Below are 60,948 nucleotides of genomic sequence, written 5' to 3'. Positions count from 1 at the left end.
GCGTGTGATGGATCAACGTCATGGATGAGCTTTCTGGGCTGGCTGCCCAAAACTTGTTATGGTCATTATACATCCCTCACACAGTATGTGACAGTTTTCCCATCTTCATACGTGATTCTTTGTGTAACAGGAGAGCTGAAAGGGCTGTCTTGGAGTATAATTATGCAACTCCAAGGTAAATAATAAAAAGTCAACAACAAAATTAGAAGCTGATAGAAACATGAAATGACTTCTGGTTTCCTAATGCACTACAAGTAGTGCTATAATAATCAAGCCAGCAAAATTCAAAGCTCTGAAAATAAATCCAGTGGTTAGCGATTCTTAAAATATTAAGCTGAGCAAAAACATGAAACTTTTTCACTCTCACTTCAGAAGTTATCTAAAGCCTGAGCTCTCTGAATGGAGTACATTACCTTGTTAATGTTGCTAAATGCTTCCACTTGGGTATATTATTTGCAAAAAAAAGATCTTCCTAGTATTTTTTAATGCTCCGTTTTTTAAGGCTTGTGCAAACTGTCATACGTAGTCTTTGTTGATGACTATGTTGTTGATATTTATGCGACTTCTTTCAGTGTTTCTGCTGCTGCCTGTACAGTGAAGGCTGCAATGGAAATCTGCCTCTTTACTTCTTCCCAGGCTTCATGTTGATTAGCTTTGTTTTTAATGTCAAACATGGCATCATAGATCCCTGGGAATGATTCTCCTACATACTTGTTATGGCTGCTTGGAGCAAAGACAACATGTCTGTAGGAAAGTTGAGGAAAAAAAAAACAATATTCTGCATTAGGAGAATAAAACGTTATTTTCTGAATAAAACTAATCTGTTTCTGTATCATCTGCTAAATTCTTGACATTGAAGATGTAAATAAATAACATTATTGAAGCAATAGTACCTATAATCTATGAAGCAAGAAAATAACCTAAGCTAAATTATTCCATGTGAATTCTGGAACGTTATAGCTAAGAAGACTTGAGATTAAGTTGACTAAAGTATTTTCCTTTCCCTCATTTTAGATGAAATGGAAATATTAAAAAAAAAGCCAGCTTCTTTTCTCACAGATATACACAGTCTCCAACAGATACAGGCATGCTTTGAGGTAGGAAAGCTGATGCTTTAACAAGAGACTGTTCTCAACAGATTTTTAATCAGAAGCTATGAGGGGTACAAGGACTGTAGATCTTAAGTTCTCTTTCTACAGTTACTTTGTAGGGGAACTTTTTAGTGGAAAGTTTATTTTTCTGAATTATGCAGACTGGTAGAAGGACCAAAAAGCTAGACTTGACTATTCTGCCTCTCAAACAAGATTTACTTCTTGAACCGGATGAGAGAACTACTGAATTCACTTCACTGCCATTGAAGTACTGCCCTCTACACTGTATTGGCTAGCATGACTGTTCTGCTATGATCGATCAAATAATAGATACTTCAATTACACCCTATTTCACTTTCAAAAAATAATAACTTCCTAAAGATCCTTTACCACTGAAATTACTTGAACTGAGTCCAGGGCCAAACTTTTAGATCCGAAAATCAATGGAAATGAGTTACTGACCTGAATAGGCTTCCAATAAGACTTTTCCTCATTCTCTATAGCGTATCTCACTGAAGTTTTCCCTAATAGTGTTTTCCCTTTTCAATATCTTATTTGTCCTGTTTAATCTACTTTTACCATGTTGAATAATATAATTGCAATACCATTTAAAGACCTGTAAATTTTAAAGGAGTTCTCATAGGGTACTCCATGCAGAAAGTGAAAAATAAGCGTTTCTTACCTATAGAATGGCCTGCCAGGTAATCCAAGAGGATCAATGAAAGCCCTTTCTAGAAACATGAGCTGATCATTTAGTGATCTGACAGCAATTAGGCTAAAAAGAAAACAGAGGAATATGTTAGCTTTTAGTGTTTGTCCCACTCTCATCCCATGCTTCAGTGGACACAGCTCTGGATTTACGAAGGACATTATATTGAAGATGTTGAACTTAAAGTGTAGCCCACAGAGGACAGCCCATGTCAGCTACCCTGCACAACAGAATTATGCTGATCTGTACTGTGACACAGTCTGGTTCATAACCTGAAAGTCTACTAAAGCTGCTTTTAAAGGCCAAGGAATAGTGTCAAAGAAGACAGACTTTCAGATATTTTCTCTCATGTTGCATCTTATTCCTGTATCTCCTTTTCATTAGGATGTTTAGGCAGAGCATTCTCTTCTTTTGTACCACAGTTTTCTAAAGACCCTATTTTCCACAAAACTAGCCAGCAGCAAATTACTTCAATAAAATCACATTTATTTTTATGTAAAACCACAACATCTGAGAAACAGGAAGCTTGTGATGTTAGAATCATCTTTTGAATCATCCAAGAATTGTGTTTTTCTGATGGCAGATTGTAAATTCCCTAGAGCAGAGACCATCTGTGTCTGTGCTTTGAATAGCTCTGAGCATACTGATGCTTAACAAATAAAAGAACTGTGAAGAAGATTATACTGAATATATGTGGGTTTGGTAGTTTACATCCAAAGTAACTTATTGTAGTGCTTCAAAGGCACCCACCAAGAAAAAAATGGTAAAATTTATAGCACTGTAAGCCTGCAGTAACTCTACTACTGTCAAGGAAATTGTTTCAAGTTTACATTGGTATAAATGGAAACTGAAACTGGATCATTGAATTAAAGCTTAGATTTAGGCCATCCATCAATGAAACTATTTTGAAAATGTCACATACATGTCATGTGTCATAAATGTCATATTTTACATAAGAAATTATTGTTAACTCATTTATCTTGAAAGTTGCTGCCATTAAAAAGATGGCTTTTATTCTCACTTAGTCTTCCATAAGGGTAAGCATATGGCTAAATTAGATTCTTCCCAAGAAACGTAACATACACATATGTATATCTAAAAAGAAGTTTGGTTTCTCATTCTGGGCATGGTCTACAAAGAATAAATTAAGAATTAAGTCAAGTGCAAATTAGGCCTTTTGGCATAGGTGGGGCATAGAATTTTGGGAAAGCTCACCAAAAAGCTTGCCACAACTACAATCATGGTACAGCTTTTTTTTTTTTTTTTTTTTCATTAAATGGTACCAGTATCTTGAAAACTAGACTGCTGAAAAACGAAGACCACAAGTCAACATTTGTTTTTTAATGATAATCCAGTGACAAAATCCTAGGATGTGTCTCTACTTGGAGGGAGTTACACACCTGAGCTGGCTCTACTCATGCTAACCAGCACCCTAGTCACAGCCATGTATCATCCTGGCACTGCTCCTCAACTAAAACCCATCAAGAATTGACACTAATCAGTTGGGACACTTTTTGAAGCTAACATGGCTAGATTCCCAGGCTCTGCAGTGTCTCTTGTGTCCACTAATTCAACATTTCTATACTTTGTTTCCTGGAGTAACCAGATCCTTAAAGACAAGAATCCATAAGGACTTACAATGAAACACATGACTGACAGTCGTTTGTCACCAAGGTTATTCAGGGGACTAAATGCAAGTGAAGACTATGCCCTCTGAGCCCAAAGGACTATGTGGAGTATTTGACTGGAAGAAAAAAAGAGTTAAACTTACTTATTGATATCTATTTGTTGTAGTCTTTCATGAAACCTAGCAGCAACTTCTGTAAAATTCTTCACAGCTGAAAAGAGAGCATCTGGAGGGAGCAGGAAGGAAGCATTTAACTTCAAATTCTGAAGGAATCATTTAACAAATCAAATTCTTCAAATTAAAGCTTTATCTTTCACTGTGATCATGATCTGTCAGTTCTCACTGAATGAAAATCAGATGACCCCATATACCTACATTAAAAACTATGTAATTCTGTGTGAAAACTTGCCTTGGAAACAACAGAAATCAGTATTTTTTGTGAATATTGTTTACTGTTTGCTACTTGAAGAATGTACAGAAATACCAAAAACTAGAGCATGGACTGCCAGAACCAGACTGTTCAGGTAGGTCTGGAATTTTATAAATCCCAACAACTTGTGTTTTACTGGTATGTCCCTCCACACATACCGATTTTTGAGAAAGACTGAGAGTATGTGTATGTGTGTGTGTACGTGCGCACACATACCTGATATTGATCGCTAGCGGCCAAGCCCTAAACTGAGTAGTATATAATGTCAGCAATAAAATAAAGGCTTCGCAGGCAGGAGGCATATTGTGAATCCCTATAACATGAAATAAAATTTCACGTGCCAGCACAAGATCCCTATTATGGCATAGGGATGAGCCATTTCTGCCTGACCAAGCCCCGAGGCAAACTTCTCATGGTGCTTGCGCTTGCCATCATGTGCCCATAAACTGAAACAAGAGAAGTTCTGATTGGATATAAGGAGAATATTTTTCACCCTGAGGACAGTCAAGCACGGTGGTCCAGAGAGGTTCTGTAGACTCTGTCCTTGGAGGTTATCAAGACCAGATGGGATAAAGCTCTGAGCAACCCGATCTGACCTCAGAGCTGACCCTGCCTTGGCCAGGTTGACCTAGAGACCTCCTGAGGTTCCTTCTAACCTGTGATCCTATGATCAGTGTTGGATAGAGAATTATCCAATGCCATAAGCTGCAAAGCAGTGTGATTTTTTTTAGGGACCAAGACACAGACATCCTGTTGCTAACATCGGTGAACCATGCACAGGTCAAAGAACATGTGACTGTAAGTGTTAGCTCTACTTCGCAGTGGCATAGCCTCTACACAGGCATAATGGTGACAAAGTACTCAAATTTCCAATTATTGGAGGGTGTGGCTCTTGTTTTATCTACTGTTCATACAGCACAAGGTGAATACTAGGTCATGGCTAAGACATACATTAAGATAAGGCACTGCTACCATTAACAGAGGAGGAGTGCGATGAAAGACTGTACGTACCAAAGGATACATTGTATGTTGCCAGTTCCTCTTCATGATTCCTTGACAAATTATAGATGATGTGAGCATAGTTGCTCACAGCTGATGCATAATCTCTACAGTCGAAAGGAAGCACAACGGAGTTGGCCAATTCAAATACCAGCCCTCCTCGTACCTGAGCTACTGTCAGATGATTCTTGAAGGTGGGATCATAAAACTTCTCCACAATTTCATAGGTTTCATAGACACTGTGGTAAACTGGATAGCTGCTATATTTTTCTACATTCTGAAACAAACCAACCCAAACAAAACCATTATTCAGCTGTGGATACTCCAGCTTTGCTTGAAAACCTTTGCTGTGGGATTCAAGGCACTGTGAAGTTAAGTGTCCAGGTCACATTAATCCTATGTAGCCACTACAGACAGCCGAATGAGAAGAACTGCTCAGCAGTGGCTCTCTTAGACATCAACCTATGATGAGATGAACGCTCATTTGGAGATGCCTCTCCACTGACCATGTACAGAGCCTAAAGAAGGTAGCTAAGAACAGACACATAACTTTTCATTGGCTAAATAAAGGTCAGACTGCCCTTCCTCTCTTTGCTTGGATCTCAACAGTCATTTCTGTTTGTGTCTTTGGATATGCCTTTCACAGGAAAAGACCACATTGAATAGATTGCTCCTTGAACATTCCTCAATTAGTCTCATCTCACAGTATGCTCCAGAGTCAAACCCATATTTTCCATAAAACATGTTGAATTCAAAGCTTCGTAAGTTATTACAAATCATTCAAAAGTCATCATAAGCCACTCATAAGCCTTCATCAACCATAGGTAATTCTGAGCACATCCATTTACCCTGAGCAAAGTTCCTTTTGTCTGACTGACACCACATTGACCATTTCTATTATTAAATATTCGTGCTGTAGTAGCACACAGAGTTCTAGTAATGAACTGGGACTCCACTCTGACACACTAGACTGAACTACTCCAAAAAGCTGGCCGTCTAAATGGCTCAATTACAGGTGATATTATTCAGGCAGTTAGAGGGGAGACAAAATTACAAAGACACAGACTTACCCAATTTTTACTGTAACGTGCTCTGCCCGAAGCAATGCCAAGACGTTGAAAAAAGACTTCAAAGTCATTGCCAGAACCCAGTTTATTTATTCTTTAAACAAGAAAGAGGAAAATGCCTTGAGTGACAATACTTAAAGTATAATTTCAGTTTGCTTCCAAGTACTGTGGCAATTATTTATTCTGCAGTCACAGTCACTACCCAGTCTTTCCCTAGTATGCTCTTTCTCTCAATATACCATGAATTGCCTGTGACCCCTACCTTACATGCACCTCATCAATTGCGTTCTTGGAGGAGCAGAGTCATCATTCTCAGGGTCAGAGAAATCAAACTCTCAAAAGGAGAATTTAACTGTCTTTAATCACTGAGAAGACCCAATGACCTTCCTCCTACTGAACTTCCACTATGCCAAGCTCTCAACTCAGAGAAATCACAACAGTACCAGCATGGCTCCATGCAATAGAATCAGTCTTTAATATTCTATAGAGAAACCTTGGTAAATTTGAAGGACAGTGTTGTAAAAACCTGCCTGGTGTGCTCCCCAGCCACCCAAACTCAGAGGCCTTCCAGGAGACTGGAAGCAAGTGCAAGGGAAAGCTGCTGTGTTAGCACCTTGTGTGTCTGCCGCTGGCTTGTGCATTCTACCCTTATTTGTCTAAATACACTTTACTTTTCATATATAAAGCCTCCTGTTCATGCTAAAAGACAAGTTCACAAAACTGTTGTACTATAGCGTATCAGCTGCAATCAATAAAACTCTGAAATTTGTACCAGCTGAGAATCACACTATTTCTTTTAGGCGCTCAATTTTTCAAGTGGATATTTCTTTAAAACCCACTGTACAAGTTATAATAACTTCTGGTATATCGTTTATTTTCTTTTGCCACTGACCTGGGGACCTCTTTATACTCTCTTGATGGATTTTTTTTATACCAGCTCTCATAAAGAGATTTTCCTTCAAACCCCTCATCAGGACTTGGTATCTAGAAAAAATATATTGTAAAATAAGACAAAGTGTACAATTTTAAATGTTACCAAGGAACAAATCTACAACCTGTCATCATGCAAAGCCTATGGCTTAGGGCAATGAATAAGTCACAATCTTGAGTCCCTCAACTTTTCTGCATTTCCATTTTAACATTTCAAATACATAGCGTTTTCCAGAGGAATAGTTTATTTGCTAAAAATAGGTAATTTTAGATGGAAGAAAACACAGGGAAAGTAAAGCACTTCAAGTCAATATTTACATTCTGGTATTTCTTCATGAGATTTTCAGCAACTTAATTTAAATATTCAACACAAAAATCCCTCACAAACCCAAAACTTTTTGTTTCACTTTGGCAGGAAATTTCAATTTTGTCTTGGTTTAATTCAAAACTGTTTCTACCTTGCTTTAGTTCTCAGAAATTATATTCACAGATGTAGAAATAACCTTAGAAGGGCAAAGTGTACAGTACTTGGTGTTTATGCCATCATAGCTGCTACGGAGGTATACAAATCGTGATCATCCTAAAGTTCATTTCTATCACTTTTTTCAGACTACCTTCCAGATTACTGAGCAGGTTAAACACTGTGGGTATTTCTTCATCTTTCCTTTTTATTGATGGGCTGCTGAGGTTTTATTATCTTTAACCTATTAAAGATTATTAATATCTATTTTATTATTAATATCTATACCTACTGTCTAAGAACTACTCCACAACAGCGATCAAAATAAAACTAATATATTTGCTTTTTTGGTCATGAAGCTAATGGTTCATAGAAGAGTGTTAACAGTTTTTGCCACAGATTAACTTTGGATGGGATCACACAGGACCTGCCTCCAGATCAGCATTCTCTTCAGACATCAGCGACCAACAAGCTGTGGTTACATGCGTTCACCAGCCTTTGCTGCTGCTTCCCAGCTCGAGGAAGGGTTACAAAACCATGTTTACTGGTATTTAGGTCAACACTTTAAGGGTGGCTCTTGGTGCCCAAACTGAGACTCTGATGACCTGATTTTCTGACACCTGCGCTTAGCACACGTTACCATGGGAACGGCAGGTGATCAGCTCTTCCGCAGCTCAGGACAGAAATGTATTTATCTGGGCACCTAATTTTAACAGAGTTAAATTTTATTTGTTGTCTTTCAATTGCCAGAAAATGATTATACTGAATTACTACACTTCCTTTACTTTTGTACGAATCTAATGCCACCTTCCAAGAGATAACAAATTATGAACCCTGGAAAAGATAGATGACTGAATATATACAGCAGATGAAGACAGATATAGTGGATTCATAGAATATATACAGTAGTTGAATGTACATTATATATATGTATATAAAATAAATACACAGAAGACTAATTAAATGTTCATGCTTTAATATAGATGAACAGGAAAAAGCCCAGAAACAAAAAGCCCTTAGTGCCAGCCTCTAAGACCCACTCTCAAAGCAAGGAACATCTTACATCTAAGATGGTGAGGCTATTTCCTGAGAAAGGTCCCTATCTTTCAATTTTGTGTGCCACACAAATAATTGTGAGAGCATCATGGTCAGAGCCAATAAATATCTAACAGGATACACTGAAGCTGAGCACATTGACCAAACCTGTCACATCATGCTAAAAACAACACTGTAGCAAGCCTAATTTCTTCCCCTGCCTAAAGGGAGTCAGAGTCTCCCACTACCATGGGCACCCTAGAGATGGACTGGGCAGCCAAGTTTGTGCTTGTTTCTGTCCTCTGGCTCATGGCATTTTTTTATTCTTGTGTTCTTAGAAGGAATTCTTTCACACGAGGAGTGGAAAAATCCCCCAATCCTGAATAGCTAATAATGTAAAGGTATAAGCTTGAAATCCATTTGCCACTCCTGGGAAAAAGCTCCAGCTACTTAGCTATAGGCTTAAAAGGGGTACTGCAGTTAGAAAAGACAGAAACATCTGACACTGTATTTTATACAAAGAGCCCCATCCAGTAAGTGAGCACTGAACATGCTGGATAAAAATTTCAAGCAATATTACCTCTTTTGTCAGACTGTACACCAGTCTGTACATCAGTGGTGTGCAATCCACTCGTAGGGTGTAGTTTCCTGAAAAACAGGAAAAACTATTTATCCAAAGAAGCAAGTTCTACTCAGATGAGACCTCATGCCATCATTTGTTAATAGGAAAGGGACTAGAGAGCTACACTCTCTACAAGGAACAAGCTGATTCTCCCTGTAGAAGAGTTCTCCTCCTGTGATCTTGTCAGTGCATTTGTATTGGTTAGGATGAATTACAGCCCAGCTTTTGAAGCAACCCTTAAGGGATTTTCTTATGTCCCTATGCTTATTATGCATGTTATAAGAGGAAAAGCTGACACTGAAGAGTTGCCATAGAACTGCTGACAGGGGCACAACACTTCTTGTCCCTTCCCATGACTTCCCAAATAGTGTAGCTCCTGTAATGGACTTCTTTCTTGAAGTAACAGGAACATCTGAAGGATACTTCATGATGCTGGGTCACAGTTTCCCCTCATATCTACTCCCAAACTAATGCAGCAGCATTATCACATTGAAGCTTTGATGGATCTCCAAGACAAAATGCATCCCAGTCATCTGTATATACCATCACTATTCCTGTAAAACACAAGTCAAAACTATGTACCTTCGATGGAGGAATCTGCATTGATGTAAGCCACTCCTCGTGCTTGCAATACTTTGGCGTTTTCCTATGAGAAGGAAAAGAGGAAGAAAATGATGATGAACTTTTTTTTCCTCAGAACTATATTTTTTTTCCCGTCCACAGAAGTAACAGCTGTTTCAGGGAAAGACACCACATACTGCAAGGAGCCATATCTTCTTGGTAGTTCAAAAGGAAACTTAAGAGTGTGTATGTGTGTGTGTAAGGAATAGAGAGGGAAGGAGGGAAGAAGTGTTGCTTTCTGGTACAGATTTCTCAAAGATCTGCCACTGTGAAAGTTGCTCTGAACACTACTGGTTTACCTCAGCCCACTCTGTTGATCCTAACAAGCCAAATTCCTCTGCATCCCAGCTTGCAAATATCACTGTTCTCCTTGGCCTCCATCCTGCAATAAAAGACCATGAAAACTGTATTACAGAAATAAAGACTGCTTGTTACAAGGTAACTAATGTGAAGACAAATGCCATTTTTGGGGGGTTCATCTTTTCTCCTGATCTGTGGGGAAAGAGGTGTGTTTAAGGAACTGTAACACCGACTTCTTCATGAACCTAATCTAATAATGGTTTGATAATTTTGTAGCAATCTCACTTCTACTTCAATATTGTGCCAAATAATGTATTATTTTTCTTCTCTCAGCTTTAATTGCGAGAAAATTTTCTAAAATTTAAAACTCTGAACAAGGAAAAATAACGTACTTGTGCGCAAATTCTTGGAAGAAAGATTTTCCGCTCTTTTTGCTCTGTTCAAGTACACATTGTATACCAGTGCCTACTTTGACAAAAAAGTGTATGGCACGCTTTCATATCTATTACTGAATTTCTCTGACCTGTGTCCCAAATGCCAGATTTCAAAATCTAAGGAATTCCCTGTAACTTTGACAGATCACCGTCAAATCAAAGATCTTTCACTTGAAGTTCTGCATTCAATTTAAATGCAGGCCAAGTGGAACAGGCTCTATTGCCCTGCCTCTGTATCTTCGCCCAAAGTTTTCTTTGAGGCTACTGGAACCTTTTAATCTTTTGCTCCCTTTCTTTTTTACCTTTTTTTTTCCCCCCAGCTTGCATTCCAAAGACAAGTTTCCCCTGATATCCAGTAACTGGGAGGGAATGGACAGAAAACTAAATGTCAATAGGTTTTAAGCGTAATGGATAGGCAAAGAAAGCTCCTCTAGCACAGTATTTGAGTTATGTCAGAGTTTCTTTCCATGGGATGTCAGATAGGGAGACAGCATTTGCTCTGACAGCAGCAGAAACTTGGTACAGTTGGTACAGTTGACATTTCTTCCTATTCTAATGTAACTAGGCATGAAGTATTTTTAACCATTACCTCCTACTGTGTTTGCACAGCTCACTCTCTGCATTACACAGACATGCTTTACTTATTCTTGTGTCTGTCTCCAAACTACAGTCAAGCGCTGAGAAGGCTCTCGATGTTGCCCTGATGAAGCCTTGATTAGTCCACCACTGTACCAATTTTATAGGACCATTGAAACATCCAGTCTGACCAGCCTCAAATACACAGTAATTGTACCTAAATGTCATTTATTTCAGTATCCCCCATTTTGTGTTTTGTTTTCCTTTAGGTGTACTTTCTCTTAAGTAGAAATACCTCACATATGCTAAGGTTGTAACTGGAACTAATTAACAGCTGCAGAGCAGCGTGTTTATTCGAGACATCAGTGAGATACACGTGTTTAATTTTAAGCATATGTTTAAATCCCAGAGAAATTAATGGCCACTGCTGAGAGCAGTGATTTTGGTGTGCTTTATTCTTTCTTTACAATACCTTTCCTTTTCAGTTTTCCAAAGCTCCTCACAATCTCATGAACCACAGCTGCACCACTCTGAGGATCAATCCCACCAAATACCCATGAGTCGCGGTGGCCTCCCAGGATGACATATCTGTCTAGAGAAATTAATTATGGAGGTTTACTCAGAAAAATTTTTTTCCTGCCATAGAGCTGTTAATTGGAAGTAATATCTAATTTTCCATGTAGGTGTCAGGCAACAAAGCTTAATAGTTTATAATATACATGATAGAAAGGCAAAAGACATTTTACATCTCCAAAAACATTTTTCTGCATTTTCAGCCAGTGCTAAAGAATTTGTCAAACACAATAACTTGACCCCATAAGACTTAAAACCTCCTAAATTCCATAGTTACTTCTATTATTAGAAATACTGCAGCTTTCCTCTGAAGATAGAAGCATCTTTCCATATTTTACAATAGCATGTTTCATGGTAAAGCTGATCCACTAATTATATTTGTACAGCATGCCAACTCACAACATTAAGGTGTGCTGAATGCAGTATTTCTCTGAATATGTATATAGTCAATCATAAAAAGGGTTGTCCAAATCATGACAGAGATGTGATTAATAAGATCGAAGTCAGACTAGATCTCTGTGCTACTATAATATGGTTAAGAGTTGTGTTTCAGGCAACAGGGAAGTGCTGCAGTTCCAAGTTAAATCATGTTATCATCATCCTAGGGATGTCTATACAGCTGTTTTTTTAGAGTCTAAAATCACACTGGTTACAAGAGACTGTAAGGCAGACAAATAGTCAATAGTGGTGGCTATTGATGTCTTCAGATGGAATGCAAAATCCATTCCGGTGTTAGCAGGAAAGAATATCCACTTAAGAATATTATTTCAATTGCAAAGTTACTTGCCTGAAGACAAATATTTCTGTCTTGGTTATGACTCCCCCTTGAAAATCAGCATTTACAGTGAAAGTGCTGACATACCCTGAACCATATGAAAGCTGGTGAAATAAATATTTCAACACTGATGATGGTGCAATATTTCAGAGAAAACTATATTCTTCATTTCCTCCTTGTAACTATGAAGTGCATCTAGAGGTCACTGCACGCTCATATTACACTGAAGACAAATGACTTTACCTGGTTCCACTGTGCCTCTGATGGTACCAATCACATTGTAAATCCTTCTTATTTCGTTGTGGCTATGAATGTGCATTTTCACCTTCCTAGTGTATCAGGAAGAAAATCCAAAGAGAAAATCCACCAGATTAGATAATAAAACATCTTGACACCTTTCAGAAGTGTACAATACAAATTGTAAGGGGAGCATTTTGGCCAAATTTAACCTTCATTAAACCAAAGTAAATATTAAAAGATGTCAGTGTAGGTTTTTTCTGGATTTATACTTGTGCAACTGAGAACAACATTTAGCCCTTGAAAGCTAGGTACTGTTATTGATGGCAGCAAGATCTATATGGATAACAGGCTCAGAACTCCAAATTTAAAGATTTTTTTCTAGCAGCTAGTTTTTAAATTTGGAAGAGTGAAAAAAAATGAAAACCATCTAATGTTAAAAAGGTAAATAGCTCTAATCATCTAGAGGTTGGTGCAAATCAGAAATGACTCCAGCACAGTCAATACTGATGTGGCAGCTCAGGCAGCAGAAAATCAGACAACGTGAGATGCATCAAGAGACTTTGTTTATCTGCAACACAGCTGGAGATGCAACAACTCATCCTCAAGGATTGCCTGCGCATTTTTCAGAAAGAATTTTTCATGTGGTATGACTAAGACATAGGGGAAAGGTAAAACGGCTCATATGAAGTCAGTACAATAGCTCAGCCAATACTGAAACACCTGGACTTTAGTCCTAAACTGTAATCACTAAATCTGTTTAAAAACAATCTGAAGCAATAAAAATGACACTGTAATTAAAGCTTTTTTTCTGGAAAACCTGACATGTAGGTTAATATTGTTTTATATGAGGCAATAGATAAGACCAGAAGCTAGACCCACATGAATTTAAAAAAGACAACACAAATTCAGTTCTCAAAAATAATCAGTCTCATCAAATAGCCTGCCAAAGGCTAGATGCTTTTCAAATGAAACTGGTTCAAGACTAGCTGGAAACTAAGCAATTCAGTCATATCCATCCAATCAAGATGTAAATCTACTGAAGCTTTGGACTGAGTGCATTTCAGCCCAGGAAATGGTCATAATCAAACGAATGATGCGAATAACCCCAACTACTCTACCTTTGGTCACATTCTGTTGCTCTACCTGTTTTTCTCTGATCCCGAGCACGCTTTCCTTATGAAACAAAACTGACCTTGTAGAATAATTTGTTGTGAAACCAGGACCAACGTTGTAAGATACATTCAAATTTCCTTTCCAGCTACTGTGCGGTGGTGCATATCCTCCCATATTACTATTATGAAAAAAAAAATTATCATTATTAGTAACAGACATCTAATAATAGCACCGAACACAAATGAGGAACCAGGAACCATACTTTGTTAGGTCCCCCCCCAACCCCCAGACCACAGTGATGGTCTTTGTCTTAGACAATTTATACTACAATAATCTATCTTTTTAGCTACATTAGTATTAGTAAACTAACACAGAGGAATAGCCCTGGGCATTGAGATCAGCTTGGAATGGCCTACAGCTATCCTGGAAAACAGCGCTGGCCTGCAAAGGTTTTGCATACAAACTGCCTCTTGTAAATGGTCCTTGGAACTTTCTACTGCCTTGAACTGCATTTGCATTTGAATAAGCAGAGAGTAACCTGGACCATTCTAACAGTTTAACAGCATAGGCAGTTGTCTTCCAGTGCTTGTCCCTGGACACTGTTTAATTTGGTAGCATAGACAGAGTTGATGTGTTTCAAAGATGTCTAAAATTGGAGAAATATGATCAGTTCAAGTCACCTTTTCTTCTTCCATTGTCAAAGATGAGATGTTTTTTCTCAGTTAACACAACTGGAAATGTAGTAATTCAGTGGATCGCAATTGCCCATACTTATTCACCTATTCTAAAGGATTTATATTTTTGACATCAACTTGTGAGAAACATAAAAAAATATATTAAAAATTATGCTGGATGTTCTGGTTCTTATTAGGTAAAATATATTTATTGTAAATGAAAGCACGTCCTTTACTGTAAATGCATACTTCAGTCAAGCTTTATTCCACAGAACACTTCAGCATATCTTCAAGTCCTTGGTATATTTTTTATATTAAAATATGATAGCAGGATTAACAAGAAGTCATGACTTCTCGAGACAAAAATGAAAACAAGAACCCAGTATTTTTAGCAGATTTAGATTTCACTCATAATTAATAAAACCAAGTTCTAGAATTATTTAAAAATTATTGAAAAGAAATATCTAGCTACATCATATTTATTAATCTGCTCTACCACTACTAGTTGGCAGTGGAAAAAAGTTTTTTTAACCTATACCTTTATCATTATGAGCAGTTATCCTCATAACAGTGATGACCGTAAAGTTTCAAAGAAAAGACAGTTTGGAGACATATTAGTCCATAAAAGTTTGGAAGGAAATAGGAAAAACACTAGAACAGTGTTAATGAACATCAGGTATGCAAAGACATCAAAGACAATAAAATTCTGCCTCATATAAAAATAAATAGCTTCAATACTTCAGAGGAAAACTTGCATAGAGAACCAAGATAGAATTTTTTTTTTTTTGGACTCAATGTTCAAACAGAGGCACCAGACAGAGCAGAATGATTGCTCATGTGATTCAGATGTAAAATTCTAATACAAATACACACCCAAGATTATGTTCACTTATTGCCCTAAAGACTTACCCGTAGTACTGTTGCCAACCCTGGTATTTCCTGGTCTGTATCTCTACAGTTGATACAGATGATTACTGCTACATTTTTAGGGGCATGATATACTTGCCAACTCAATCACATCTTAGTTTTTTCAGAGAACTTATTTGGTTTGTTATGATAATTACAAATTTTAATCCTGTCCTCTGGCAAGCTAGTATCCTGTCTTCACGTCACTTGCATGTTTAGTAAGCACACTTACTTATATGCAGATGTCTATTAAATCCCATATAATACTCCAGAGTTTCCCCAGTGTCCTTATGTTAGCTCACTAGCATAATTTCGTATTTCTGCAACATAATACACCTGATGAGAGAAAGCACACACCTTCATTTAACAGAGGACAGTATAGATACTGTCCCTTCAAGCATGCATGGCAAGTATTTCCTGGGACAAACGAATGACTTCATTTGTGGTCTTTTTCACAAGACAGGTATCACGCCATCCTCAAAAACTTTAGCCTTTATTCAAACTGAGAGGCACTTTATACCTTCAGTATACTTGATTGATCATGATATATTACAAATTATCCATTCCAGATCACTCTGTACATATCTGGTATGTAGTAATAGATGTTTACCTCCTACAGAGAGGCTAACGACAAACATACACTATTTCCGCAGCTACAGTAGAAGCACAGCGCAAAAGTCTTTTCCCTTTCTTTTCAAATACTCTCATAACTTTCAAAAAACAGTCTGCTTGAAATTCCTTGAAATTCCTCATGACTCCCATACCCTTACCGCAGTAATGACTCAGCATCATGATAGCCGATGGGATGAACTGGAATTTTTGGGAGACCTACAGCACTGGCTTTGTCTAATCGGTAGGTGTATTCTGAAAGCAAAAGACAGATATTTTCATATTTACAACTCTCAGAAGGAACTTGTACAGTTTGTAGCACAGTCCTAACACTAGAGTCAGGGATAATCATTTCACTTTCCTTGAAGTCGGGCTGACATTTCTTCAGTGACTTCATCTTTATGCTTTATCAACACGTTTTCAGAGAGACACTAACAAAGATTCTCCCATAGTGTCTGCAGTCATGCATTCAGAGATGGTTGGAAATTTTAAAATTGTTTGCTAATTTTTTGCATTTAAATGTCTTTAGGTAGAAATATTTCTCTCCATGGGAAGGAACTTCAGACTAAGCCACAGAGACAGAACAAGAGCAAAGAGGGATCCTGTAGTCTGATCCTTGGAACATTCAGCTGGGAACTAAAAAAATTTTGCCAGTTGATAAGAGATGCAGATAAAATCTTATACACTGAGCTACTGAATATTCTGTTTTGCTGTTTTCGTGAACAAAATAAACTAGGTTTTGTTCTGACAGAGCCCACATACGAATCATGGCTTTTTTACAAATGAGAATCTTAATTTTCACAATGCAGACAAAATTTGATGTTTGCAAGGCAGCAGGTATGGAAAAGAATACTTTCCTCCTTAGTACAACATTCACAGGGACCCTTGTTGAGGGAAGCAGACAGGGATTCATCTGTGAGATCACTGACTCCAGCATGAGGAACCAGAAACTTTCCTCATAGTCTGCTCCTGCCATGCTGCCATTGTGAACATGTATCCTCTTCCAGCTCAAGTTGTGCTGGCTAGAGACAACTTTCCCCATCACTTAGGGACTGCTCTTCTTGAGGTGACTGCCTCCCTCAGATATGCTGGCTCAAGTGCTGGCATGAACGGTTCTTAAGGCATTTCAGTCAAAATGATGATCTGGGTTAGGTGCTAAATGAAATAGCTTAGGCAGAGCTCAAATAAGCAGCTGAGGAAGCATGAGGTGAAGGTGATGAAGCAGTGGGGAATGGTGCAGCCAGGTGACATGAGTCTCAGCATTAAAGATCTCAGCGTTGCCAGTAAGGGCTCTTGAGGAGGGAAAGCAGCCCAAATCCTGCAGAAAGGAGAACTGCAAAACCAAAGAAACCTGTGAGCTGTGCAGGCTAGCTCTTTGCTGACTTACTGATGAGAAGCAGAAAGAAAAGACCAGGGGTTCAGCTGTTGAATACTTGTGTCATGATCTCTGGACTAACTTGGCTATGTCTGTGAAGTTAAGCAGCCCAGCACTGCACTGTGTGGCTCCCTTAACGTCCCCTCACTTTATCTCATGTACCATCTGCAGAAGTGGCCTACTGACGTGAAGCCCAAAGCTGCCTCTTTTGAGAAGCAGAAAGACCATGAAAGAATGTGTTTTGTTCCAAGGGAAAGAATATCCCCATTACCTTCCCCTGCCTTCCTGAAACCAGACCCTCAGAGCATGACTTCTCTAGTGTCACTCACCTTTTGCAGGATAACCTGGTGTCAGAGGATCCCCTGCCCCATTCAGGTTTAATACATTTCCACGCTGGGCTCCTCCACCTGGAAGGTTCCAGCCATTTGGATAGGGATCTGCTCCTGGGGCGCAGTAGTCAGCAGGGTCGGAGTACAGAATAACTCCCTTGGCACCTGCCAATTCAGCATTCTTCACCTGCAAAGCACATCTCCAGTCCCTATCCAGTCCTTTAAAGCTTGACACCAGAGTTCAAGGGACAAAAGAAAGTATTATAAATTACAGTGATTATTCCTCAGGGCCTTTTACAGTGCTTGGGCTAAGTAAAGGGCCCATAACTGTCTCATATCATAAAATTTCCTGAAAATATATATGCAGATATCAAGTTCCATACAAAAGCAAAAGGTTTGCTGTTGCCTTGAATTTTAGTGAAGAGATAACTGCAGTAACATAGAAAACATCCTTCACAGTATTACTACATAACCTGAGTTTGTATTCTGTCATCCAGATCAATAGAATCAACTGACTATTGAAATGTACACATCATGGATGGAAAAAACTGTATCACATTGATGCAACCTTATCCTTCAGTTAGCTATGTATTTACATTATTTACCTACATGATCTCCTAACTTCTATCAAGGTTCAGGCTACACAGAAAGATTATTACTGGAGAGCTTGAAACTGTCTTTGGCTGTGAGCAAGACTAACTCCAAGAGTGTGTACCTTAGGCTTATTACAGCAGAAAGACTGACCTGCATGCTGTTTTGATTTAAAAAAGTGTCCTCATGTGACTTTATTATTGTATAATCCTGGTTGGTGAATCAGAGAAAATATATGTCATTCTGACATCCCAATCTGTTTTGCCACTAGATAAGACAGTGATGTATAGTGACGGAGTGCTGAGTGACAACTAATCCTCAACAGTTTTAAATCTGGGTATTTTAATTCAGAAATACCATAGGTTTTTTTAGGAAATACAGTACTTGCCTTCATCCTCTATCCTACTCTTGCACACCATTAGGAAGTTGGAAAACCACAGTACAGTTCTCCAGATTTTACACAAGCTAACAAATTCTTCAGTATATAAACAGTCATAAGAAATACTACCGTAAGAATGAACATATCATCTCGTTGTGCCAATGAGGGCACGTAATTTCCAAAGCACAGGACAACTGCCTCTCTAGATATTAGTAACTCTGAGGTGTTTGTATTTAATTTTAATAAAAGATACATAGACAGCAATACCTTCTTCAATTTTTAAGTCTTTTCCATTCAGATAGTATCTTTAAGAGTGGTAAACAATTTAGTGAAATATTATCTGACCCAGAATACGAGTTACATGTCACTCCTCACTGGTGAAAATGGTATGTATGTAAACCAGTGAGTCACCCACTTAAAAACTCATAGAAGGTTAGTCAACAGCGCATAATAAGAGTTGGCATCCAGTGAGGAGATTCAGTGTTTGATACCCTTAAGTAACTCAGAAATAATACAAATTATAGTCCTGCCCAAATTAGGGTTAAACTAATTTTTGTACAAGAGCCAAACACACTTAAGATAGACTGTCTTCTTACATCCCTATTGAGGAAATAACTTCAGTATATGCCTGAAGTATGCACATGATTATATACTTTCCTGTTGGGCCATGGAAATCTGCAGAAATCTGTAGTTTAAAAATATTTATATGATAGGGACATTGAATAAACAAATACAGAATTTAAAATAACCTCCATACAATTATAGTCTCTGCCTGGTGTACAGAAGCCATTATAAAGAAACACAATATAGGCAACTTAAAGCACAGTTGAACCAATAGGGAAGAACAGTCTAGTTCAGAGTTAGAGTGTATTACCCAATAATGTTAGTAATATTTTAGAACAATCTATAGTATGCATATTAATACAAAAATATGTCACATTTTCCAACTTACTTTTATCCTACAGGTGTACTATATATATATATTAAATATAAATTTTATATCTTCTACTAAGAATCATCTTTGAACACAGCTCTATGAAAAACTCAGTTACGCTAAAATCTCCAGAACACTTTAGATAAGTTGAAATCAACTGAAGGACAGCACAAGTAACATTTTTATATAGAGGCATTACCTTATTTCCTCTGAAGATCTTTCCATATCTGGCAATAACAATCTTTCCTGTACAGTTAATTCCCATCTCACGTTCTAGCTTAAAGAAGTCCTCGATGCGACCATAATTCACATACACTAACTCACCCTGACGGAAAGAGGTAGAATTTGAAACAAGAATGTCAATGAGCATGTCAAAAGGAGGATGTGATCTAGTAAGAGAATAAATTGGGAACAACACTGAGCTCCAGGACTGGCTCTGGTATCAATTCTTCTCAGATCATGAGACAATTAGGTAGGCAAGTGACTTCTAATGAATTTAGACTCCTGCTATCCAAAGCTGCCAGACTTTGCCCTCAATGGAGAATGTTAAGATATGACTTGTGAATCAGAAACTTGGAGTAAGTGCTCAGAGTACGGCATTTACTTCTCTTCGTAGTCTGTTTAAGCTGTAGTCAGTCTTGGACAGCTGGAGGTATTTTGGAACCAGACACCACAGTAAATATCAACTGTATTTTATGCAGTAGAGTAGACTGAATGATGCCAATATCCTACGAAATTCTCAGGACTCGATTCTTATTCAATACAGCAGAAGCTACAGGTGGTTGACTGTCAAAATAAATACAGCTTGCACATGAATAAAGTATTCTTCATGATTATGTTTCAACCATGTTATTCAATACTCAGTGTGTGATTCATCTTCCTTAATGTCAGCTACCTAAAAGTTGCGTGCATTGTCTAAGAAGGTCCTGTAGTGCACTCCATAGCCAGTGAAGAGCTGGGAAGTTCTCCCTTTCCAGAAGAATTCACCCCAAACCTGTTTTAAACATCTGGTTTAGGAAGGAATAAAATAGCCTCTGAATATACCTCTCATTGATTATACCTCAAAGACTGTTTTAGAGTAAATGCCTACAGAAAGCCTCAAGGACTGGTTTAGGGAAGATGCCTACAATTTCAGACAACTAAAATTAGGTGACAGGAAACTCTTCCTCAGTGCATTTCTCTATATTACCAGACATCTCCAGAGAGATCTTCAATTTAATTTCAAAAAGCCATAAGCTTAAATCTCTTATACTGACAACAATTGCTGACTAGACATTCAGGTGGTCTCACATAACAGCATACAGCATGTCCTGATAAGACTGTGGTACAGTCATTTTGCCAGTACTGGTTTCATCAGTAATCTGCTCAAGTTGCAACTTCTTCTTAAATTAAGCAAAATGAACTTAGGATAAATTCATGACATAAAGGGCACTGTATGTAATAAGGCAAACAGTTTCACACCTAGTAAGATTCTGGTCCTCTCTGTTCAGAGAACAATTCATAAACACAAGGATTATTCTTGGGGAGGCTTTTCTGAATTTATGGAGTAGTTTTCCGTCTTAGTAAAATCAAGTGTAACTCTACTGAAGTCAAGACAGTTCCTCCAGTCTATTTAGATTAAGCAAAAGGGGAATTTGGTCCTGCATTTTAACATATTTTTTTTAGAATATCTTGTACAGAATACTTACATTTGTAGGCTATTGTATTTTTTATGACAAATACAAAAATGTTGATTTCAGTAGTTTGGCTTACATAATTGCAGAGCTGTAATTATAACAACAGCAACCTGCTGGGTTCTCACATTCAGGGTCCTTGTTCTACAGCGAAGTGCAAGAGAAGTTAACATGAGAGTAACATTTTATGGTGAAAACCTGTTCACACTAAACAGGGTTTTTTTCAATAATGTCTTTGATTAAGTAGATGCCATCACATAAAGAAAAGAACAATTCTGATCTTCAGAAGAAGCTTTCATAACAGTATCTGACATAAAGTATGTAATCTGTATTCAGAGCATTTTTCCTGATGTTGCAGAATAATTCATATTTATTCAATATTTAGATTTCTGAAACTACATTAAACGGTACTTATTTGAAGATTCTGGCAATATTTGATATATTGCATAGTAAATCAGGCTTCCTTAACTAAATTCTTCTAGCATCTCTGAAAATTCTTCATCATTAACTTTCATTAACATGACTAAGAACTATATCAATACAATAAATTTCTCATCAGAGCATTGTGACAGTTTTTTATCATAATTTCCTAGTGATGTGATGAATCCCTCATGTTTATAGAACTATTACAAAATACAAGCTTTGAGAATGTAGAGCGGACTCATAAAATGTCTTGCCTGGGCTCTTTTAATGTAGTTAGAGATCTCAAGCACACCTCTTACTTGTGACCATCATTAACTAGGTGGGAGTACTTTTGCAGTCACTTAAAAAGGAAGGGAAGAGCAGAATTTTACCATTATTTATGATGCTAATGTTCCAAACTACTAGTGCTGTCTGACAGGATGCGACTTCACTACTTTGTCTGCTTTCTGCTAAATATTTCTGTTAAAAGAAGTTTCTGCTCAAAACTTACCTTTTTTCATCTGACTGTTTATTGGGATTAAGTTAACACACACCACACAGAAGAAAAACACATTTTCTAACAATCTGTATGAGAGACCAGGACACATTCCATCTTCTATCTACTGAGAACCAGAAATGAGTGGGAACTACTTCTAGATCTTTGCAGGGTCTCAATCTAGCAGGTAAGTAGCTACTATTCCACTGATAGTATTTAACCTTCAAAACACAGTCATTGCCACTTATTTTTAAAAAGCAGCTGCAGGAAAAACTAATAGTGCTAGCAGTGCCGAACTGTATTTCCACAACATGGACCTGTTGGATCGGGTCCAGAGGAGGGCCACGAAGATGATCAGAGGGCTGGAGCACCTCTCCTATGCGGACAGGCTGAGAGAGTTGGGGTTGTTCAGACTGAGAAGAGAAGGATCCGGGGAGACCTTATAGCAGCCTTCCAGTACCTGACAGGGGCCTACAAGAAAGCTGGAGAGGGACTTTCTACAAGGGCCTGTAGTGATTGGACAAGGGGTAGTGGTTTTAAACTGAAAGAGGGTAGATTTAGGTTAGATATAAGGAAGAAGTTAGATATAGGTTAGATTTAGGTTAGATATAAGGAAGAAGTGTCCAAGGCCAGGTTGGATGGGGCTTTGGGCAACCTGGTCTAGTGGAAGGTGTCCCTGCCCATGGCAGGGTGGTTGAAACCAGATAATCTTTAAGGTCCCTTCCAACCCAAACCATTCTGTGATTCTACGTTTCTATGAACTCCTTGATTAGAGCACTCACCCAGAAAATGTGAGAGCTGCATTGTTGGCCTCTCTCAGTATGAAGACCTTTGATCCACTTCTGTCACTTTCCAGGAAGGTGGCCTACTCGTGAGACTACAGCTAGCCTGGGATGCAGGTACCTCACAGCACTTGTCCCTTCATTGAACTTGGAGCTTTACACAGGAATTATTTGCAAAATTAATGAGCAGAAAGAGAACCTATGACCCATGATTGCACTTGGCAAGTTCCAAATATCTCTCTCCACAGCTTCGTTCTGTTTTTTTAATAGAATGGCTTTTAACATAAAATACATAAAGGGGCCTGGGAGAACTCAGAAGAGCCCTGAACCCACGGAGTACTCCCACTGCTGAGCTATATACATGCTCCCTGTTTGCAGTACAGGTGCAAGCAACTGCTCACTGGAGAATGTTATTGCTAACAGCACCAGCTAGGGACCTGGAGCTTTTGTCAAACATAAGCATCATATTTTGAAAGGACAATCTGTCTTTTATTTATTGGGGTTTTTTTCAGAAACAATGTTCTTATATTTAATTAAAGTAAAATCATTTTCTAAAGAAGGAAGCTGCAGCTTTTAAAACTTGTTTTTATTATTTGCCATAGCCCATCACTTACTGTAGCTCTCCAGAAAGCAAATAAAGTGGTGAAGTTATTCTGCCTTTCTTCGGGGATATTATGCTATGATACAAAGTCAGAATCCATGAATTTTACCTTACATTAGGTTGCAAAATTCCCACTGCAATTCTTGAAACACTCAAAGCTGTCATATCCTAGGGTACAGAGTACCTGCCTCGTTCTCTAGCTTCCTTTGAGTATCTGAGGCAAATGAATACAGGATACCTTTTGTCTTCTAGACTTGCACAGCTTATTAACAAACTCCAGAAAGTACATGACCCTAATACTGGGGTGTATGAGTAAAAGCATTGTTAGCAGGTTTCAAAGTCAGATCCAACTTTAAAGCAGAGATTGGAACTGATGACCTCCCAACCTATGTTGGCCCTGCCAACCTATGTTATTCTATGTATGGACAGGAAAGATACTGAGAACAACAAAAAATATTCTAATCTTACAAAATATTAATTGAAACCACTAATGATCATAGGATAGAAAACTCCTGTTACACAGGCTAGCTTTATAAAAGAAAGCCCATCAGCTGGTACCATCTGTACAACAAGATAGAAAGGATTCGTGTTAAGCTCAGATCACAGCAACATTTTTACTGCCAGCTACAAATGCTAGCAAAAGCCATTTTCAAGCATACTGTATGCTGTGCAGTTATACCTGTCAGCGTGAGCCTTGGGCAAGCAGCATTTTGAAAATTAGGTTGTTCATTTGGCTACGTAAATGTAACAGTCTTATTTGTTCACCAAGATGGGAAACAGTGGTTCATACTCACAGAAATATCTGGAGAAGCTTATAGCAGCTGACAACATTTAAGATTTATTACCATATTTTTTAAGGAAAAGGTAAAAATAAAGTTCTGACTCAAACTAGAGAAAAAAATTAAACATATATGTACGACTGCTCAAGATAAACATTGCTCCATCGCAAAACTCCCAAGAACATCAGAGCTAGGACATCTTTGCTACTGGTGACACGTCAGGTTTTGAACTAAAGCCTAAGACCCAGGAATTTCACATGATTCTATATTGCTCTGTGCTATTCTGTGCAATGCTATGCCACACTACACTATGGTATTCCATCTTTTCTATTTCCATTATTTCTATTTCTGTCTCTATTTCTGTTTCTACTTCTGTTCCTACTTCTGTTTCTGTTTCTGTTTCGACTGCTATTTATTTTACTCTTCTACTATGTTACCTCAGGTGTTCCTTGGGCTGAAAATGCACTGTAGGGTGGCACCACATCTCTAACAGATTCATATCCTGGAGGAGGAGGCTCAGATAATGATGTGTTGAAAATCTAGCGGGAAAGAAGAAAAGAAAAAAAGTAAACCAGGCAATATGAAGAAGAAGTACTGTTTATTCAGGCACATTTCATGTGCATTTGCAGTTTAAAGGAATCTAGTTTTAGAACTCTAAATGAGGAGTGGGCAAAACTTTAGCAAGCACTGGGCATCATTTTCAGTATGCAGGTTCAATGGGTGATCTTGCAAATCCCGTCTCCACTCTTCACACAGAATCCTGCTTAAATGAACACAGGGACCCTTAAGGTGGTCTCAGTACAGCATGTAAGAGGAGGACAGATCATAATGGTAAAAAATGCTTGCATTCTGCTCATCCCTGGAGCTTCTATGAGCGCTAGAGCTGCTCTGTAATGAACTGATGCTACTTGTGACAGTACATCTTGAGGTCTAAACTCTAACCTTCCAGAAACTGAATTTAGCACAATTATCAATACTGTATAATGAATCAATGCAAACAATGAGGCTGATCATGGTTGCTTTCCTCTTTCTAAATAACAAAACAATTTTTAAACAATTGAATTACATAAAGTAATTCTCTTACTTAATTCTCCTTTAATCCATATATGTCAGTATGCTCTATGAATAAGGGTAATTATTAGTATTCCTAGCACATACCTTAAGAAACAAAGATACAAAATATAAAAGCAAACTGGAAACGCTCATTTCTGTGAGCTTTGGATCAGGCCCAACACCATTAACAAAGCAGAGGATAGCTTTCCCTCCCCGTCTTCCCAGGTGTGTGAAGGTGACTTTTTTTCCCTGCTTGCAAAAACTGGTCTTTTCTGTACCTCATTTCCATGCTCATCAATTATTGAGATGTAGTTGGGCTTAGTGTCATCAGGGTAAGAGAGCAAGACATCATAATGAACCAACTGAACAGAATCCAAACCAAACTCCTTCCACTCAGCTTGGACTTGCTGTGCCAGATGCAGATTCTCCTTTGTTCCTGCTAGGTGAGGAAGCCGTGTAAAATTGCTAGAGAAAAAGAAGCAATGAGTCAGGATCAGGCATTGCAGCTCATAACCAGAACTCCTCCTAGCCTAGCTGGAAATACACTCCCTAGAGATGACCAGATGTACCCAGGCTAAATAAGAACCCAGACTGCTCTGCATCTATGCTTTTGCCTGTCTTATACGTAAGTTGAGACAAAGGGTTTCAGTTTCTCCTGAGTTATCACAGGTGTTTGTATCTTCCTCACAGTGTGGCTTAGCAAGAATGGCATGATGACATCAACTGTGGGGTCCTTGCTTTACTCCTTGTCTTCTGGGTCACTCCTCTGCATAATGAGACTGATCTTCCTTGTGAAATGATAAAAAGAATTTGGTATACATATCTTTGCATATTCAATTTAGAAATGTGCATAATTACTCTGATCTCTACTTGTAATTAACTGGATATTCTCCTTGGATCCCACTATTTTAATTAATTTTGGCACAAATACTGATTTATCTAAAAGTTCACTCCGAGTGTGTCTTGCTGGCAAATAAGAGAGAGTGGGTTCACAGTGGCTTACAAAGAAAGAACAGAAAAACTCAGCAGCTTGTAACTTAGAAGTCATGCAGTGTGAATAACAAACGGTGAAAGATACCATAAGTAGTGAGCAACCCATTGTCTGAAAACAAAAATTGTCCAGACCATTGAGAAAGCCCAGTGGAGAAGTCAGCTGAAGAAACTCTCAGCTGAATGAGACTGTCACCATGATGTCCTCATCCTGTCATATGACCATGCCATCAACATGCATGTGTCGCATCAGCTGGTGTTAATGAAAGAAATTGGATCTTCGATAAGGAAGGGGTATAAGATTGGGAAAAAATTTAATTCTTGAGTTCAAGTGAGAACAAAGCCAACAAACAAAGCACTTCAAAAGAACTATACACTTAGAATAGAACAGAACAGAATAGAATATTCCAGTTGGGAGGGATCTACAAGGATCACCTCATCCAACTGCCTGACCAATTCAGGGCTGACCAAAAGTTAAAGTGTGTTGTTAAGGGAATTGCCCAAATGCCTCTTAAACACTGACAGGCTTGGGGCATCGACCACCTCTCTAGGAAGCCTGTTCCAGTGTTTGACCACCCTCTCAGTAAAGGAGTGCTTCCTAATGTCCGATCTGAACCTCCCATGGCGCAGCTTTGAGCCATTCCCACGCACCCTGTCACTGGACACCAGGGAGAAGCTCAGCACCTCCCTCTCTGCTTCCCCTCCTCAGGAAGCTGCAGGGAGCAATGAGGTCGCCCCTCCGCCTCCTTTTCTCCAAGCTAGACAAACCCAGAGTCCTTAGCAGCCGAATGCTGCTACATAAAACCATGTTCCTCTGATAATGTCAACATCTAATACCAACACTGTACTAAAAGTGCCTGTTACAGTGACAGTACCATTTTCTGAATGACATCATACTGAACCAAGAGCACAGCTATGTGTTATTGTTAGAGCAAACGGCTGCTTTCTGTAAGAGTTAGGAATGTTTAAGTCTCATGTTTTCATTAAAATTTGACATTTGCATTAACATTCTCCTGTATTATATTCCCATTTAACTGAGTATTATATTTTTCTTCATTTCCTCTTCTGATCTGTTGACTGCCTGTACCGGTAGTTCTGAGTAGGGATTAAATATCTGCCGTATTTTACCACAGAACTGGCTGCATGACAGTAAATGAGGTACAATGTTTCCTGTTGGCACAGAGACAGGGAGCTAGGAGGGCAGAAAGCAGTCCTTTGACAGAGCTGTTTAACAACAGTTGACTTTGTAGGAGCCAGAACACAGGTTAAGACTGTAAAAAATCCTAAGTCTTCAGTTTTCAATGTTTGTATAGTCCAGGACATGGACGTTATGTAGTAAAGAGAACGTACTTTCCAGCTAATTTATTTGCAATAGTTTGTGGCAAGTGCACTTAAAATTGAATGAGTGGGATTGCCACAATCTTATAAACTGAAAATGTTTTTTTAGTAATTCAGTTTTGTAGCAAGATACAACTTCATGCTATTTAATCAGGCTGAGAACTTAAGACAAACCTGAATTTGCTGATTACTCCTAAAATAATTGATACTCTAACACCTTCTTTACACAGAAAATAAATTTCTCTCAATAAACTACGACTTCTGGTCTATTACTGACTGGAATAAACACAGGTTTTAATGAGTACTACACTCCCCTAAGAGAAAAATAATGTTTACAAGATCCCTAAATTGAACAAATAATAGTGCATCAGCTTCCTTGTAGTTAAAGATTCTAAGTTACAGAAATTAAGAAATTAATTACAGTAATTAAACTATAATAGGTTAAAAAAATCTATATTGTCAACTTCCATTGTTTGAATTTTCAGTAACAAATGTTAGCAGCTTTGCTTTCAGGATTTAACAAAAGAAACAAAAGTACATTTAAAATCAACTAATTTAAGTACTAAAGGGTAAATGAGATGAAAAAATTATTGGGGAAAAAACATGGTCTTAAAAAACAACTCAAGCTTTAAGACTATTAGATTTATTATGAGCACTGTAATGTACCATCAGCTGACTAGCTGGTATCTACTGCGTCTGTTCTAGCTACTCACTGTGCAGACGGAGAGAGGTTGGAAACGTATCTATCTTCATTAAAGTGCATACAAGGTCGGAATGGTGACAGACTAACACATAAATTGGTCACAGCATGACAAAGTGTGAAGGCAGAGTAGCAATAAGGTATTAAGGCATAAGCTGCAGGAAGAACTAAAGGCTTGGTATGATTTTCTTCTCTTTCACATTGATGTACTCCACTATTTTCCATTTCATCTCTCATAATTTAAGTTCATTCATACAGCCTAATTTGAAGTGAATGATTTTTCCATAAAAACCAATGTAAGATAAACATTGTTGTAGACCAAAAAAGGACACATAAGAGAAAGGTTGAACCTCTGCAACCTTCTACAAGCATTCACCAAAGGCTGAGCAAGAGCTTGACCAGTTTTTAATTACTTTAACTACTGAGATTACTGACAACTCCTCAACTGTTTCCAACACAAATGAGAAAGAGAGGAGCTAAGAAGGACTATTTTGTCAACCACAGCTCACTGGGACACACTGGATAAAACCTATGGCCGAGAACCTGCACACCACCCTCTGTCTGGTGGCATCCTTGGGCTGGTTCCGCTTGATTTTTTTTTTCTTTTTCTGACTGATTAGTCAGAAATTGCTTATTAACATTGCTTACTAAAGAAACTGCTTGATGTTTTCAGCTTTCATTTCAGCCATAAATGCCGCCTTCATGTCCTCATGAGGGCTCACAGACGTCTTCTTTTCTGTAGGTTTTGCAAACCAGCCTGTACAACACACCAAAATACAACAGTAAAAACACTAGAGCAATATTCCCACGACACACACCATTTCTCTTTGGTATCACAACAAGATTTTCACTGTGTATTTTACAATTGTTTTTATCTCAGCACAGACAAGCAGCCACAACCTAATGCAGACTTCACAGTGATGGCAGTGGCAGTCCCCCAGATAGTAAGAGAACTTATTTACTTAGGTAGATATCGAGGGGAATAAAATACTGTATTATATTTATTCATCACAGTTATTTTACTGTAGATGCTAAGGAGACTTATCTATCTTCCTTTAGCACCAGAACATCATGCTGTCAGTCATGTCAGTCGTATCAGTCACCTCAGTAATAAGGCAGCAGCTTTACAAAAATGCACAGAAACACAGACACCCTTTGTAAGGAACAGATGTCTTGTAACTCCTTTCTCACTCTCTGGTCTGTCTGGCTCTTACTCTGGAATCCTTCCCTTACTGTGCAGGCATTACCAGAGTAAGTGATGAGAGGAACACCTGGCTGGAAAGGAAGTGTTTCTCACATCTGATTTTATTTTTAAGTCAGCGACTGGACATGTTCAGTGCAAATGCAGCAGCAGCTACACGGGCAGTGCAAATCAGAGAACCGGTGGGGAGCAGAGAGCGGGTAAGAAGCTGGCACCGGCGAGGCGCTGGTCACTGGCACAGCAAAAGGCTCATTCCACGTGAGAGAGTCATTCACTCAGGGCTTCCCAATGGCACGAACCCCGAGTACATACCGAAAGGCATTTCAAAACACAAGTGGCTCTTTTGTTTTCCTTCCTCCCCCGAACTGATCCTGATCCATCTGTGAACCAAAGAGGAGGTAGGGAGGGGAAACCTCCTGTGGCAGCAGCCCACAGGCCTGCCTGCTTGGGCCGAGGGGGAGGAGGGACATTAAATTAAAGGGACATTAAATTAAATATTTCACCCCTGCTGTCAGCGCTCCTCCAGCCCCGTATTTATCGTCCCACCTCCCTGGTTTGGGCTGGTGCGGTTTCAGTGCCGCAGGGTCGAGGGGCCTGTCTTCCTCCTCACACACCCCCGCGCCTCTTCTCTTGCCCATAGCATAACTACTTTATTTAAACGGAAATCGAAAAACAAGTCAAAAAGACACTCAACAAAAGACCCCTCCTCCTGCGGAGGACCTAGCAGGCCCAGGAGGGGTCGGTGCCTGCACCAGCCTGGCCCGAGGGGTAGGAAGGGAGGGAGGTGTCGGCCGGGCCGAGCACGGAGGCACCTTGGGCACCCCTGGCACAAAGCCCGCCCGCTCCTTCCCCCCACCCGGCCCTTCCTCGGCCCGGCTCCGAGACACCTCCCCCGGCTGGAAGGGCCGGGGGTGGCCGGGAGAGCCCCCCGATCCGAAGCGGGGTCAGTCTGCACTGTACCGATGAGGAACCCGAGGAGGAAGAGCCCCGCCGCTGCTCCCAAGACGATAGCCCAGAAGCGGCCGCTGGTTGCCCTGGGGCCGGCCGGCTCCGTGACGGCGCCAAGCGACGTCCACATCGCTGCCGGCCCGCTCCCAGCCGCTCCGCGCCGCTCCCGGCAGCACCCGCCCCGCCGGCCCAAGTCCCGCCACGGCCCGGCCCGCCCCGGAGGCGGCAGCGGGCGGGCGGGAGCCGGCCGTTGGTCGCGGCCCCCTCAGCGGCTCCCGCCTCAGCCCGGCCAGGGTACACGCAGCCCGGGGGCCGCCCGTGGGGCCTCCGCTCTCCCCCACCGCCCAGGGGTAAGACCCTCCCGCCATCACGCCCGGGCGAGGCTGGAGACGTCGGAGCCCGCCCGGTGCCGAGGCCGCTGCCCGGGCCCCCGCCACTCTCTCGCTGAGGTCTGCCAGTCGGGCCAGGCGTGCCCACCTCCCCGCCGCCTTCCCCCTCTCCTGCGTGTCCGAGATACCCTGCCACCCCGTGTTCCTTTTAACTCGCCTCAAAGTGCGGTGAGGAGGTAAAGCGATGATTTCGACACCTGGTTCGCCGTGGCTGTTCCACACAGAGCTGTGCCGTGCCGTCCTCCACAGCGCACACGCCAGAGTGGGCAAACGTGAGGGGAGAAAGGTAAAAGCCATTATTTTAAGTGTTTTATTTTAAGAAATATTGTACCCCCATACCCAACGCTCTCTGAAAGGCTGTGAAGACTCCTCAGAGAGACACATGCCCCTGTGGAGGTGGGCTGACTACCACAGATCTCTGTGCTCTGTCTTTCTTGCCAGTTTACAGAGGTACAGCCCCAAAGAGTGGGGGTGCACCCCAGCTGCTGGCGTGAGGACAAGCCTGAAACTTTGTACACGCTTGACTTTGCTGGATCAAGTCTTTTTTCCACCTCTTAAAATCTCCACCATGTGGTTTTGGGAAAACTTGTCCATTCAGTTTGGTCGTCACATTTGGGATGAGGCTGTACCTTTAGGTCCATGAACAGAGAGGGACTTTGCAGGCAGAGGTGACCTCTGCATGGATTTTCATCCTCAGAACCCTTGCCGAGGTGCCAGCTAGGGACACAGCTGCTGTTTAAGACATAAAGTCTGTAGTTATGTTTTGTCCATGTCCACGTGTAGTACGGGCAGCCTGTTCTTGACAGCAAGTGCAAGCACTCTACAGGACTGCTCCTATTGCACCACACTGCTTCCTAATGCTGACAAAACCTAAGTCTAGGATGAGTTCCAGACACTGGACTTTGCCTGGCCTCATCTGCAGAGCCCGTTGCACTAGGAAGTCTTAGTACAAGACCACTGGACGGGCCCTGTGGAAAGCAGAAGTGTTGGTTGCAAAGAACAATACACCAATGACACAGCAGTAGCATGCTTTGAAATTTTGTAAGATACAAAAAACCTCCAAATGACCAGACAGATACTAAAAAAAATGACAGTATTTGTGATATTAGTTCTGTCTCCTGCTTTATACTGTCCTGCGCAGTCTGGCCCTATTGTGCAAAAGCCCTGCTTTTAATGATACTCTGAGCGGGGTACTCTGCCACATTGTCAAGTCAAACCCAGATGCCAAGTTCCCTCAGCATGCTGGCTGTTGAGGATACCATTCTGCAATGCCCTATAATATGTAGGGAACCTAAGTTTGGAAGTGAGCACAGTAGAAGGTTGTACCCCTACCCAGCAGTCTACTTTCCTTCCCCATACTATACGTGGAGGGGCATAATGTGCCCGTGTTCGCTACTCCACCACTGCTCATTGATGGAAGCTGAAATCAATGCGGCGTTTAAGTGGGCTGAAGAATGGACATATCTTCTGGTATTCCTAAAAAGATTAATATAGCCAAGGCACCTTTGGGCATAAGAACTTGGAAGAACTCCTGGATCAGCTAATTTCTGTTTGAAGCACTTGGAAATTAAGTTAATGAAGCACCATGGGACTAGGCGCTGGGCAAAAGCATATCTTACCTCTTGATTAATATTCCAGAGGGATTTAATCAATCCCCGTGGCTTATGGCTGCACTTATTCAAGTAAAATAAGATGGAAAGGAACAGCGGGGAAACTAAGATGGGAATATTGTCAAAAGTTTGGTGCTGTTCAGTACTCTGAAGCTAATTGACCTGCCCACACCACTTAGATGCTCTGAATTACTGCTTTGAGACATTTTATATATAGTCTTCCACTGTGCCTTTGGCTTGGGCTGGACATTATGAGCCTTAAATATACAATAGCAGCAGCCAAAGGGCATAGGAAAGCTTTATTCAAGAACAAATTACAGTTATGATAAATGCATAAAATGTTATGCTTGTTCCTATACAGAGTCGTATAGGTCACTTTGCAGGCACAGGCATTTCACTAAACAAAAAATGTTTGATAAACCAAAAGTAGGAAAAATTAATGCTTCTCCTCTCTCTGTGCTTTAGTGGAAAGTCGTCTGCTAATCGAAGTATTAGAAGTTATTTTCCTTATCTCTGAGCTGTGAGGAATGTATGAAAATTTTTTTTTTTCCAATTCATCCACCTGAAGAAACAAACTCACTGTTTTTTGAGATGCAAATCTTAGGCAATGTTTTGGTTAGGATTATCCTTTTACATGCCATTTATCAAGACACGGTTTTCCTTAGGTCCAATTGAAGCCAATTTAATGTGACTATTTTAGGGAGGATCTGTACTTGCAAGGTGTTGAGGAACCTACTTGTATGTTAAGGTGCTGTTCAAACACAGATACAGTAAGACCAACTTCTGTGCTACTTTCTTTTGATACACCTGAAGGATTACTACTTTATTCTTTGCTAGCCCTTCAGCATGTGAAAATGTTTTCACATTAACTTACTGCAGATAAGGCTTAGAAATATTTGTGGGGAGGGTTCGTGATGTACCTACTAAATGCATGCTGTGAGTTTACTCAGGTTTGGGATTTGGGGAAAGGTGGGGAGAAGTTGTCTCAGTGGCTGTTTTTGCAGTAGCCTTTCATTCCTCTGAGTCACAAAGCTAGTTTGATAGGTGATTGGGACAGGAGCTTCCAAACTCTGTTGGTTAGAGCCTAAGGCGAAGAATGTGAAACTAATTATGTCACTTACAACCCACTGGAGGAACAGCCAGTTTAGTGTGGAGATGACACTAGTGTAGTGTCTGAGGACAGCCTTTATAGCTTGTCAAATAAAGGTGTGCTTGCTTAGAGCTGCCAGTCTTTGTTAGGGTTTTAGCTGTGAAAGAGTGGATGCTCGGAGTTCTGCCGTGGGATTGGTGACAGGCTGGCTGAGAGCTTATGTGACAGGGTTCCAGGGGAGGCCAACAAGGGGACATCGTGTGGGTCATCTGCTACTGACTGCTCTCTCAAAGTGAGAAAATCGATGAAGCCTTCTTTAAACAACTAGAAGAAGTCTTATGACTACAGGTCCTTCAGCATGGGAGTGGGTAAGCACTAGAACAGGCTGCCCAGAGATGTGGCATATAAATTCTTGGAGCTTTCCAAAACACCTTGACAAAGCCCTGTGCAACCTGATCTGACTTGGATGTTAGCTCTGTTTTGAGCAGGAGTTGGTCTGAATTGACCTCCTGGGGTCCTTTCTAACATTTTCCTATGATTCTGTGATTTTAATGGAGAGCTGCTTGTGGATTAATATGCAGTCTGCTTTGTAAATGTTAAAGTCTGTGTTTCTCTGCTACAAATTTGCGATACAGATAATGAAATGAAATGCCTAGCTCCCAATGGTTCTGTAGGATTAAATCACTTATTTGGAAAAAAAAGGAAAGAATTTCATGAGTTCCAAGTCTCTATTATGCTATAGAACCACTCACTAATTAAATTTGAAGTGTTTCTGATAGAAGTTATTGTTACACGCTTCATGAGTGAATTAAATTAGATGTATTGCTGTCAATTGTCAACAGAAGAGCAGGAAATGAAACCTAGAAGACTTTTCACCTAGAAAACTTTTCTTACACTTTATTCTAGCTTCATATTTTCAAACTATTCAAAATACCAGCTTCATCCTTTTTACTCATATAATACAAGGCATGTAAATAATAAGTAGGTTTGTAACTCATGTTTTCCTTTTCCCCTCTATATGCTCTTCTCATTGTATTTGCAATAGAAATTGCATAGGTAAAACTTTCTCAGGTGCCTAGAAACCATGCTGCTTTTGATTTTCACAAGCCACTACAGTGCTTCTGATACATCCCATTCTGCAAGGTGCCACATAAGCCTATGTACTGGAAACAAAACTTGAGATTCTTAATATCTTTCTCCCTATAGGTCTCTGTATAAAGAAGTCAGAATGCTGCCTCTGCGCCTACATGAAGCACTGAGCAATCATAGAATAGTTTGGGTTGGAAAGGACCTTTAAAGGTCATCTAGTCCAACCCCCTTGTAATGAGCAGGGACATCTTCAACTACACCAGGTTGCTCAGAGCCCCGTCCAACCTGACCTTGAATGTTTCCAAGGATGGGGCATCTACCACCTCCCTGGGCAACTCGTTCCAGTGTTTTACCACCTTCATTGTAAAAAATTTCTTCCTTATCTCTAGTCTGAATCTACCCTCCTTTAGTTTAAAACCATTACTCCTTATCCTATCACAACAGGCCCTGCTAAAAAGTCTGTCCCCATCTTCCTTATAAGCCCCCTTTAATTATTCAAAGGCCGCAATAAGGTCTCCCGCAGCCTTCTCTTCTCCAGGCTGAACAACCCCAGCTCTCTCAGTCTTTCCTCACAGGAGAGGTGCTCCATCCCTCTGATCGTTTCTGTGGCCTCCTCCGGACCCACTCCAACAGGTCCATGTCCTTCCCGTGCTGAGGGCTCCAGCGCTGGACGCAGGGCTCCAGGGGGGAACTCACCAGGCGGAGTAGAGGCGCAGAATCACCTCCCAGCACCTCCTCAATTTTAATTTTTGATAGTCAAGTTTATTAGCTTTCCATGTTGGGTTTGTGCCTTGTCCCTATGCTGTGCGCTTAGAGATCTGTGGGGTATTTACATTGCTGTGATAGCATTCCTTCTACTATCAAAAAAAGCAGCAGTGGCAAGGCTGCTTTCCTACCGTAATGGCTCACTCATTTCGTCCTCCTTCTCTCTTCTGAGTTCCTTTTGTATCCTCTTTCCTCCTCTCCCAGCTCTTAAAACTCTGCGAGGGAATCAATTCTTATGCCTCAGTGAAAATGGTAATGAATTGGCCGTAGCAACTACCTGCTCAGGTGTGCTCTTCTGTTAACTCCCTTCTGTCTTGAATGGTGACATTAGTTAGCCTGTCAGGAGTAATTATGCTCCTGTCTTCTGGGGCTTGCTAATGAAATGCTGGAACACTTTAGTTTCTACAGAAGTCATAGAAGTGAATATCTACCTATTTGCAGAAGGGAGTCTGGTTATTCAAATAGTACAGCATTTTGGGGTAGTACATTGCAAGAGAGGGAAAAGGAAGGTACTGTGAACTAGTGTAAAGGCCTCTAAGGATCTGTGCTGCACATGGAAAGACCTGAGGTAATTCTGGATTGTAAGAGACCATCTCAGCCTCAGTGTTGCAAGATGCAGAAGGGTAAAGCTAAGTAAAGATGCCTGCTCTCATTTAACAGCTTGCCATACTGAATGAGCTGTTACTCCCCTTGGCTTCACAAGTCAGTTCTCTCCCAACTGTGGTGCTCACTGGACTGCTCATGAACTGATTCATTAGGCTTCATCAGTATGGCACAGAAGAATATTTACTTCTCTCAGCTTCAGTTTGCTGCTGGATTATGGTGTTGAATTGACCCGTGGAGGAGTCAGACGAGCTGCAGACATGACAAAAGGTGATCCAGGGAGTATCTGCCCCTTTTGTGGCAGCAGGATGTTAAATCAGCTCAAGCTACCGTGAGAACATAAATGGCCTGTTATTTCTGCAGAATTAACTCCACCATGGCTGAACTGCCTTGAATCTTTCTATGGATTGAGAACAAGTTTTTACAGAAAGGCAATTTCTTCTGTGACTGTTTTCAGCTTTTGTCTTCCCAGGGCACTGATCTTTCACATATGGCAAGCACAGATTCTTCTGGTGGCTCTTGTAGTAAAGACTGGGATGCCAATGTGGAAAACAAGGAGAAGGGAGCAGAATTAATGATGTACACATGGAAATCCTCTCAGGTGTTAGGGCATAGTTGATATCAAAATATGTGCCTTTCTGCTCTGAGAAATAAATGAACTGCAATTTAGTCATGTTGCAACTGCCTTAAGATGAGCATCCTGACGGTTTTTACTTTCCTCATAGCTGCACTGGAGTGCTCTGAAGCCTACTAATATGCTAGTATTTGCATGCTACAGGAGTAAAGGATAAGAAGGGTTTTTTCTGTGCTTACCTACACAGACTTAAATTGTATTGCCCGTTAAATACCCCTCTTTACTGACGGTGAGTCACAGTTAGCCAATATGTATTCTTTGAATTTTACAGAATAGCGGTGTTGCTGTGGTTATCACTGTTACATGTGTTTTGGCAATTTTGTCTGCTCCTAGCTGTTTATTCTTTAAGATCTTCTGTTGCAGCTGGAAGAGATTTAGTGTATGTAGTCAGAAGCAGGGATCCATTTCAATTCTGTTGGTGAACAAGACATAGTGGCTTTAAATTTTAAAAACAAGTTAAAAATAGGAACTGCTGTTATGGACATTTGTGTTTGTTGTGTGATTGCATCGTAATGCAAAGTATGAAGCTTATTTTTTTAATAGTTTCCTGTTGTGAATTTCATTTTCTGAGAAATGAGAGGCTAATAATTCTCAGTGGGATTTTTTGTGGTCAGATGTAAGAAATAAGTATTTGCTCCAGAAGTTTACAATGTCTGTTTCAATTTTTGTCCTATTCAGGATAATTCTGCAGCTGGAGATTTCATGCTTTTTTATTTCTCTTTATTTCTTTTATTATACGGAGAAATTAGAATACTTGGCCTTAGATAGCACCATTTCTCCTGGGTAGTTTGAAGCCCTTTGTGCAGGGTACTTCTTTTAATCCTCACTGAGTCTGAAGTACAGAGTCTTTCTGAGTTGTCTGAGGTCACTGTAGTAGACAGGAAGGTCTCTGATTTCCCAGTATCCTCTATCCTGACTACAATAATTCCCCTGAATCCAAAGCCTGTAGTATTCCTTAAGTCTACCCTTGCCTTTCAGATGATTAGCTAACGAGTTCTTGGTCTTTGCAACTGCTGTTACTGCAAAGGCAAGTTATTTTGACAAAGATAGTTATGCACTGTGTGCATGTAGAAAAAAATGCTAAAAAAGTTCCACTTACTGTATCATAATTCCTGCTGTCAGTAAAAAGTGGGGAGGGTTTTTTTCCACCCATTTGTCTTCATATTTCAAGCATTGTTTTTCCTTGAAAAATATCCCAGTGGGTCAAATGAACTGTCCCCCAGACACCTAAATATTTCACTGATTTTCAGTACTGCATACAAATCTGTAGCGTTGGCCTGAATCACAGCAGTCTTACTCTCTAGCCTCTTTAAAAAGAAACTGCACTGGTGTGAAATTGGAACGATACACAAGTAAATCAGACTCCTGAACTTTGTGTGATCACCATGCAAAGGACAAATTGAAGTACACTCAACCTCCTGATAAAAAAAGCAATTGAGAGAGCAATAAAAGGATATGCAGCTGTAGAAAAAAATGTGAGCAAAGGACAGAGTTCAGATTAAAGACAGAAGGTGAAGAAAGGAAAGGCAAGAAATAAACAACTCTTTAAAATAACTCTTGTGAAAGTCCTGCAGTGTAAGGGGAAAAATGCCTTCTCCTGCCCTGACCTCTAAAGGGAAGTCATCAGTTCTCTGAAACTCTATGTGAAAAGGAAGTGCTAACATCTGTTTCCCCATGTTTAGTCAGTGAATTTGATATTGTTTGAAGAAAGAAATTCACTTCAAGAATTCAGTCATGTTGGCTATTCTACCCAGCAGTGTCAGGAAAGCCCTCTTCTGCTGAGCCTTTTTGTGTTGAAAATGCATCATTCTAGCAGAGCTTGAAACAACCACTAAACTAAATTGAGTGAAATGAGAGTCTGGCAGATTGCAGGGTGAATGAAATTGGATCTGTGGGGTCCACTTCTTCCTTCAGTCGCTACAAGATTAATTACTTCAGTTGTAAACACCTTTCCTTCTTCTCTTGTTAAGAGATACCTTAATAATTCCAACACCACTGTGGTTCAGTTAAAATTACCATCTGCCTCCCAGCCTTCAAGTATGAGGTCAATGAAATTAGTGACTCTGAGGAGACCTCCCATGTCTGCTTTTTCTTCTTTGTATGTGAATGGCAGGCATGAGAGGTCAGGTCCCATTCGTGTCTTAGTCTATTTTCATTGCTGAGTATCATTATCACAAAAAAAGATCTCCTCACACGTGCTTCAATTGCTATGCGAGAAGTGCAAACCAAACACATTTCCTGCACCTGCATAGTGGGAGACTGAAATGAAAGGATGTATGGCAGTAGATACGTATGGGGATCAGTTGAGTGTGTCCTGCTTGGATCTTACTGGTGACACAGAATTCAGCTCTGTCAAAGTATTTAGTGTTACAGCATTTAACTCGCAGGTTCTTGCCATTCAGTGGCTCCTGATGGTCAGTGAAATTGATGTAGGCTTTAGGTTTTGTTGCTAAAAGACTAAAACAAACCTATTGATGAGAACTTGCGGGATCTTTCACGGATGCTAAGAAGGAGCTGCAAAGGTTGGCTGTATTCTGCATCCAAACCTGTAAATGTGATCGTCTGAATAAGATTAATTAGTTTTCTGTAGAATATATGTGACATTTCATATGCTATATTATTAATTTGTGTTATAGGAGCCCCTACAGCCTCAGATGGGAATGGTGCTATGCATAGGTAGGGATGCCTGTGAAATATGGCACTGTAACCATACATACCTGACTGAAGGTTTTATATGAGTATTTTACCATTTATTATTACCAATTATTTTATCATTTCTTCCTCACCTGAAGAGCTTACATAAAGGCAGTCTGACTTAGTATAGCATTTCATTTAGTACTTAGAGAAATTGTGTCCTACATTCTGAACCCACAGGGTGAATCCTTTAGACAGTCCTGCAGAGGGGGTTTAAAAAAGAAATGTTGCCAGTAGCAACTTGTTCTTCAGTTGCAACAAGCCAAAGTTATTTCAAAAGACAGCATAGAAATAGAGAAGCTGGGGAGAATGAATGGAAAGCTTGTATATTGGTATTTTGAAAATATAAATGAAACAGGCTTAAATTGCAGGGGTTTTGATAGGAAAATGAAAGTGAACAATTTCTCTTACATGAATTTTATACAATTGCCTATTACCACACCTCGGTGACTGGCCTTCCTCACGCTGTCCATGTCATCAGTCCCTCTTCTGATGCTCTTGGCCACCTCAATATCAGCTTCCTGGACATCACACTCAATCAATCAACACTGTCTGTTATTGTCTAACAATATTGTCTAGATTCTACAGGATCTAGCGATGTGCTGGTACAGAAGTGGTGGGGGTGGCAATGTCAGGGTTGATGTTCTACTAGACAAAGGATGAGGGCCATGTGAGAATCTCTTGCTTTTCCACATGCAACTACTTGGGTTAAAAACTGGTTGGACAGCCGAGCCCAGAGAGTGGTGGTGAATGGAGTCAAATCCAGTTGGCGGCTGGTCACGAGTGGTGTTCCCCGGGGCTCAGTACTGGGGCCGGTCCTGTTCAATATCTTCATTGATGATCTGGATGAGGGGATTGAGTGCACCCTCAGTAAGTTTGCAGACGACACCAAGTTGGGTGGAAGTGTCGATCTGCTGGAGGGTAGGAAGGCCCTACAGAGGGACCTGGACAGGCTGGATCGTGGGCAGGGGCCAACTGTATGAGATTCAACAAGGCTCAGTGCTGGGTCCTGCACTTGGGTCACAACAACCCCATGCAACGCTACAGGCTGGGGGAGGAGTGGCTGGAGAGCTGCCTGGCAGAAAAGGACCTGGGGGTGTTGGTCGACAGCCACCTGAACATGAGCCAGCAGTGTGCTCAGGTGGCCAAGAGGGCCAACGGCATCCTGGCCTGTATCAAGAATAGTGTGGCCAGCAGGAGCAGGGAGGTGATAGTGCCCCTGTACTCGGCACTGGTGAGGCCACACCTCGAGTCCTGTGTTCAGTGTTGGGCCCCTCACTACAAGAAGGACATCGAGGTGCTGGAGCGTGTCCAGAGGAGGACAACGAAGCTGGTGAAGGGTCTGGAGCACAAGTCTTATGGGGAGCGGCTGAGGGAGCTGGGGTTGTTTAGCCTGGATAAAAGGAGGCTGAAGGGAGACCTTATTGCTCTCTACAACTCCCTGAAAGGAGGTGGTAGTGAGGTGGGGGTCAGTCTCTTCTCCCTAGTAACGAGTGACAGAACGAGAGGAAACGGCCTCAAGCTGCGCCAGGGGAGGTTTAGGTTGGATATTAGGAAAAACTTCTTCGCTGAAGGGGTGATCAAGCATTGGAACAGGCTGCCCAGGGAAGTGGTTGAGTCTCCATCCCTGAAGGTATTTAAAGAACGGATAGATGTGGTGCTCAAGGACATGGTTTAGTGGTGGACTTGGCAGTGTTAGGTTAACGGTTGGACTCGATGATCTTAAGGGTCTTTTCCAACCTTGACGATTCTGTGATTCTATGATTCTACTTTTAAGTCTTTTTAGAGCTAGTCTGCAAAGAGTACGTTACATGAGGGAGAGTGAACGAGAATGGAATAATTGAAGATTTCTGGAAGCAAAAGGTAAAAGAGAAGAATTAAATTTCTGAGAACTTGCATATATAAGTAATGAATCTTGGAATATCTTACACATGTTACTAACCTTGAAACAAAAGAAAATATAGATAATACACGCACGTTCTTTAAAAATGCTGTTAAGAAAGCATGATCACGAGATGGGAATATTTCCTTATTTTCCTGTACTACTTACATTTAGCCACCTGATGGCAACCACAGACTGCTCACCATCTGAATATATTCGCCTCCTGTTTATTTAACTTCTATGACCTGAGACCATAGTCCGACAGAGCCGCTTTGCTTTCAAGGAAGTCAGCAAAAAGAAATACAACTGTAAAATGAACATCACAGCTTTGGTTCTTCTGATTTCCACTTAGACTTGCCTTATATAAGTGCAGCTACAGCATTTACAATTTGGGAAAGTGAGGAATGAGGCCCGCTGAATTCGTACGTGTGCAAAGATGTGTCTGTGTCATACATTTAAAGCGGCAGAGTAAATTAATTCTTTGAGAGTTACATTCTTCTCACAGCTCTTTTTCTGGTCTGGTTTGGTAAGGTCAGGTCAGGTTCTCAGGTTGTGATATTCATTCAATTCAGTTACATTGGCCTAAGCTAGTGAAAACAATAGTCCTAGTTTTACAGCATCTGGTGTCATGCAGCCTAGCAACTACACTGACATTCGTTAAATCTCATACATTCAGTGTCAGAAACTCTGTTCAACTTTCTTCACCCCCATTCATTCTTTCCTTCCTTCTTATGCCTTCTTTCATCCTCCATCACGCCTACTGAGTGGGAGATACAGCAGTACTATAACTCACTTGGAGTATGCCTCCTATGGGGAACCTGCTAGGATCCCATCTCCTTGTTTGAGCCCAGCCTCCCACTCTTCTATACTAATGTTCAAAAAATACCTCTGTTCTTCCACGCTGACATCATCAGTAGCATGGAAGTTGAAGTCTGACTTACGTACCTTCAAAGCAAATTCTTAAATTCTTCAGTCAGAGAGGTGATATTGTCAGCATTTTGCAGAGATGAGTTCTGCTGGACTGGACCCTGTGCAAATTTGTCATGGGATGGGACCTTCTTAGAAGAGGACTTACAGTCTAAATAGTGTGGGGGAGTTATCACCAGCATGAGTGGGGACACGTCCAAGATCATAAGAGTTTATCAAGACAGAACCAAGAGGGATCCCAGGCATTCTGGGTTACTAGTCCTGTAGCATTCACTGAACAAACAATATCACTTAAGCCTATTGTTTTCCTGAGCTCTTAGAACTGGTTTTAATTTTGGTGTAGTGGCTACATAATTTAGAAATTACTATCCAAGGAGGACACAAGAATAGCAACACAAGAAGCTGAGTTTTCCTGTGAGCTGCTAGATGTGTGCTTTGTATTTGGCTTCTATTTTGCTTGTGTGCTGTGATTTTTTCTGAGCTGGCAGAATCTGGGGAACATACAAAAACCCAGCATTTTAATACCCTTGCTGCTGCAATAGATAATTTGGGTAGGCAGCCTGGGAGGGGCCATAAATAACAGAGACATGCATGAAACAAAATGAGGCCTAGTGACTAAATGATATTCATTTATTTCCAGAAGAAATCTCGTTATATTAGTGGAGCTTCTCTGTATTTCCTGGATGCAAAGAAGGGCAGCAAATGGCCCTCTAAATCTAATGAGACTTTGGCCAACCTTGAGAGTATTGATTTAAAAGGATTGTGGGATTTTTATTTGGTTCTTTAAATACCTTTTTGCCGTAAAAGGACCAAAAAAAAAAAAAAAAAAAAGCCTTCAAAGGAAGTTTAAAGCCAAAAGAAAAACTTGCATGGATGACTGGATGACCAGAAAGGATGCTAGAACTTCTCCAAAACGGCTTTGCAATGTAGGATGGTGCAGCGTGGGGGGAGTGTGTGTCTTTTCTCTATGGCAAGAAAAAACCAACAAAACTTCTTGCATGGTTGGGGATTTAGGCTGTGGTAATGACTGGTGAATCTTGGACTTGTGTAGGCTGAGGAAGTGACAAGCCAAGTAACATAATTTTCTTTTCTTCAGTCACTAATGTGATGTGGACAAACAATGGGAGGGTTTCCTCCTTGCTGCAGAACTACTGTTCTATAGGTAAGTCTAACCACTCCAGCATGACACCCTGGCCATCAGGAAGCTCCTGGCTGAGCAGGCTCTAGTGCCACTCTGAGGTTACTCCAGGCTGATGGGAAAGAAGCCACGTACAAACTTAAATGGAAAATTGTATTAGAGTACTGGGATCACAGTGTCCCATAGTAGGACAGTGTGCTCTTCAACAGGATCCTGTTGGATTGTAAATCTGTAGCTGAAGTGCAGTGCCACAGGCTCTTCTCTTGCTCTCTTTACCTGATGGAAAGGTGCAGCATGGTGGTGCGATGCAGCTCAGGTCAGCTAGTTGCAGCCAACACATTAAATCAGTTGGCAGGAAGGAAGCTGTGCTGATGTACCGTGATGTACCTCAGAGGGACCACAAAGTGAGAGCCACTTGCATGGGTCCCTCATACTTACGCCCTCTCTCTTACACATTGGCTGAAGGAGAGTGCAAAAGGCTGAAGCAGGGTGCAGTCTTGGTTCTGTGAGCAGCTATTTCAGTTTTCTTGTCCTTTGTTTTGATCTGAGGACTGGTCTTCAAAAGGGACATAGCTGTGAAGTTGATTCCTAAGTAGCCGCTTGTCTCAGTTCTACCTTAAACAGCAGCCTACACATTTGGAATGCTGCACAGATGAGAAATCACAGGCCCACTTCTTTCTTTCCCACATATTTCATTTGCTGGTAGCTTTTCTGAAAGGCTTTACCATTGACTGCTTCCTGACCTACTTTATTTCACATGTGTAGACCAGGAAGGATTTTAGCAGTTACTGTTCATTCTCTTCTGGAAAGAAAAGCTGGCAATACTATTTTTATTTTCATCTTAGAAAAAAAGAATGTTACTCATGTCCTAAGGCAAGGTCATCATTTGTCTTTAGTTTAGGTGATGTGAAAGAACACGCCTATTAGAGCTTTTGCTTTGAATATTAACTGCCAGTCCTTCACTAAAATAAAAGATGCTGCATCCTTATATCTTCAGGATGTTTTAAGTACAACATGGATACCCTGAGCTTTTGGTGCCTTTCTGTTTCCAGTCTTGAAGATCAGGTGGTCAGTCTTGAATAGCTAAGCTACTGTTCATTTCTGTTAGAGCTTTTGAGACTTCCTCGTATCTTAAAAAAAAACCAAACAAACAAAGCAAAGCAATTTCACACAGCTAAGAGTATAAAACTGACCTTCACTGCTGTGAAACAATATCATGATTCATAATAAAAAATTTGGTTTTATTCAAGTTAATATTGCACTAGAGCAGTGGTAAAACCTTACCTCCTAGAATATGCATTGTATAATTTATAGATCTCTAATAGCTCGTATATTAAAGACTTCACTTTCAGGAAAGAACGAACATGTTATATTGCTATTACTTAAGAGGGATACACACTATAGAGCACTGCAGGAACTGTAAATTACTTTCCAGAGTCCTCTTTGCTGCAAAACCAGAGTTATGTTATTCTCTAAAAATGCATTTGCAATGGTACTGTCTATGGAATATTTGGAATATTTACATTTTGAAAGATCCTTGAGGTTTCTGAGTGCTTTGGTTGGGGGTGGGAGATGTTTTTTATGTTAGATAAAGTACTCTTGGAAACTCTGGTATTTTGCTGGGTTGTTGGGATGCTTCATTATTTTGTGAATGGAGTCATTAGTAAGGATGATGCTACGGTGCTTAGCCAGCCAATCGCTTTTAACAGCAGAAATGTTTGAGAAGCTCAGTTTGACCCCTGGTCCTTGCCTTGATTGTACTGCTTCAGGAACTGGTTGTGCAAGGACTGCACTCTTGGACCTTTTTGATGTGTTCTGTGCTGCATGGCAACAGAAGAGCTCAGTGGTTATTTTTACCAGATGTTATACATGAGGAAATTCCATCTTGCATATTTGTTTTTTTTTAGAATAGAAACATCTTGAACTTTTATTATAATTACAGAAGATATCTGTTTATATTCCAGTGAGCGATGTTGGTGCTACTCCTGAGATCACATGAAAATGCCTCTGCCTTTACATCCTCATCCTTTACAATATATGCTCTTACATCTTTTCCTGCTTCTCATATGCCACACTGGAATGCATGTCTGGGGGGAGAGAGTGTTATCTAACAACTGCAACAGAAACCTGTGTTAAGACTTTCAAAAATGGCTAGTTATTGCAATAATTCCATGTGAGAGAGAGCAAAAGAGCTTATCTTTCTGTTGCTATTGTTCATTTGACTTTGCAGACAGGCATGAGGATCTACTTTTGGAAAATCAGTCTCTCTGAGTTGTGTGAATGTTTGCATCTGAGATCCTGTCTTTGCTCTGGCTCTAACTTGCTACATCAACTGGAAAATGATCCCCTGTGTTATTTTGGGGACTCCCTCTTCTGTAGAACAAAACACACTCAATTTTATTCAATTTTCAGTTTCAGTCACATAAATGTATAAAGCAGTCCTCAAATGAAAATTGTTAGTGAAACAGGTCTTGTTTTTTCACTCATTTGTACTCTTATGAGGACTGTAGAGCAAAGGGAGAAAGTGATCAAGCTAGAAAAGAAAGACTGCTTCTGCAATCATAGCAATAGCATAGCAATTGTACCTACAAAATTGTTATCAAATAACTGAACTATGCATTGGAACAAAGGGAGGAGGCAGAAAATGAAATGGGAATAGCTGAAAGGGTCTGTTGAACAGCCTAGATCAACAACACATTGGCTAATCAGATTTGCTGCCTTGAATTTCACCCCAAAATCATTTGGAGGGTAGTTTTGTTAAAGGACTGCAGTGTTTTCTGTGTGTGATACCATAAAGAAAGCATTGCAGTGTTCCAGGCCAATGATCTGGAGGACGTGAATGATGCTGCGAGGTTAGAGATGAGCACTGTAATCACACTAGGTCAAGGAATGTTGTGCTGTTGCATATACCTGTTTTCTAACTAATGTGTGTGTTTGGTTTCTAACATACCCTAGGGTACTATAACCCATAGACTCCTCTGGACATGAAATATAAGAGAATTCAGCAGAAGGTGAAGGAGTCTCAAACCAGAATATTGCCCACTATGCTGTGACATGGCATCCTTTCCTTCTCCTACCCAGTCCACCCTATCCCATCTCCACCACTGTCTCACTCAGACAACGAAGCTCCCCCTACCTTCACCCTTTTTTTTTTTTCCTCTTTCTATACATCATTCAGCAATATGCATCAGTGTGATTTAGTTGTCTCTGCAGATTGTTGACAGGTACTCAGACATCAGTCTATTTTATAAATGAGATCCTATTGTATTTTAGGTCAGCAGATGTACCTAGGCTGAGGCAATTGCTTTCCAGTTGCTCTGTGCTCCTGTAAAAGTCACTGTCATAAAACTTTACATCAGGAGGATGAGAACTTGATCCCTTCCCAGCCAAAATTTGTGCCATAGTATTTATAAGAGCTTTGGATTTTCAAATGATTCAGGCAAAAAAACCCCAATATTTGACTTTTAATTCTGTGTATATTCCTGTGCTATCCTTGTCCCCATAGTGTCTGAACTCCTTTTAGTTAAAAATCAGACTAAAGCCTGATGTCTGTGAGGCTCCCTGTTTCCTCTCCTTGGAGGAATTTACAGTTTTGTATCCTATCCACTGGACCATTAGGGCAGCAATAGTATTCCTGAATTTAATCTTTCTTCACACACTACCTTGGTAATATCTAGTAGTATTGTTGCATTAAAACCTTTTCTACAATTTTTTTTTTTTTTTGCTAGCATTCTTGTCTGGATCTGATGTCCTTTAAATTTAATAGGCAACTATGAAATGATAAACCTGCCCTCAAAACTGCTGCTTGGTATAGCTTCCATAGAAAATTTCTCTTGACCTTTGGACATGTATTCTGATGTCATGCTTTCAGAATACTTTTCATGATGATTTCCAGAGCAGTGGTATTTGGATAGAAACCCTCTGAATTGCAATATTTTCAAGTATGGGTGTGAAGACAGATGATGCTTAGTTTCTAAATCATGTGCCATTTATTTGAGATGAGTCAGTTACATGGTTAGATGTCTGTCTTCTTGCATCCTGTTTGAATAGTGTTCATAGACTTGAGTCCTGCTTTTATTAAAGTCAATGACAAATCTCAAACTGCAACGAAGGTAAAGCTACACCTCTTTGTTTAGGACTTATTTCAAGATAGCTGCCAAAGCCCACAGATGATGTGACGAAATCTTAAGATGGTGTGGTCTGATGCCACAGTATAAATTCAGGTTTTAAATTTTGTTACATACATCATGTGCATGCATTTTCTTGGGTGGTTTTTAAATAATAATGGTGAAACAGTTTGTTTCATTTAGAGTGAAATTTCCCTGTGCGGTGTTTGAAGCCTGCGAATTGCAGTTCTGTGTTAGGATGAGAGCCAAACAGTGAAACTACTAAGGAACAAATGAGCAATTCATTTGTAACAGCAATACTGTAACAGCAAATGTAGAATTGCATAATTTGAGTGAAATCAGTTTGTTCCTGACAAACTAAGAAGCTGGGATTTTTTGTGGGATTAGAGCTCTACATTAGGAAATTCACATGTTTTCTTGTAAACCGTAGTCTGGGTGGGGTTTTCCTTCCCATTATTAAGGTTGACTAGAATGTTTTTTCTAAGTTAGATAAGAGTTTGATCAGATTTGATAGCTTTTTTGAAGAGCAGGACTAATGGCCTTTACTATCCAGGATTAATATGTGTGTCTCATGACTAGTTTTAGTTGGACGACCCTGTCACAAAGTCTCCATTATGATTAAAGCTGTCACTAACTGAAAGCCAGGTCAATCTCAAAAAGATTTTCAAATATAATATATCATGCTGCCAACATCCTTTTCTTGCAGGACATTTATACTTGTCATTATAGTAGGTGTCTGAAATGAATAGCATTAGTAATATCAGTCCTTTGTGAACTTTGCAAAGACGTGGTACTCCCCGCTTTTTAGAAAGGGTGGAAAGAAGTTCTTACTGGACTGAGTTTGTTTTTTAATTACTATTTTTTCTTCTTTGGGCGATGGGGCACACTGGCTGGTAAGAATTTTAGGGGCAGTAAAGTGCCAATGTTGCCATGTATAATGAAAAGATCTTTTTCCTGCCAAAATAGGGGTGAAAACTATCAATCAGCTTCCCTAAGAGGGCAGACTCTGGATTTACCTGTTGTCTGTATATGTGCTTTCCTCTGTTATTTTCCTTATTTTGCCTTGGGTGTCACACTAAACAACTGCCTTTTCACATCTCTTTTTAAGCAGTTTCTGTAGTTTCTGTTCACTATTCAGCACAATTTTTACAAAAAATAAATAGAAATTAAGGGTTGACTCAGTGCTTGAATCTTAGGCCATTTCAACGAGCATCTTCATTCTGTAGCATTTTTCTCTCAGTAGTCTAAATAAATGCATTATTTTTTGTTTACAAATTTTTTAAGCCTGCCTTGGTATCAGATGGTCGGGTTACATTTCTGTAACCCTAATCAAGTGCCAATCATCTGTCCTCATGCCTCTCTAGCATTCAGCTATGCATATTGACTCAACAGTGCCAGGCGACAATAAGCAATTATGATTTTGTTAATGAGAGACCAAGTATCTGAGATCTGTTTTCACTCACAGTTTGAAATGGGCGCAGTCCTTTCTGCAGCAATGTCTGTCGTTGAAGGGCATGTCCAGGACTTTACTGCCAGCTTCTTTAAAATAAGCTGTATAATTTGAAGCAGGAATCCTGATGCCTGGCCATCCCTTTCTGGGCTTAAAACGGGTGTAAGGGGAAGACTTCAAAACAAGATCACGCTCTGCTGCATATTTGACTGATGGCATCAGATGGAGTGGGTACCAAACCAGTGCCAGTATGAAAGCAGTGAGCGTATAGAAATGCAGAGAGCAGAACTGATGATGAACTTAGATAAACCCAAGAGAGAGATGCTTATTGGACTTGAGTAGCAGTGTGTGATACGCTGTGTGCTCTTTCTATTACTGCAGTGCCAAGGATGCTGTCTTGGTCGGTCTGTTCTTGTGGGAAAGATAATCCATCATTGACATTGCTCTTTTTTCCTCTCAATGTGGCAAAAGGACATGGTTTAGTGGTGGACTTGGCAGTGACAGGTTAATGGTTGGACTCGATGATCTTAAGGGTCTTTTCCTACCTGAACGATTCTATGATTCTATGAAAAGCAGCAGGCATCCTTAGTGCATGTATATCTGGGTGAATCTCCCTCCACAACAACAAACTGGTGGTGGGGCCCACACTGCCAGTGAGGCTTATGGGGCTTTTGGAGCCTGGTGCAGAAATCTTGCATGCCCGGGAAGTCACCAGACGTGCTGCACGTTCGCTGTCCGCTCAGTAGGTCTTGCACAGCTGCTGTTAGGACTGTTTTGCGCTGGGCCCCTTTCACATGATGGGTCTAGGAGTGACATGATCCACGACTGAAAACAGCACTGGCAAACCTGCTAACTCTTATATCCCAAAGCATCCAGGCTGACTGAAAAAGCTCGACAGTCACTGGAGCTCAGAAGCCCCCATCCCAGGTATCTGCTGCAAAATGGCAGACCTGTAAAAATGCATGGAATGTTGTTTTTCTCTTTACATTGCTCTTGGAGGTGGTCAGAAGAAACCTTCCACAGTCTTCCAAACTTTCTTGGGAGGAGGATCCCAGTTCTCCCTTCAATGTACCCATAAAATGAGCAAGCCGCTGTCATCAGGCTGTCGTTTCCTTCTCTAAGGTTTGTATAGTGTTTTTACAGGATTTTAGACACCTTGTGAATGTACAACTTGCAATGCTTGTTGGTTTTGCTGACAGTACTTCCACAAACTGTGTATTTGTTTTCTTATCTGGTCTTCAAAATAATACTTGGGTCTGTCAGCATATCCTTCTGAATTTTTACAGAAAACCAATTAACCCCTCTGCCTCCCTTTAAAAGCAGCCAGAAATCATTTGCTAATGCTCACTGAAGTGCAACTGCTTTACTCCTGTATCTTAAAATAGCAATTTTAAACTCCTGTAGTTAATAGCTTCCTTAGAAAGAAACCTTCCTCTAATCAAAATAGCATTACTGAAGCTTTGCAAAGGCATGTGCCCTTTATTTCCTCTCTGGAGCCCTAAAAATTTAAGTTTTTTTCCCCTGTATATACCACCTTAAAGCTAATGAAGCCCTTGGGTATTCCAGGATGGGAAAGCTAAGCAGGTTCGTATTCTAAAGCTGTTCTCTATAGCTCTAGTTAAACATAGTATTTATGTCCTTACCCTTTAAGAACACTGATTTCAGTGGAGACTTTCAGTCAGGTTTTTAATTGGGCATAGGTTCCTGTGTAATTCAAAGGCCTTTTCACAATTTCAGTTTATTTTCTAGAAATAATATAACATATGATGGTATTTGCGTATTGTATGTATGTTCTACTTTTGTGTATCCAATGTGAAAAGATAACCTATTTTTCATGTTTGTAATTAATGAAACACCGATAAGAAGAAATTTCCTAAGTTGGTTCTTCAGAGCTACACACCTGAACATATAAACAAAGGGGTCTTATGGGGTCTTAAGGATTTAAGTTACTTTCCTGTATTCTTTTTCTTCAAGTATTTGCCAGGACTTTTTTAAACAACAAAACTAAAATGTCATTATTATTTTCTCTTTTAACATTTTTTCCTCAAAGTTGTCGTGGTTTAACACAGCTGCTCGCTCCCCCTCCTCTTCCTCCCCCAGTGGGATGGGGGAGAGAATTGGAAGAGCAAAGTAAGAAAACTCATGGGTTGAGATAAGAACATTTTAATAATTGAAATAAAATAATAACAATAACAATAACAACAATAATACATTTAATGAAAAGGAAAACAATGAGAGAGAGAGAGAGAGAGGAACCAAACCCAGGAAAAACAAGTGATGCAGCCGCTCACCACCTGCTGACCGATGCCCAGCCAGTCTCCGAGCAGCGATCGCTGCCCGCTGGCCAACTCTCCTCAGTCTCTATACTGGGCAGGACATCATATGGTATGGAACAGCCCCTTGGCCAGTCTGGGTCAGCTGTCCTGGCTGTGCCCCCTCCCAGCTTCTTGTGCACCGGGCAGAGCATGGGAAGCTGAAAAGCCCTTGACTGGTGTAAGCACTACATAGCAACAACTAAAACATCAGTGTGTAAATCCAAAACACAGCACTATACCAGCTACTTGGGAGAAAATTAACTCTATCCCAGCCAAAACCAGGACAAAGTCTAAAACAGTTTGTTAACTTAAGCCGTCCAAAGGGAGCCAGGCTAGGAAAGGAAGAAACAGAAAACATCCAAAGAAGATTAAAATAACTTTGCTGAAACCACCTCATAACTTGGCTTGGTTAGCAGCTATCAGCCCAGAGCATTCCCAAATTTGTGCTGGTGTTTCATTCGCTTGGGTATTTTACAAAATGGGGAGCTCAAGTTTTTTTTCAATTTGTCTTTTGGCAGTCTAAGTGAACCAGTTATTTATGCAGTTGCCTATCTGAAGTATGTCACTAGTCAAAGGTCTTCAGACGTCATAAGCCCACATCTGAAAGTGAATGAATATCTGTATTGTCTCCATTGTATCTAACATTTTTCACGTCAAGAAAATATGCCTAGTAAATTAACAGCAGGCCAGTTGTACTAAATAGACAGTACTCCATGTTGCTATCTCCTTAGTTGCTTCAGCTGTCTATCCGCTAGCTAATAAGCAAAACTGTGTGATACCATTTAAATATCTCCAGAGTATGCTGCAGAGATGCTCCAAAATCTAAGGATTGTTATTAGTATGCAGGAATGGTTATACTGAAGTTAGAGAAGGTATGACTGCTGCGTCATCTAACCTATCTGAGATATTCCTAGCTTCTTGCTGCAGAATATAGCCATCTAAAATGGTTAATCTTTACAAGAGGCAGAGATTAATCAGGCAAATCAAAATAAAGAAGAAAATCACAAGTATGATGAGATGCATCTGCAAAATGAGGATGTTAGATCAATGTTAATTAAATAATGAATTTTAAAAGGCACATGAGCAATAATTTTAATAAATGCAACATGTTTTTTCTTACTTTTAACACCTGTTATATTTGTGTATGTTTCTTTCATTAACAATGCTTGTCATCGTACATGTGGCAAACACTGTTGGCTTTTTTCCTTTGTACATTGTTTGAAGAAGAAAGCAATATATGAAAGAAAACTGGATAGGTAGAGGAAAATTTAAAAAAAAAAAAAGAAAAAATATTTTAACATGCTTTTATTTCAAAAGATTAGGAAAAGCATACATAATTTTTGAAAGAGTTTCTTTGTTGAAATCACCATATTCCAATTTTTTTTTACAAAATCCTTTTTGCACACATGAAAATAAAAATGTTCCAGTAACAAAATCACTAGTTTTAGATAACCATTTCAGAATAGAACCTTTTTCAAGCAGAAGGGGGAAGGGAATCCTATTGTAAAAACTTTTAATTGACTTTTGATTTACTCTAGGCAGCTGAATTTCCAAAAGTTAGGACTTGAATGTTTTCCTGAGCCCAATTCTGAGCACACTGAAGTCTATTAAGAGCCATGGCAGCAAGTGATAGTGGTGAAGACAGGTGAAATGGGATATAAAATCCGAAACTTAATTGAACACCTTTGAAGCATTTCAAGTGATAGTCACTACAATATAAATTGCAATACTGAATCTTGAATTAACTCTTAGGCTGTATAATTCTTCAGTATAGACTTCCCTTATTCCACATATAATCTACCCTTCGCAGGTGAGTTTTCGGTTGTGTATTACGAAAAAAACATTGAGCAACTCTGGCTCAGTGATTTTCTTAGCTAGAATTCATTACAGCCAGTGAGTGTAGTCTGAAGAAGAAGTACTACTATGTGTTTGTCCTGTTATTACACTCTTCTGTTTCTAGGTGTTGGAGATAAAATTCTGGACTACAAGGACCCTTGAGTTGACCTGGTATGGTTGTTCTTAGGCAGTCTAATTAATTTGCTCATGAATGAAAAATAGGAAGAGACTACCCACATTGAGGGCATAATCTCCTATTTTTGGGGCTTTTAAGGGCAGGTGACATAAATTTATGAGGCTTTTGAGGGGAGAGGGAATGACTGAGCAGGGAGATGGGCTCTATCCTTCAATTGTACTTCATGATTACAATGTCAAAAGTCAGGGAAATGTGCCAGGAAAAGGGAAGAGTGTGCTATTAGAAAAGAGTGTAATCTGAAGTATTTTTTCCAGTCATTTGTGCCAGTGACATACATGAATAAGCCAGCCACTAGGGATAATGTGATAATGGCAATGCCATTGTGGATTGCATTTGTGTCACAGATGTCCACTGCTCATGGCCCTTCTTTCATATTAGAGAACAGGGAAGATGTGTTTCCAGGTGAGCTTATAATGCTCTTTCAGGCAGGCAAGCTTCATCACTCACTGAATAAGCAATAATGTATTGATCATTCAGGAAACATCTCCTGTAGAGCTGCTTGCCCTGGAAAATCAATCCTTGACTAATTGGTGCATTTTGTAGAAGCAGAATTTACAATAAGTCTTAAATTACTTGCATTTCACGTTCTGTACTTTCACCTGGGTGTCTTGTGGTTTTTTATAGAGGATGCTTAAATATTTATTCTGAGTTCACTGTTTAGTGTTAAAAAAATTGTACTAACGCCATTTTCTTAGATCTTCAATGACCTCAGAACTTCTAAGTTTCTCAGATCTTCTCAAAGTTAGGAAGAAGATGGAGCTTAAGCAGGTAAACTTCCACTGTACTTTCACTATACCATGAGGAGCAGAGAACTGCAGATGGCTTCCAGTGGTGAAGAGAAAGGCTAAGCATTAGGGCAATTTTAAAATTGTATACGGACTGAAATGTTTTAATAAGCTGTGTGAGGTACTGCAGAATACTTTCTCTTCTGTAATGGAGCATTCTTCCGCCCTCCAGCAAAAATACAGTTTGACTTATGTTGATAGAGCTGGTGGCTGATTTTACTTCACAGTCATCATTCAAGGGTCTAGAGCAAATTGTTATGTTAATGAAATAAGTCACCAAGTGAACTAGAAAAATATAATATTATCACAGCCTTGCTCTTTTCCCAGAACTGATTCAGATGAATCTTGGCAGCTTGGGATTTTCATATCAGAAAAGTCCATAAACAGTTATTTAATTTTCTGTCAGTATTCTCCCTCATAGGACTTTCAGTAGAGATATATTTGAATCTTGTGCAGCAAAAAATCTGGCAAGCAAGATAAGTCTAAGCAATAAAATGGGCATAATCAAAATTCTGTGGCCTGACACTAATAAAGAGTGCTAAAATCCACTTATCACAGAACCCCTCCTAGATTTGGTATCTATGTAGCAAAATAGAGTCATTAGCTGCAACTCCATAGCTATCTTCTTCTACCCAATCAATGGAAATGTCTAGAGAGAAAATATGGCATATATTGGAGAGGCTGCAATTGCATTTCAGAGCCACAGAAAAATCTATGACTTAAACATCAAACAATGAATCTTCAACTGAAATGCTTCTTTGTATTATCTGAAAATGTTAAAGTTGGAAGTACATCAAAAGTCATAGACAGATGTCTAAGTGCCTTCTGAAGTGGATAGGGCTGCCTGAAAAACCTCTCTGAATCCGACTTAAAGGGAGGACTTGATCATAGAAAATAGGGTTGCAAAGGAGCACAGATGAAAAAAAAGACAGTATACATGAAGGTATACATGAGGTGGGTGTACATGAAATGGATTTAATTTCTGAAAGGTGCCTATCCAACAAATCCTTAAAATCTTCTATGGTGGAAGTTCCACCAACTTTGATTGACAACTTCTGCCTGTGCTTCGTTGTCCTTATTGCTAGGAAGCTTTTCTTTTCCAGTGTTGAACAAAATCTCTACTGCTGTAATTTAAAACACTAATACTGGTTTTACTCATGGTAGGCACAGGGAGGAGTTTATTCCCTTCATATTTTATGGCTACCTCTTACATATTCGAAAAGTCAATACTCATGTACCTAGTCTTCTCTCTCTAAAGAAAAAAGCTCAATTTTTTTCTTTCTTCTAGTAAATGTTGGTCGTCTTTTTACTAGCCTTGTTCCCTGAACTTTCTTCAGTTGATCCACGTCCTTTCTGGATTGCCATGTGGAAAATTAAGTGACTCTACATACCAGACATGTAAAGAGGTGTCCTAGAAGAGATACAGATGGTAGACGATAGTCTTTAGTCTGCCAGAATGGAATGCTCCCAGATTCATGCATATGGAAAACTGAAATGCAGGCACAGGTGAAGCTGTGCTTAATCAGTCAAACCAACTGTCATTGAACTTCATGAAAATCTGATGCCCAGATAAGGTTGTCAGGCATTCCCAGATGATCTATCAGTTGCATTATGAATTCAATGTATCTGGAGTCAGGTTCTGCTGCACCACACCCTTGTGAAGGTGAGACTTCTGTGCTTTAGAAGGTATGAAGTGAAGTATGAAGTAGCTGTCATTTCTTTTGAACAGGCTGTAAGCATCAAGCAGCTGGATTACTGTGCCTTTGTGCACTTGACTGAGGTAGCCATTCTAACAGACAGACATCCCCAGTGGAGCGACTGGTGATATACCAATTTTATCATTGGTTCCCTTACATTCATTTGTTCCCTCACATTTGATATTTTGCATGAAACACACCTATTTTGAGTTCAGGAGCACAGGTTTCTGCTAGAAAGTAAAAGCTTTATCTGATACCTCCTAGCAACACCTGGCATTTGCTTGTAAGTTTACAGAAGAAAAGATTTCTTAATATGATGTTGTGCTTGAGAAATATAATTCAGTCATAAAACAATGTTTATTTGATAAGGAAGAAGAGTTAGAACTGCATCTATTAACTTTTCTACATTACAGTCTTTTACTATATAAACAATAAAGTACATAAGTGTCCTGGTTTCAGCTGGGATAGAGTTGATTTCCTTCCTAGTAGGTGGTACAGTGCTGTGTTTTGGATTTAGGATGAGAATAATGTTGATAACACACTGATGTTTTAGTTGTTGCTAAGTAATGCTTATACGAAGTCAAGGACTTTTCAGCTTCCCATGCTCGGCCCAGTGCACAAGGAGCTGGGAGGGGGCACAGCCAGGACAGCTGGCCCACACTGGCCAAGGGGCTGTTCCATACCGTATGGTGTCATGCCCAGTATAGAAACTGGGGGGAGTTGGCCGGGGGGCAACAATCACTGCTTGGGGACGGGCTGGGCATCGGTCAGCGGGTGGTGAGCAATTTCATTGTGCATCACTGGTTTTGTATATTCTTTCTTCTTCTTCATCATCATCATCATCATCATCATCATCATCATTATTATTATTATTATTATTATTATTATTTTCTCTTCCTCTGCTGTCTCATTAAACTGCCTTTATCTCTGCTCATGGGTTTTACTTTTTTTTTCCGATTCTCTCCCCTATCCCACTGGGCAGGGTGGGGGGAGGGTGAGTGAGCAGCTGTGTGGTGCTTGGTTGCCGACTGGGGTTAAACTACGACAGTAAGATTAAAAGGCTAAGGCAAACTTTACTAAATCATTGCTTTTCATGTACAATAGCTATAGAAGACAGTTAAGCACACATTTTGCCCCAAAGAGAAGAAGGTGTAATGGCATTCAGTCGTTAGCATAGCCTCTGTGAAGGATATTTGGTGTGTATGATGCAAACTGAGGTGGAGAAAGGAGAGGTTGGAACTGAGGTTGGAAGAAAGAATCAATCAAAATGTAGAAGTATAGAGAATGGCTTAGAAGACTTCTGGAAAGGTACTCGCTGTAAGCCAGGAAACTGCCTTCGTTTGTCTTCATCCCTTGTGTTCAAGAGAGTTCAGATGCTTATAAACCACCAGCAGCATCAAACATATGCTGTCACCTAGTTTTTTCACAATTTCTTTTTCTACCTGATTTAAAAGAAGCCAGTTTATCTTTTCTTTCTGATCAGAAAGGTAACCATGGTGCTAGAAATAAAATATATTGCCAAGAAGATATGCTGCGAGCTAGTACCCACCTATAATAATGTGGAACGAATAGTGGAAGATCGTCATACAATCCAAAGACCATTATATTTTTATTACCATAAAGAGCAGAAAAAATGGCATTTAGTTGAATACTCTTGTTAGAACAATAAATGCAAAATGTCTAGGCAGGGTGAAAAGCACAGTTACAAAAATCTTTTCTGTAATGGTACGAAAGCTTAGACAGAGGGCCGTTTGGCTAGAGGTCAGGGTGTCCCAGCTTACATAAAAATATGTAAGGATAGCTTATTTTCTTAGTTCAGCATTGTAGAACAAATGAATGGCTAGGTGTGAAGGCATATCTCAATAGCCAAACTAAGTCACCCAAGTCTAATAAAACTGAAGAATTTGCTCTCAGAAAACAGATTGGTCTCGAAATGATGCAAATCCTGGACATGCAGTAGAAAGTCGTGTCCAAAGAGGAGCTGGTGAAGAGTCTGGAGCACAAGTCTTATGAGGAGCGACTGAGGGAGCTGGGGTTGTTTAGCCTGGAGAAAACGAGGCTGAGGGGAGACACTATCGCTCTCTACAACTGCCTGAAAGGAGGTTGTATGAGGTGGGGGTCGGTCTCTTCTCCCAAGTAACAAGCGATAGGATGAGAGGAAATGGGCTCAAGCTGCGCCAGGGAAGGTTTAGATTGGATATTAAGAAAAATTTATTCACCGAAAGGGTTATCAAACATTGGAACAGGCTGCCCAGGGAAGTGGTTGAGTCCCCATCCCTGGAAGTATTTAAAAGATCTGTAGATGTGGTGCCTAGGGACATGGTTTAGTGGTGGACTTGGCAGTGCTAGGTTAACGGTTGGACTTGATGATCTTAAAGGTCTTTTCCAACCTAAATGATTCTATGATTCTATGATTCTATGTCAACTAGCTAAAGCATGCCAAAAGGTAAATATTGAGGAAAGAATCAGCTGTCTCTGAGCTGATGGAGGAAATGTGGAGATCTGTGCTACAGGCATACCAAGGGCTGTAAAGCTGAACTGACAATAAAACAATTTATGAATGTTCAGCTGGACTTGAAACCTAAAGAATGCCAAGGATATGAGCCAGTAGTGTGCCCTTGCAGCAAAGGCGGCTAATGGTATCCTGGACTGCATTAGACAAAGTATTGCCAGCAGATTGAGAGAGGTGATCCTTCCCCTTTATTCAGCACTGGTGAGGCCACACCTGGAGTACTGTGTCCAGTTCTGGGCTCCTTAGTACAAGAGAGATAGAGATAGTGGAGAGAGTCCAGTGAAGGGCCACAAAGATGATGAAGGGACTGGAGCATCCCTCCTGTGAGGAAAGGCTGAGAGAGCTGGGACTGTTCAGCCTAGAGAAGAGAAGGCTGGGGGGGATCTTATTAATGCCTATAAATACCTGAAGGCAGGGTACAAAGAAGATGGACCCAGACTCTCTTCAGTGGTGCTCAGTGCCAGAACCAGACAGATGCAATGGGCACACACCAAAACACGGGAGGTTCCCTCTGAACGTCAGGAAACACATTCTTACTGTGAGGGTGACTGAGCACTGGCACAGGTTGCCCAGAGAGGTTACAAGGTCCCCATCCTTGAGGATATTCAGAATTGGACTTGGACTCAATATTGGACTTGGTCCTGGGCAACCATGTCTAGGTGCCCTGCTTGAGAGGGGATGTTGGACCAGATGACCTCCAGAGGTCCCTTCCAACCTCAACCATTCTGTGATTCTGTGACACTCAGAAAGTAAGAAATTTGCTATGGTGCTGAACATGAGAATGACAGAAAGTGAAAGCTGGTCCTAAGTACAGCTGCATGTCCAGGGAAAAGAAGATTCTATCCTGGGTCATACCATTTGTTGTGGTTTAACCCCAGTCAGCAACCAAGCACCACCCAGCTGCTCGCTCACCCTCCCCCCTGGTGGCACAGGGGAGAGAACTGGAAGGGTAAAAGTGAGAAAACTTGTGGGTTGAGATAAGAACAGTTTAACGATTAAAATAAAATAACATTAATAATAATAATAATAATAATAATAATGAAAAATTGTAATGAAAAGGAAAACAACAAAAAGAGAGAGGAACAAAACCCAGGAAAAACAAGTGATGCAACTGTTCACCACCCACCGACTGATGCCCAGCCAGTCTCTGAGCAGCGATCGCTGCCCCCTGGCCAACTCCCCCCAGTTTCTATACTGGGCATGACACCATACGGTATGGAACAGCCCTGTGGCCAGTGTGGGCCAGCTGTCCTGGCTGTGCCCCCTCCCAGCTCCTTGTGCACCGGGCAGAGCATGGGAAGCTAAAAAGTCCTTGACTTAGTATAAGCGCTGCTTAGCAACAACTAAAACATCAGTGTGTTATCATCAACATTATTCTAAATCCACAACACAGCACTATACCAGCTACTTGGGAGAAAATTAACTCTATCCCAGCTGAAACCAGGACACCATTATTGAACTATTGAAACACGAAGGAAATTGGCAATAATGCAAAAATTAAGGGAAACAGTTCCATTAAGTGCTGGCAGTGTAAAAATCCTGTTTATAAAAAGGATTGTTATAAATGCAAGACTGCGTAGCAGAGAACATCACTCATGTCCAAAGGGAATCTCTTTCCTGGATTGACAAACCACCTAGCTAAATGGACAGATTTGGAAGTGCAAGGAATTCATTAGGTCTGCAGCTGAATACCAGTATTTAGTTTTTGAAATGCTAAAAGGAAGTGGCAAACTCCTAAGGAAACTCTTGGAAAAGGCATTCTAAAATAATGTGGGAAGGGGGGTGTTCAGAGCAGAACTGTTCTAAATCAAGTTCATGATCCAGGAACATGCAGTCATCCAAAAATGGTATATGACTACTCCAAAATCCAAGAAACAAATCTGGGTCATGGAAAAACTGACCTGCATTTTAGCATGGCTAATAACTTCAGAGTCAGTCTTATGGCAAGTATCTGCAAATTTGGTCTGCTGAAGTTGCTTTTTGAAGATCTGGCAGAGGTTGAAGCAATGGTTTGTAGGCAACTGGCTTTCAGGAACTACTCTACTTCAGGGGAAAGTCATTATTAAAACCTCTACATTCTGTAAGTTTTCTGCAGTAAAAGAAAAAAGGGATCAAGATGTAGAAGTGATGAAACAGTGAGAAGTCAAAGTTCTCTGGCTGAATGTTTGAGCAACAACAGATAGGAAAAAAAATCTGTTTACAGAATATAGCTTTTGGAAAGATCTGTACATCTGTTGAATACTGGTAGAGAGGAAAATAGGAAGGGAAAGAGGATGAAGATAAAGTTCTAAAGGGCTGCAGGGAATTTGTTTTTGTGCAAAGCCATATGATTAAATGAGGGACAGCAAAGCCATCAGAATTTCTGTTTGGAAATTATAGTTTTGACTCAACAGCCTGTATCAATGCTTCTGGTCCAGGGTAGAATTGATACTGGATATCCCAACTCATTAAACAAACTCATGATTTTATTGGTAGGAATGGGGAATTCTAGTTCACTTAAGAAAATACCATGAAGATTTCAGTGAGATTTTAGTCCATAGTTCTGGTTAAAGAAAAGGACAGGAGAACCAGACTCTGCACAGAATTGGATGAAGTAATTTTAAACACTTCTTGACTGTAAAATAGATGATACCCTGGAGGATGTAGCAGGTCATCCGGATGTCTGACACACAATGTTAAAATGGAGCATTGGGAAGTATAAGAAGAAGTCAAAGATGTTGGACAGCAATTGTTTTCATAGCAGATAACGTAGAGATGAGTTTGGGGCTGTACGCCTGTCTGATCTGAGGCTTTGTAGTAATACTGTGTGGTGGGCTGTTGGCCTTTTCCAGATCTGCTAACATTGAT

General features: G+C 40.2%; 1 protein-coding gene across 2 annotated transcripts; it reads right to left on the bottom strand.

Moving 5' to 3' along the window:
- Positions 1-221: 221 nt before the first annotated feature.
- On the bottom strand, positions 222-30,492 carry LOC309602429 (glutamate carboxypeptidase 2-like; the record flags this gene model as incomplete). 2 transcript variants are annotated; one of them, XM_082335999.1, is made up of 19 exons in its annotated part: positions 222-744; positions 1,774-1,866; positions 3,572-3,653; positions 4,869-5,133; positions 5,927-6,017; positions 6,816-6,907; positions 8,929-8,996; positions 9,553-9,616; positions 9,891-9,973; positions 11,374-11,493; positions 12,493-12,578; positions 13,682-13,780; positions 15,953-16,046; positions 17,496-17,682; positions 19,599-19,724; positions 24,570-24,671; positions 25,464-25,650; positions 28,862-28,970; positions 30,375-30,492. In XM_082335999.1, the coding sequence occupies 19 exons, from the start codon at positions 30,490-30,492 to the stop codon at positions 555-557; spliced, it is 2,256 nt and encodes a 751-aa protein (XP_082192125.1). In that variant the 3' UTR covers positions 222-554. The 2 variants fall into 2 exon arrangements, with proteins under 2 accessions (XP_082192125.1, XP_082192126.1); XM_082336000.1 differs by lacking the exons at positions 1,774-1,866; positions 30,375-30,492 and having other exon boundaries at positions 28,862-28,917.
- Positions 30,493-60,948: the final 30,456 nt, after the last annotated feature.

The sequence above is a fragment of the Platalea leucorodia genome (assembly GCF_965183815.1).
Source record: "Platalea leucorodia genome assembly, chromosome: 2".
NCBI lineage: Eukaryota > Metazoa > Chordata > Aves > Pelecaniformes > Threskiornithidae > Platalea > Platalea leucorodia.
This window is presented reverse-complemented; position numbering and strand designations above follow the sequence as displayed.